Source organism: Triticum urartu, chromosome 6A, assembly GCF_056163025.1.
Source record: "Triticum urartu cultivar PI428250 chromosome 6A, HENAU_Tu73, whole genome shotgun sequence".
In the NCBI taxonomy this organism is placed as follows: Eukaryota; Viridiplantae; Streptophyta; class Magnoliopsida; order Poales; family Poaceae; genus Triticum; species Triticum urartu.
In genome coordinates, this window is record NC_141878.1 from 591745305 (window position 1) to 591817393 (window position 72089).

General features: G+C 45.4%; 1 protein-coding gene, 1 long non-coding RNA gene and 2 pseudogenes across 7 annotated transcripts in view; 2 read left to right on the top strand and 2 right to left on the bottom strand.

The window, feature by feature from the left end:
• Window positions 1-30096: 30096 nt before the first annotated feature.
• Window positions 30097-31253, top strand: LOC147966828 (uncharacterized). The gene is made up of 3 exons (XR_015609074.1): window positions 30097-30229; window positions 30306-30340; window positions 30789-31253. It is a non-coding gene; the product is annotated as an uncharacterized LOC147966828 (long non-coding RNA).
• A 364-nt stretch (window positions 31254-31617) lies between these two features.
• Window positions 31618-38084, top strand: LOC125528844 (disease resistance protein RGA2). Of its 4 annotated transcripts, none has more exons than XM_087529125.1 (5): window positions 31618-32108; window positions 32775-33917; window positions 35328-36638; window positions 36785-36922; window positions 37474-38084. In XM_087529125.1, exons 1-3 carry the CDS (start codon window positions 31821-31823, stop codon window positions 36576-36578), a joined length of 2682 nt encoding a protein of 893 aa, XP_087385251.1. In that variant the 5' UTR covers window positions 31618-31820; the 3' UTR covers window positions 36579-36638; window positions 36785-36922; window positions 37474-38084. The 4 variants fall into 4 exon arrangements, with proteins under 4 accessions (XP_087385251.1, XP_087385254.1, XP_087385253.1 ...); XM_087529128.1 differs by having other exon boundaries at window positions 36785-36905; XM_087529127.1 differs by having other exon boundaries at window positions 36803-36922.
• A 2380-nt stretch (window positions 38085-40464) lies between these two features.
• LOC147966829 (receptor-like protein 9DC1) lies at window positions 40465-50217 on the bottom strand (annotated as a pseudogene). Its single transcript, XR_015609077.1, has 2 exons — window positions 49654-50217; window positions 40465-41881 (listed from the first exon to the last, which is right to left on the bottom strand). The product of XR_015609077.1 is annotated as a receptor-like protein 9DC1 (transcript).
• Window positions 50218-71573: 21356 nt separating this feature from the next.
• Window positions 71574-72089, bottom strand: part of LOC147966830 (receptor-like protein EIX1) — a 1193-nt pseudogene continuing 677 nt past the window's right edge. Inside the window, exon 2 of the transcript XR_015609319.1 lies at window positions 71574-72089. This exon is cut by the window's right edge and continues 132 nt beyond it. The product of XR_015609319.1 is annotated as a receptor-like protein EIX1 (transcript).

Consider the following 72089-nt stretch of genomic DNA (forward strand, 5'->3'; position numbering starts at 1 on the left):
TTTGCGACAAGTCGAGCTTTGTAGACAGTAATATTACCGTCAGCGTCAGTCTTCTTCTTGAAGATCCATTTATTCTCAATTGCTTTCTGATCATTGGGCAAGTCAACCAAAGTCCATACTTTGTTCTCATACATGGATCCCATCTCAGATTTCATGGCTTCAAGCCATTTTGCGGAATCTAGGCTCACCATCGCTTCTTCATAGTTCGTAGGTTCATCATGATCTAGTAGCATGACTTTCAGAACAGGATTACCGTACCACTCTGGCACAGATCTTACTCTGGTTGATCTACGAGGTTCAGTAGTATCTTTGTAACACCCTAGATGCGACTATATCTCCCACGTGTCGAGGCACGACTTAGAGGCATAATCGCACTGAGGGCATATGTCGCAAGTCAGGCAATCATCACAAACATCCCATGTAATATAGATAATGAAAAGGGATGACATAGTTGGCTTACACTCGCCACGTCAATCAAGTACATAAATAACATACATCATCCAAACACTCATGGCCCGACTACGGCGCCAAAATAGAAGAGAACCCAACATGCGACACGGTCCCAATCACCCCCAACTGGGAACCACTACTGATCATCAGGAAAAGAAACATAGTAACGTTGAGAGTCCTCATCGAACTCCCACTTGAGCTCGAGCGCGTCACCTGGAGCGGAATCATCTGGACCTGCATCTGGTGTAATAGTAATCTGTGAGCCACAGGGACTCAGCAATCTCGCACCCTCGCGATCAAGACTATTTAAGCTTAATAGGTACGGTAAGGTAAATATATGTGGAGCTGCAGCAAGCGACTAGCATATATGGTGGCTAACTTATTCGCAAAAGAGAGCGAGAAGAGGAGGCAAAGCACGAGCGAGAAACTAGAGACCAACCTGCGCAAACATTACTCCAACACCATGTCCACTTTCCAGACTCCGCCGAAAAGAGGCCATCACGGTAACACACTCGGTTGATTCATTTTAATTAAGCTAAGGTTCAAGTTATCTACAACCGGACATTAATAAATTCCCATCTGCCCATAACCGCGGGCACGGCTTTCGAAAGTTCAAATCCCTGCAGGGGAGTCCCAACTTAGCCCATGACAAGCTCTCACGGTCAACGAAGGAATAGACATCGTCCCAAGATGCTCCGATCAGACTCGGTATCTCGGTTCTTCAAGACACTTCGACAGGTTAAAACAAGACCAGCAACACCGCCCGAATGTGCCGACAAATCCCGATAGGAGCTGCACATATCTCTTTCTCAGGGCACACTCAGATAAGCAATCCGTACAACTAAAACCAGCCCTCGAGTTTCCCCGAGGTGGCGCCGCAAGGGGCTCTAGGTTGGACCAACACTCAGAGGAGCACTGGCCCGGGGGGGTTTAAAATAAGATGACCCTCGGGCTCCGGAAACCCAAGGGAAAAGAGGCTAGGTGGCAAATGGTAAAACAAAGGTTGGGCATTGCTGGAAAAGCTTTAATCAAGGCGAACTATCAAGGGTTTCCCATTATAACCCAACCGCGTAAGGAATGCAAAAATCCGGGAACATAACACCGATATAACGGAAACTAGGGTGGGAAGAGTGGAACAAAACACTAGGCGAGAGGCCGAGCCTTCCACCCTTTACCAAGTATATAGATGCATTAAGATAACATGGCAATATAATGATATCCCAACAAGTAAATAAATGTTCCAACAAGGAACGATCTCCAATCTTCACCTGCAACTAGCAACGCTATAAGAGGGGCTGAGCAAAGCGGTAACATAGCCAATCAACGGTTTGCTAGGACATGGTGGGTTAGAGGTTTGACATGGCAATTTGGGAGGCTTGAAAGCAAATGGTAGGCATCGTAGCATTGGCATAGCAAAAGAGCGAGCAAACTAGCATAGCAAAGATAGTGGTGATTTCAAGGGTATGATCATCTTGCCTGCAAAGCTGTCAGAGTTGGCTGGATCCTCGAAAGCAAACTCAACGGGCTCCTCGTTAGCAAATTCGTCTCCCGTCTCTACCCAAACAAGACAAACAAGAAACAAGGGCACAATCAACCACGTGCAAAGATCAAACAATATGATGCAAATATGATATGCTATGCGGGATGCGATGCGGGATGCATATGCAAGATTTGACAGGAAATGCATGAACCTGGCCTCAAATTGGAAGTCAAAGTGTGCCACTATAAACATGAGATGAAATCGCTTGAAAACGATATAAAGATCATCGGAATCGGAGTTACGGTTTGGAAATGGCAAGCGATTCAAATATGACACCGGTCTGCGATTTACAGCAAGTAGCCATCTAAATGCAATGAAATGAACATGCTACAACATCCAAACATGACAACAAAATACATGGCAGGGATGCATTCAAGATGCTTAACAAAAGTCTAGCACTGAGCCATGGCCAGTTCATCCATTAACAGGTTCAAACAAGCATGGCAAAAATGCATATGGAAAACAGATCTCAGACTTAGTGAAATTAACACTTGTCTGGAATTTCAGACCAAGTAGCACTCTTCAGAGCAACGAAACTACATGCTACAGGATCTGAACAAGGCAAAGTAAAACATGGCATGGAGCTAATCAAATAGCTTAACAAAAGTCCCTTAGTGACCTTGAGCCAAAAGAGATCAGAAAAAATACTAACAAGCACGTAAACATAGCAAAAGGATAATCAGTTTTCAGACAGTGAAAACTGGCACATGCTGAAACATAACTCAAGTAGGCATGTTTACGAGCTCGATGCACTCACTACGGTGCAAGTCATGACAAGATAAGCATACCTATATCAAGAACACACAAAATGCAAGATAGACATGGCAAGAACAATGGCATAACATGCACGGATCAACTACAACATCATCGGCAAAATTGCAAACAAGTTGACAATCTGCCCAGATTCACAAAGTAGCAAAAGTAGAGCTCGATTGACTCAAGCTAGGGTGCTCCATAATTACAAACAAAGGCATGGATGGATAGAGCACTACAATATTAGCAAAACATCCTTACTAATCATCCTCAAAAGAGGCACGGATCTCTCGGAAACAACATGAACATATGACAACCTGAGATAAACAGCTCAAGGACATGGTGGAATTGCTAAGTCCCTGAAAACAGAATTACAAAGTGGCTCACTTTGCAAGCTTGCACTAGTCACCACACACATCACAAAAATACATGGGTTGCACCTTTGGAAAGATGACAAAACCCTTAACAAAACATATGTAGAGCATCAGGGCATATCGTGCACACAACAATCATGGCAAAAATGACAAAAGTCTAAATGGAGTAGCAGATCTGACAATTAACTCAAGTAGCCCTCTTCTAACAGCATTTCGGGCATCAAGATGAATTCAAATGAAAATGATGCAATGGAATGAAATGATGTACCCTCTGAGAAGAACATTTTGATATGCTATATGGATGAATCGGAGCTACGGATGCAAAGTTACGAGGCCATGAACAGGAGCACTTGGATCTGAGAATTTCCGAGGACTTAGTGAAAAAAACGACCTAGGGTTTTGGATTTCAGATCTGAGATCCGGGCACGGATTACGAAGTTCGCCGGAATCCTCGGAGCTCGCCGGAGAGGACCGGCCGGAGCTTGTGGCGGCGAGGAGAAGACAGCGGGGCGGCGCGCTCGGTCACCGGAGTGCGGCGAGATGGCCGGGCGGCGGAAGCGGCGCGGTGGGGCGGCGCCGGCGCGAGGAGGCGATGTCCGGCGGAGATGGCGCCACGGCGGCGCGCAGGGCGCCGGCGACGAGGTCGCTCGGGAGCTCCTCTCCCTGGAGCTTGGCACGGAGGGGCGGCGGGGGAACGGGCCCCACGGGACTGACGCGGGCCCCGCGGGCCGGCTGCGGTGGGAGGCGGTGAAGTGGGCACGGCGGCGGCGGCGAATGAGGAGGCGACACGTGGCGGCGGCGGGGTGGATGCGGACAATGTCCGTCGGTGCAGTTTTGTCCGGCGGCGCGCGATGAGGTGGATCTAGGGTTTTGTGGGAGGAAGGGGAAGGAGATTTCGGAGAGGGTCTTTATATAGGCATAGAGGGAGCTAGGAGAGTCCAAATTGAGCACGGTTTTCGGCTACGCGATCGTGATCGAACGCTCTAGGTGATGGAGCAGAGTTAGGTGGGTTTTGGGCCAAATTGGAGGGGTGTTGGGCTGCAACACACACGAGGCCTTTTCGGTCCCTCGGTTAACCGTTAGAGTATCAAACGAAGTCGATACGAAACTTGACAGGCGGTCTACCGGTAGTAAACCAAGGCCGCTTGGCAAATCTCGGTCCAATCCGGAAATGTTTAATCTCCACACACGAAAGAAAGGTAGAATTGACCACCGGAGGAGAACGAAGCGCCGGAATGCAAAACGGACAACGGGGAAAATGCTCGAATGCATGAGATAAACATGTATGCAAATGCAATGCACATGATGACATGATATGAGATGCATGACAACGATAACAACACACGGAGACAAAAACCCGAAACCGAGAAAATTAAATAACTTAACGCCGGAAACGGCAAGAGTTGGAGTACAAATTGGGAAAGTTACATCCGGGGTGTTACAACACTCCACCACTACGAAAAGATCTTGTCCCGAGATCTAGGACTGAAAGAACGCCGGGTACTCAGAACGGAGGTGATCCTCGCGTTCCCAGGTAGCTTCACGGTCGGAATGGTGTGACCACTTGACTTTGAGAAATTTGATCGACTTGTTGCGAGTCTTGCGTTCAGTCTCTTCAAGAATAGCAACTGGGTGCTCACGATAAGAGAGATCTTCTTGGAGCTCAATGTCCTCGAAGTTGACGGTGCGGTCAGGAGTCTTGAAGCACTTTCGAAGCTGAGAGACATGGAACACATCATGAACATTAGCAAAGTTTGAAGGAAGCTCGAGTTCATAGGCGAGATCGCCCCTCTTGCCGACAATCTTGAAAGGTCCCACGTATCTAGGGGCAAGCTTCCCTTTGATACCGAAGCGACGAGTACCTTTCATAGGAGAGACGCGGAAGTAAACATGATCTCCGATCTCGAAAGCCAAATCTCGATGCTTACTATCATAGTAGCTCTTCTGGCGGGATTGGGCTGCTTTGAGGTTATCACGAATGACTTTGCACATTTCTTCTGCCTCTGTGATTAAGTCATTACCCAAAAGCTGACGTTCACCGGTTTCAGACCAGTTGAGAGGGGTACGACACTTCCTGCCATACAGAATTTCAAATGGGGCTTTGCCCGAACTTGCTTGAAAACTGTTGTTGTAGGAGAATTCAGCATAAGGAAGACAATCCTCCCACTTCATGCCGAAGGAGATCACACAAGCCCTGAGCATATCTTCAAGAACCTGGTTGACACGCTCGACTTGACCGCTAGTTTGAGGATGGAAAGCTGTGCTGAAGCGGATGTTGGTGCCCATGGCCTTCTGAAAAGAATCCCAAAACTTGGAGGTAAAGATGCTGCCACGGTCTGAAGAGATCACTTGAGGAATACCATGCAGAGAGACAATTCGAGAGGTATAGAGTTCCGCCAATTGAGCTGCAGTGATCGACTCTTTGATAGGCAGAAAATGAGCCACTTTGGTGAGTTTGTCGATGACAACGAATATAGCATCATTGCCATGCTTGGACTTTGGAAACCCAGTCACGAAGTCCATTTCAATGTGGTCAAACTTCCATTCTGGAATGGCAAGAGGTTGGAGGAGACCCGCTGGCCTTTGGTGTTCTGCCTTCACTCTTCTGCAGACATCACATTCATTCACGAATTGAGCAATCTCGCGCTTCATTCGAGTCCACCAATAAGCCTGCTTAAGGTCCTGATACATCTTCGTACTCCCAGGGTGGATGGTGAGGAGAGAATTGTGAGCCTCGTTCATGATCACTTTACGAAGTTCACCTTTGGGTACAACAATACGATCCTCGAAGAAGAGAGTATCCTTGTCATCAAGGCAGTAGCACTTGTACTTGGGTTGACTCTTGGCAATCCCAATCTTCACCTTTTTCACCATAGCATCAAGAAGCTGTGCTTGGCGAATCTGGTCTTCCAAGGTAGGAGAGACTTGAAGGTTGACGAGGAAACCTTGAGGAACAACTTGCAGATTAAGTTTGCGGAAAGCTTCACAAAGCTCGGGTTGATAAGGCTTGAGAATCAGACTGTTGCAATAAGCCTTTCTGCTCAATGCGTCAGCAATCACATTGGCCTTGCCTGGAGTATACTCAATACTCAGATTATACTCTTGAATCATTTCGACCCATCGAGTTTGCCTGATGTTGAGATTAGGCTGAGTGAAGATGTACTTGAGACTCTTGTGATCAGTGAAAATGTCCACTTTTCTTCCCAATAGAAGATGTCTCCAAGTCAAAAGAGCATGCACAACTGCCGCCAACTCGAGATCATGAGTGGGGTAGTTCTTCTCATTAGGCTTCAATTGGCGAGATGTATAAGCAACAACTTTCTTCTCTTGCATCAACACTGCGCCAAGACCTTGGAGAGAGGCATCACAAAAGACCTCGTACGGTTTGGATTCATCAGGCGGAGTGAGAACTGGAGCAGTGATCAATTTCTCTTTCAAAGTGTTGAAAGCAATGTCACACTCCGGAGACCAAACGTACTTGACGTGCTTCTAGAGAAGATTAGAGAGAGGCTTCGCGATCTTAGAAAAGTTTTCAACGAATCTTCTGCAATAGCTTGCGAGACCGAGGAAACTGCGGAGTTGCTTCACGTTCTGAGGAGGTTCCCAATTCACAATTGCAGACACCTTCTCAGGATTCACGGCAATGCCCTTGGCAGAGATGATATGACCAAGATAAAGCACCTCATCGAGCCAAAATTCACACTTGGAGAACTTGGCGTAGAACTGATGCTCCCTGAGCTTATCAAGCACCAAACGCAAGTGTTTGGCATGATCTTCCTTGTTCTTCGAGAAAACCAGAATGTCGTCGAGATAGACCAAAACGAAGTCATTGGTGTAGGCGTTGAAGATGAAGTTCATCATGCGAGAGAAAGTCGGAGGAGTGTTGACGAGGCCAAAAGACATGACAGTGTATTCATATGAACCATAGCTTGTCCTGAAAGCCGTCTTGGGAATATCTTGCTCACGAATACGAATCTGATGATAACCCATACGGAGATCAAGCTTGGAGAATACTTGGGCACCTTTGAGTTGCTCGAACAGCTCATTGATGTTGGGAAGTGGGTATTTGTTCTTGATGGTCTTCTTGTTAATGGACGGTAATCAACACAAAGTCGGTCCATTCCATCCTTCTTCTTCACAAAAAGAACACCACGACCCCACGGAGAAGAACTAGGCCGGATGAGACCCATTCTTTCTTGAATATCGAGTTGCTTCTTCAGCTCCTTCAACTCTTCAGGTCTGAGCTTGTAAGGACGCTTGCACACAGGTTCCATACCAGGCTCAAGATCAATAACGAATTCAACTGGCCGGTGCGGAGGCATTCCTGGAAGCTCTTCTGGAAAGACGTCTTGATATTCGCAAACGACTGGAATTTGTGAGATAGCATCTAGTTAACCCTTCTCATTGAGAGAAAACAGACGGATGGTATTATCCCGAGCGGCAAAGACAATTACATCCTCAGACGAATGAGTCAATTGAATCTGCCTGGCTGCACAATCAAGATGTGCCTTGTGCTTAGAAAGCCAATCCATTCCGAGAATAAGATCAATATCCGAGTCACCAAGAACATTTGGAGAGGACAAGAACTTATAGTCACCCAAAGTGATTGTAACATCCGGAACACATACTCGAGATGTCATTTGACGGGCCGGAGAAATAATAGCCAACGGTTTCGACAACACTTGAGTAACAAAATCATGCTTAGATGCAAAAGGTCTCGACATGAAACAATGCGATGCACCAGTGTTAAAAAGAACTCTTGCAGGAATATCGTTAACAGGAAGGTTACCTATGATGACATCTGATGAGTCCTCTGCCTGAGCTGCATTTATCAAGTTGACCTTGGCGTGCTTGGGGTTATGCTTGACCAAAGCTGTACTTGCCGATCTCACAGGAGGAGGAGGAGGAAGACGCCTCTGGTTGAGACACTTGTTGGCAAAGTGACCCTTCTGTTGGCACTTGTTGCACGTAACCTCTGAAAGCGGACGGTGATACGGAGCACTCGATCTTGGAGGTTGAGACGAAGTCCTGTTCTGAAAGCCAGGGTTGGGTGGGTGGGAAGAACCGCTGCCACCTTTGCTCTTCTGCTGATACGGCTGACGGAACAAAGGAGGAGGAAGCCAATACTTCTGCTGCTTGGCCACTTGAGTAGAGGAAGAAGGAGTAACATCTCTGAATCGCTTCTTGGAAGCATCACACCTCAACTGAGCAGCCTCTTGCTTCAGTGCCATGTTGTAGAACTCATCGTACCTCAAGGGCTCAAAGAGAACAAGAGCTAGCTGAATTTCTTCTCTGAGACCACCCCTGAACTGGTATATCATGCTCTTCTCATCAGGTACGTCCTGCTTGGCAAAGCGGGTGAGTTTCTGGAACAACTTGTTGTAGTCATAGACAGACAAAGAGCCTTGCTTCAGGTTGCGGAATTCCTCATGCTTACTTTCAACCATGCTCTGAGGGATGTGATGAGCTCGGAAATCTTGACGGAATTCATCCCAAGTGATAACACGTCCACCTCTGGAATCCTTGTACTGCTGGAACCATTCTGCAGCTTGATCTTTGAGTTGGAAGGAAGCGAACTTGACGAAATCTTCAGGCCTGACGTTACTACACTCGAAATGCTTGCACAGATCCACGAGCCAATTGTCAGCATCGGTTGCCTCAACACAATTGCTGAAAGTCTTTGGCCCATTAGCAAGGAACTGGTTGAGTGTAGCAAAGTGATTCTGATTGTTGCCTTGATTCCCTTGGTTGCCTTGATTGCGCTCTTGGAGAATTTGCATGATCAACTGTGTGTTTGCATTGGTTGCGGCCATCACAGCTTGCCATGCCTCCGGAGGAGGTGGAGGTGGTGGCGGATCAGGATTCGGAGTCGTGCGCGTTGGAGGAGCCATCCTGAAGAGGTTGACCACCATTAGCACGTAGACAGATAAAATATTGAAGCTGAATCCAACGGAATGAAAATTGCAACATATAGTCTTCACATCCGAACAAAATGAACGAATGCATTCCTCTTGAAATGGTCACATATCCATAAATTGAGAAGCCACGTAGAATTAAGGTAGAGAAATAAATCAACAAGGTACGGAACAAGAATGAATAATCGGTAAGAAATCCCAATCTCAAACCAATATCCGTGGAAGAAGAACTAGAGCTACTAGAATTCCCACCTATGAAACTCCTGAACCTTTCCGGTTATGCAATCAGGTGTTGGGGATACAGGGGAAGCATAATATCTCATCCAATTCTAGCAAATCCTACATCCAGCTGTATCCATCCTTCAACACATAACCGAGAAAAAACTTCGGAAACCATCTACCTCAACCTTCGAAAAGCATCCGTTATACAAGTTATGGTGATACTCCCGAACTCCCGCCCCAGTACTGGGTGGTGTCGAGGTTATCTCACCAACGAACTGCATAAAAGAGATTTTCGATGTCGGCGTACTAAACTCAGGTATTCCAGAATTGCAACGATAAAATTATGACGACAACACCTCAGAGCTCAACTCCCCGGGACACTTCCACTAAACCCCTGACAGGAGGCACCAAGACAATGTTCTCATCATAAAACCATCGGAACGATTCCAAGATACCCGCGTGATCCTAAAAAAATTTAGTGAAATTTGAGAAGAGAAGAGTCAAAACTCTACGTCAGGATGCCTTACCAGAGCGATGAGGAGACTGGGAAGTAAAAAAGAATTCCTAAACTCCCCGATATATAATTCCTAAATGACTCAAAACATTTTTTCTAGACACAACTCGGCTGCTAAAAACGATCAAGCAATGGGGCTCCTAAGGTCGGGGAAGGCTCTGATACCAACTTGTAACACCCTAGATGCGACTATATCTCCCACGTGTCGAGGCACGACTTAGAGGCATAATCGCATTGAAGGCATATGTCGCAAGTCAGGCAATCATCACAAACATCCCATGTAATATAGATAATGAAAAGGGATAACATAGTTGGCTTACACTCGCCACGTCAATCAAGTACATAAATAACATACATCATCCAAACACTCATGGCCCGACTACGGCGCCAAAATAGAAGAGAACCCAACATGCGACACGGTCCCAATCACCCCCAACTGGGCACCACTACTGATCATCAGGAAAAGAAACATAGTAACGTTGAGAGTCCTCGTCGAACTCCCACTTGAGCTCGAGCGCGTAACCTAGAGTGGAATCATCTGGACATGCATCTGGTGTAATAGTAATCTGTGAGCCACAGGGACTCAGCAATCTCGCACCCTCGCGATCAAGACTATTTAAGCTTAATAGGTAGGGTAAGGTAAATATATGTGGAGCTGCAGCAAGCGACTAGCATATATGGTAGCTAACTTATTCGCAAAAGAGAGCGAGAAGAGGAGGCAAAGCACGAGCGAGAAACTAGAGAGCAACCTGCGCAAACATTACTCCAACACCGTGTCCACTTCTCGGACTCCGCCGAAAAGAGGCCATCACGGTAACACACTCGGTTGATTCATTTTAATTAAGTTAAGGTTCAAGTTATCTACAACCGGACATTAACAAATTCCCATCTGCCCATAACCGCGGGCACGGCTTTCGAAAGTTCAAATCCCTGCAGGGGAGTCCCAACTTAGCCCATGACAAGCTCTCACGGTCAACGAAGGAATAGACCTCCTCCCAAGACGTTCCGATCAGACTCGGTATCTCGGTTCTTCAAGACACTTCGACAGGTTAAAACAAGACCAGCAACACCGCCTGAATGTGCCGACAAATCCCGATAGGAGCTGCACATATCTCTTTCTCAGGGCACACTCAGATAAGTAATCCGTACAACTAAAACCAGCCCTCGAGTTTCCCCGAGGTGGCACCGCAAGGGGCTCTAGGTTGGACCAACACTCAGAGGAGCACTGGCCCGGGAGGGTTTAAAATAAGATGACCCTCGGGCTTCGGAAACCCAAGGGAAAAGAGGCTAGGTGGCAAATGGTAAAACCAAGGTTGGGCATTGCTGGAAAAGCTTTAATCAAGGCGAACTATCAAGGGGTTCCCATTATAACCCAACCGCGTAAGGAACACAAAAATCCGGGAACATAACACCGATATGACGGAAACTAGGGTGGCAAGAGTGGAACAAAACACTAGGAGAGAGGCCGAGCCTTCCAGCCTTTACCAAGTATATAGATGCATTAAGATAACATGGCAATATAATGATATCCCAACAAGTAAATAAATGTTCCAACAAGGAACGATCTCCAATCTTCACCTGCAACTAGCAACGCTATAAGAGGGGCTGAGCAAAGCGGTAACATAGCCAATCAACGGTTTTCTAGGACATGGTGGGTTAGAGGTTTGACATGGCAATTTGGGAGGCTTGAAAGCAAATGGTAGGCATCGTAGCATTGGCATAGCAAAAGAGTGAGCAAACTAGCATAGCAAAGATAGTGGTGATTTCGAGGGTATGATCATCTTGCCTGCAAAGCTGTCAGAGTTGGCTGGATCCTCGAAAGCAAACTCAACGGGCTCCTCGTTAGCGAACTCGTCTCCCGTCTCTACCCAAACAAGACAAACAAGAAACAAGGGCACAATCAACCACGTGCAAAGATCAAACAATATGATGCAAATATGATATGCTATGCGGGATGCGATGTGGGATGCATATGCAAGATTTGACAGGAAATGCATGAACCTGGCCTCAAATTGGAAGTCAAAGTGTGCCACTATAAAGATGAGATGAAATCTCTTGAAAACGATATAAAGATCATCGGAATCGGAGTTACGGTTTGGAAATGGCAAGCGATTCAAATATGACACCGGTTTGCGATTTACAGCAAGTAGCCATCTAAATGCAATGAAATGAACATGCTACAACATCCAAACATGACAACAAAATACATGGCAGGGATGCATTCAAGATGCTTAACAAAAGTCTAGCACTGAGCCACGGCCAATTCATCCATTAACAGGTTCAAACAAGCATGGCAAAAATGCATATGGAAAACAGATCTCAGACTTGGTGAAATTAACACTTTTCTGGAATTTCAGACCAAGTAGCACTCTTCGGAGCAACGAAACTACATGCTACAGGATCTGAACAAGGCAAAGTAAAACATGGCATGGAGCTAATCAAATAGCTTAACAAATGTCCCTTAGTGACCTTGAGCCAAAAGAGATCAGAAAAAATACTAACAAGCACGTAAACATAGCAAAAGGATAATCAGTTTTCAGAGAGTGAAAACTGGCACATGCTGGAACATAACTCAAGTAGGCATGTTTACGAGCTCGATGCACTCACTACGGTGCAAGTCATGACAAGATAAGCATACCTATATCAAGAACACACAAAATGCAAGATAGACATGGCAAGAACAATGGCATAACATGCACGGATCAACTACAACATCATCGGCAAAATTGCAAACAAGTTGACAATCTGCCCAGATTCACAAAGTAGCAAAAGTAGAGCTCGATTGACTCAAGCTAGGGTGCTCCATAATTACAAACAAAGGCATGGATGGATAGAGCACTACAAGATTAGCAAAACATCCTTACTAATCATCCTCAAAAGAGGCACGGATCTCTCGGAAACAACATGAACATATGACAACCTGAGATAAACAGCTCAAGGACTTGGTGGAATTGCTAAGTCCCTGAAAACAGAATTACAAAGTGGCTCACTTTGCAAGCTTGCACTAGTCACCACACACATCACAAAAATACATGGGTTGCACCTTTGGAAAGATGACAAAACCCTTAACAAAACATATGTAGAGCATCAGGGCATATCGTGCACACAACAATCATGGCAAAAATGACAAAAGTCTAAATGGAGTAGCAGATCTGACAATTAACTCAAGTAGCCCTCTTCTAACAGTATTTCGGGCATCAAGATGAATTCAAATGAAAATGATGCAATGGAATGAAATGATGTACCCTCTGAGAAGAACATTTTGATATGCTATATGCATGAATCGAAGCTACGGATGCAAAGTTACGAGGCCATGAACAGGAGCACTTGGATCTGAGAATTTCCGAGGACTTAGTGAAAAAAACGACATAGGGTTTTGGATTTCAGATCTGAGATCCGGGCACGGATTACGAAGTTCGCCGGAATCCTCGGAGCTCGCCGGAGAGGACCGGCCGGAGCTTGTGGCGGCGAGGAGAAGACGGTGGGGCGGCGCGCTCGGTCACCGGAGCGCGGCGCGGTGGCCGGGCGGCGGAAGCAGCGCGGTGGGGCGGCGCCGGCGTGAGGAGGCGGTGTCCGGCGGCGATGGCGCCACGGCGGCAGGCGGTGTCCGGCGGCGATGGCGCCACGGCGGCGCGCAGGGCGCCGGCGACGAGGTCGCTCGGGAGCTCCTCTCCCTGGAGCTTGGCGCGGAGGGGCGGCGGGGGAACGGGCCCCGCGGGCCTGACGCGGGCCCCGCGGGCCGGCTGCGGCGGGAGGCGGTGAAGTGGGCACGGCGGCGGCGGCGAATGAGGAGGCAACATGTGGTGGCAGCGGGGTGGATCCGGACAATGTCCGTCGGTGCAGTTTTGTCCGGCGGCGCGCGATGAGGTGGATCTAGGGTTTTGCGGGAGGAAGGGGGAGGAGATTTCGGAGAGGGTCTTTATATAAGCATAGAGGGAGCTAGGAGAGTCCAAATTGAGCACGGTTTTCGGCCACGCGATCGTGATCGAACACTCTAGGTGATGGAGCAGAGTTAGGTGGGTTTTGGGCCAAATTGGAGGGGTGTTGGGCTGCAACACACACGAGGCCTTTTCGGTCCCTCGGTTAACCGTTGGAGTATCAAACGAAGTCCAAACGATACGAAACTTGACAGGCGGTCTACCGGTAGTAAACCAAGGCCGCTTGGCAAGTCTCGGTCCAATCCGGAAATGTTTAATCCCCACACATGAAAGAAAGGTAGAATTGACCACCGGAGGAGAACGAAGCGCCGGAATGCAAAACGGACAACGGGGAAAATGCTCGAATGCATGAGATAAACACGTATGCAAATGCAATGCACATGATGACATGATATGAGATGCATGACAACGATAACAACACATGGAGACAAAAACCCGAACCCGAGAAAATAAAATAACTTAACGCCGGAAACGACAAGAGTTGGAGTACAAATTGGGGAAGTTACATCCGGGGTGTTACAATCTTGTTCTGAAGTTTCATGATCATCATCATTAGCTTCCTCACTAACTAGTGTAGGTGTCACTGAAACAGTTTTCTGTGATGCACTACTTTCCAATAAGGGAGCAGGTAAAGTTACCTCGTCAAGTTCTACTTTCCTCCCACTCACTTCTTTCGAGAGAAACTCCTTCTCCAGAAAGTTTCCGAATTTAGCAACAACAGTCTTGCCTTCAGATTTGTGATAGAAGGTGTATCCAATAGTTTCCTTTGGATATCCTATGAAGACACATTTCTCCGATTTGGGTTCGAGCTTATCAGGTTGAAGCTTTTTCACATAAGCATCGCAGCCCCAAACTTTCAGAAACGACAACTTTGGTTTCTTGCCAAACCACAGTTCATAAGGCGTCGTCTCAACGGATTTTGATGGTGCCCTATTTAATGTGAATGCGGCCGTCTCTAGAGCGTATCCCCAAAACGATAGCGGTAAATCAGTAAGTGACATCATAGATCGCACCATATCTAGTAAAGTACGATTACGACGTTCGGACACACCATTACGCTGTGGTGTTCCGGGTGGCGTGAGTTGCGAAACTATTCCACAATTTTTCAAATGTACACCAAACTCGTAACTCAAATATTCTCCTCCACGATCAGATCGTAGAAACTTTATTTTCTTGTTACGATGATTTTCAACTTCACTCTGAAATTCTTTGAACTTTTCAAACGTTTCAGACTTATGTTTCATTAAGTAGATATACCCATATCTGCTTAAGTCATATGTGAAGGTGAGAAAATAACGATATCCGCCACGAGCCTCAACATTCATCGGACCACATACATCTGTATGTATGATTTCCAACAAATCTGTTGCTCTCTCCATAGTACCGGAGAACGATGTTTTAGTCATCTTGCCCATGAGGCACGGTTCGCAAGTACCAAGTGATTCATAATCAAGTGATTCCAAAAGTCCATCAGTATGGAGTTTCTTCATGCGCTTTACACCGATATGACCTAAATGGCAGTGCCACAAATAAGTTGCACTATCATTATCAACTCTGCATCTTTTGGTTTCAACACTATGAATATGTGTGTCACTACTATCGAGATTTAACAAAAATAGACCACTCTTTAAGGGTGCATGACCATAAAAGATATTACTCATTTAATAGAACAACCATTATTCTTAGATTTAAATGAATAACCGTCTCGCATCAAACAAGATCCAGATATAATGTTCATACTCAACGCTGGCACCAAATAACAATTATTTAGGTCTAATATTAATCCCGAAGGTAGATGTAGAGGTAGCATGCCGACTGCGATCACATCGACTTTGGAACCATTTCCCACGCGCATCGTCACCTCGTCCTTAGCCAATCTTCGCTTAATCCGTAGTCCCTGTTTTGAGTTGCAGATATTAGCAACAGAACCAGTATCAAATACCCAGGTGCTACTGCGAGCATTAGTAAGGTACACATCAATAACATGTATATCACATATACCTTTGTTCACCTTGCCATCCTTCTTATCCGCCAAATACTTGGGGCAGTTTCGCTTCCAGTGACCAGTCTGCTTGCAGTAGAAGCACTTAGTTTTAGGCTTAGGTCCAGGTTTGGGTTTCTTCTCTTGAGTAGCAACTTGCTTGCTGTTCTTTTTGAAGTTCCCCTTCTTCTTCCCTTTGCCCTTTTTCTTGAAACTAGTGGTCTTGTTGACCATCAACACTTGATGCTCCTTCTTGATTTCTACCTCCACAGCTTTCAGCATTGCGAAGAGCTCGGGAATAGTCTTATTCATCCCTTGCATATTATAGTTCATCACGAAGCTCTTGTAGCTTGGTGGCAGTGATTGGAGAATTCTGTCAATGACGCAATAATCTGGAAGATTAACTCCCAATTGAATCAAGTGATTATTATACCTAGACATTTTGAGTATATGCTCACTGACAGAACTGTTCTCCTCCATCTTGCAGCTATAGAACTTATTGGAGACTTCATATCTCTCAATCCAGGAATTTGCTTGAAATATTAACTTCAACTCCCGGAACATCTCATATGCTCCATGACGTTCAAAACGTCGTTGAAGTCCCGATTCTAAGTCGTAAAGCATGGCACACTGAACTATCGAGTAGTCATCAGCTTTGCTCTGCCAGACGTTCATAACATCTGGTGTTGCTCCAGCAGCAGGCCTGGCACCCAGCGGTGCTTCCAGGACATAATTCTTCTGTGCAGCAATGAGGATAATCCTCAAGTTACGGACCCAGTCCGTGTAATTGCTACCATCATCTTTCAACTTTGCTTTCTCAAGGAACGCATTAAAATTCAACGGAACAACAGCACGGGCCATCTATCTACAATCAAACATAAACAAGCAAGATACTATCAGGTACTAAGTTTCATGATAAATTTAGGTTCAATTAATCATATTACTTAAAGAACTCCCACTTAGATAGACATCCCTCTAATCCTCTAAGTGATTACGTGATCCAACTTAACTAAACCATGTCCGATCATCACGTGAGATGGAGTAGTTTCATCGGTGAACATCATTATGTTGATCATATCTACTATATGATTCACGCTCGACCTTTCGGTCTCCGTGTTCCGAGGCCATATCTGTATATGCTTGGCTCGTCAAGTATAACCTGAGTATTCTGCGTGTGCAAATGTTTTGCACCCGTTGTATTTGAACGTAGAGCCTATCACACCCGATCATCACGTGGTGTCTCAGCACGAAGAACTTTCGCAACGGTGCATACTCAGGGAGAACACTTCTTGATAATTAGTGAGAGATCATCTTATAATGCTACCGTCAATCAAAGCAAGATAAGATGCATAAAAGATAAACATCACATGCAATCAATATAAGTGATATGATATGGCCATCATCATCTTGTGCTTGTGATCTCCATCTTCGAAGCACCGTCGTGATCACCATCGTCACCGGCGCGACACCTTGATCTCCATCGTAGCATCGTTGTCGTCTCGCCAATCTTATGCTTCCACGACTATCGCTACCGCTTAGTGATAAAGTAAAGCATTACAGCGCGATTGCATTGCATACAATAAAGCGACAACCATATGGCTCCTGCCAGTTGCCGATAACTCGGTTACAAAACATGATCATCTCATACAATAAAATTTAGCGTCGTGTCTTGACCATATCACATCACAACATTCCCTGCAAAAACTAGTTAGACGTCCTCTACTTTGTTGTTGCAAGTTTTACGTGGCTGGTACGGGCTTAAGCAAGAACCAATCTTACCTACGCATCAAAACCACAACGATAGTTTGTCAAGTTGGTGCTGTTTTAACCTTCGCAAGGACCGGGCATAGCCACACTCGGTTCAACTAAACTTGGAGAAACTGTCACCCGCTAGCCACCTTTGTGCAAAGCACGTCGGGAGAACCGGTCTCGCGTAAGCGTACGCGTAATGTCGGTCCGGGCCGCTTCGTCCAACAATACCGCCGAACCAAAGTATGACATGCTGGTAAGCAGTATGACTTATATCGCCCACAACTCACTTGTGTTCTACTCGTGCATATAACATCAACACATAAAACCTAGGCTCTGGTACCACTGTTGGGGAACGTAGTAATTTCAAAAAATTTCCTACGCACACGCAAGATCATGGCGATGCATAGCAAGGAGAGGGGAGAGTGTGATCTACATACCCTTGTAGACCGATAGCGGAAGCGTTAGCGCAACGCGGTTGATGTAGTCATACGTCTTCACGGCCCGACCGATCAAGCACCGAAACTACGGTACCTCCGAGTTCTAGCACACGTTCAGCTCGATGACGATCCCCGGACTCCGATCCAGCAAAGTGTCGGTGAAGAGTTCCGTCAGCACGACGGCGTGGTGACGATCTTGATGTACTACCGTCGCAGGGCTTTGCCTAAGCACCGCTACAATATTATCGAGGATTATGGTGGAAGGGGCACCGCACACGGCTAAGAATATGATCACGTGGATCAACTTCTGTGTCTAGGGGTGCCCCCTGCCCCCGTATATAAAGGAGCAGGGGGAGGTGCGGCCGGCCAGGAGGAGGGCGCGCCAGGAGGAGTCCTACTCCCACCGGGAGTAGGATTCCCCCCCTTTCCTAGTTGGAATAGGATTCGGGAGGGGGAAAGAGGAGAGATAGAAGAAAGGGGGGCGCCGCCCCCTCTCCTTGTCCTATTCGGACTAGGGGGAGAGGGGCGCGCGGCCCAGCCCTGGCCACCTATCCTCTCTTCCACTAAAGCCCACTAAGGCCCATATACCTCCCGGGGGGTTCCGGTAACCTCCTGGTACTCCGGCCGGTAAAATCCCGATTTCACCCGGAACACTTCCGATATCCAAATATAGGCTTCCAATATATCAATCTTTATGTCTCGACCATTTCGAGACTCCTCGTCATGTCCGTTATCACATCCGGGACTCCGAACAAACTTCGGTACATCAAAATGCATAAACTCATAATATAACTGTCATCAAAACCTTAAGCGTGCGGACCCTACGGGTTCGAGAACAATGTAGACATGACCGAGACACGTCTCTGGTCAATAACCAATAGCGGAACCTGGTAGCTCATATTGGCTCCCACATATTCTACGAAGATCTTTATCGGTCAGACAGCATAACAACATACGTTGTTCCCTTTGTCATCGGTATGTTACTTGCCCGAGATTCGATCGTCGGTATCTCAATACCTAGTTCAATCTCGTTACCGGCAAGTCTCTTTACTCGTTTCGTAATACATCATCTTGCAACTAACTCATTAGTTGTAATGCTTGCACGGCTTATGTGATGTGCATTACCGAGAGGGCCCAGAGATACCTCTCCGACAATCGGAGTGACAAATCCTAATCTCGAAATACGCCAACCCAACATGTACCTCTGGAGACACCTGTAGAGCTCCTTTATAATCACCCAGTTACGTTGTGACGTTTGGTGGCCCACAAAGTGTTCCTCCGGCAAACGGGAGTTGCATAATCTCATAGTCATAGGAACATGTATAAGTCATGAAGAAAGCAATAGCAACATACTAAACGATCGGGTGCTAAGCTAATGGAATGGGTCATGTCAATCACATCATTCTCCTAATGATCTGATCCCATTAATCAAATGACAACACATGTCTATGGTTAGGAAACATAACCATCTTCGATTAACGAGCTAGTCAAATAGAGGCATACTAGTGACGTTTGGTTTGTCTATGTATTCACACAAGTATTATGTTTCCGGATAATACAATTCTAGCATGAATAATAAACATTTATCATGATATAAGGAAATAAAATAATAACATTATTATTGCCTCTAGGGCATATTTCCTTCAATTTTCACCAAAGTAAGAAATATACTTGATGGCGTAATAATCCTGCATGAGACCGTCCATGAGATGCACCAAAAAAACATGAGTGGAGTAGTATTCAAGATCGACTTTGAAAAAGCCTATGACAAGGTCAAATGTTCTTTCCTCCAACAGGCCCTAAGGATGAAAGGTTTCTTCGATAAATGGCGCGAGTGGATCCATAATTTTTTAACTGGAGGTAGTGTGGCCATCAAAGTCAATGATGATGTAAGCCATTACTTTCAAACAAAAAAAGGACTACGACAGGGTGACTCCATGTCCCCAATGTTATTTAATATTGTCGCTGACATGTTAGCTATTCTGATTGAGCGTGCCAAGCAGGACGGCCAGATTGCAGGAGTAGTGCCACACCTTGTGGATGGTGGCCTCTCTATTCTGCAATATGCCGATGACACAATTCTCACTACTAGGGAAAACCTTATACACAGAACTTTAGCAGTAGCGAGAGTCAAAAAAGCACGCTGGTGCTAAGTAGCAGTAGCGCCCCTCTGCAAACCGCGCTGCAGATAAAGTTCTAGCAGTAGCGCGTCTCGTCCTAAACACGTTACTACTACAATTCCCAAGGCTTAGCCGATAGGCTACACATAGTAGTAGCGACCTAAAATGAACCGCGCTACCGCTACTTTCTTTGTAGCAGCGGGTTTTAATATAAACTCGCTACTGCTAAAGGATATAAAATTAAATGGAAAGCAAATAGAAAGGTAATTGAAAATGAAATAAATAGAATAAGGTGAAAGGAAAAAATAAAATGTGAAGAAAACTAAATGAAAAAGGGGAAAAAGAGAAAGGAAAGCAGTAGCGTGTATCCCAGAACGCGATGTAGCTAACCTAGCAGTAGCGCCTTTTCTAGAACGCGCTACTGCTACTTCTGACTTAACCACGGGGTTCGTCCTTCCCCACGGCTACTTCCCCCAAATCCAACTCTCCACTCTCGCCGCCGCCGTCGCCCGTCGGCCGCCGCGCGCTCTCCGCACACCCTCTACGCCGCCCCCGACCCCAGATTCAACACCGCCCCCGCCCCCGACCTTCAACGCCGCCCCGGAGGCCGCCCTCGACCCCGACCTCGACGCCGCCGTCCGCCGCGCGCCCGAGCCCCGACCCCGACCTCGACGCCGCCTGCCCCTCGCTCGTCGCAGGCACCCGAGGTGAGCACGCCTGCTCCTCCTTCTCCCCTACCTCTGCCTAGGGTTTCTTTATTTTTTTAGTTGCATCAAATTAGTTAGGGTTCATGTAAGGGTTGAAACGAATCGGATGCGGATGCGGCTCAAATGAGTTAGGGTTCATGTAAGGGTGGAAACGAATCAAATTTCTAAGATGAATCATAAAACGAGTAAAATTTGACCACTTATTTCACTTTATAGTTGGATAATTGGAATATCCGCTACCACTTTCCACCCCTAGGTTTATCAAATTAGATGGTAATTAGGGTAGTAGTTCCAAGGTACTAATTAGTTAGTAAGAACTTGTTGCTATTTTTATTTATAGTAAGTTTACTTTTGTAAGAACTAGTTGAATTAATAGAACTAGTTAGTAAGAACTTGTTGCTATTTTTTTAGTTAAAGCAATTTTTCTCGCAACGACGTGGACGATGCCTATCCCGCATCCTCGTCGTCGAGTCGGCAGAGGACGACACCTGCTTGACCAGATGGGCCATGTCCGGGACTGGGCTCCGCCGGGGTGGTACTGGGAGGCGCTACCTACCGGGGGCGCAGGTTGGTGAGGAGCCAGCCTGTCGTTGACCCAAACCTTCTTTGGTGGCGGTCGCGTGGGCCAGTGACGGTCCAGAGGCTCGAGGACTCCGCGGAGGTGGTGCGTCACCGTGTCAGTGAGGAGGACGCGCACGTCCGTCGCTACTTGTTTGCGTTGGAGCACAGGTTCTCCAATACCTGGCAAGTTCTCCAGGGATCTCACTAGAGTTATGATCCCGTGATGGTTCCTTCTCTGTGGGTGTCCACCACCCGCCCCGATACCCGTCGTGTGCTAGGGTTTTAGTTGTATTAGTGATGTTACATGTATGACACTATTCGGGATGTATTAGTGATAATATTCGACTATGTACGGACGCATGAGATGATTTACTTTTGTTTATTGAATGCATGCTAATTTGAGTCCTATAAGATAGTTTGAAATGTATATCTTGTGTTGCTCAATATGCAAGTGGCCGGTCATGTTTGCAGGTTACACCTCCGAGTGGCCTATGTTTTGCCGGAGTGTTGATTCATTTCCGTTCCGGAGAATTTCAGGCGCTCGATATGTCCTATTTTAGCAAAGGTCATGCCGGATTTTTCCGTGAATTTTGGCATGACTTGTGCCAGAATATGTAGGAAATATCGAGTGCCCCGGATTTGTGTGTTGAGTATCCTGGTAGTTGTCTTTGATCGATTTTCAATTAATGTTTTAACTATGAACATAGGAAATGTCTGACGACGAAAAGGATTTCGGTATTTGCAAATAATGCGAAGATGAGTGCGGCCTGTGCGACGGAATCTTCCTAGATGATGATAGGCGCTTCAGCATCAAGCTGGACGAGAACTTCGAAGTGGATACAGTAAGTCACAACGACAAGTATTTTTTTCGTAATTAAGCATGACATCTGCTTCATTTGCTTTAACTTATATTTTTTTTACTATTGTACTAGCGTATCCCCTGCCATGCAAGAGTTTTTGTATTGGATAAGATAGGTTTCAGTCATACTATGGAGGTAAAGAAAGTTTACTTGAAGACCGAGCATGGATATATTTTCCATGCAAAATTATACAATTCAGACGACTACACCTATTTTGGATGTAAAACATGGCGAGCACTATGCAAGACTTATGCATTTGAGCCTGATATGGTTATCACCTTTGATATTCATCCGGAAGATGATATTGAAGGTAATACCGACATCTGGGTCGATGTGCAGACGCCTCCAGTTATACCATTATGTAAGTTTCTCAACCATATTTATGTCTTTGATATTGTTTATTCAAAAATAGTTGACAACTAATTTGTATTGTCAGCTTATTTCGGCGCAAGCAAACTTGTCCAGCGCTTGGTAGACAGGACCTACTACTGTCCCGAGGCTGAACTCAACTGCGAGGAGCTAAGTCATGGCCTGAGGATCTTGATACTATCAAGACAAATTTTCTTCATGCATTTAGAAATGTTAGTACTGAAAACGTGCGACCAATAGTGTTCGTAATAAACTACGGTCACATCTATTTAGGAAGGATGGTAAGATTTTTACTATTTGTCCTCGGTGCATCTTTTATATACATTATTTTTGAAGCTAAACTTCATTGCTAAGTATGTTACCATACGATGTTCTTCAACAGGGACTCCCGATGAATGTTGTGCCTTATGGGATCGAGACTAAAGGTACCATGAGTATTATTAGCTTACGGCCAAGATATCCTACAGATTACTTTAGTGCATTCAAGATTAGCGACGAATGCTTAATAGTGCAAGACTGGACCAAATATGTGATAGGGGAGCACAGAGAAGTACTAGGGGGCAGCAAACAGATGCGCTACCCACGATTAGGAGACAGGTTCATCTGCATGCTCCAACTTGATCAAGGAGGAGAGCTACACATGTTTTATGTTATTTTACCTAAGAGAGAGCATCAGGAGTGATTAGCTAGCTAGAAATGAGTTTGAGGATGATGATGTGCTACACTATTACTATGATGATAAAATAGCTAGTGTTGGCGGTAATGATTATGATGATTATTATTAGCTAGTGTTAGTGGTGATTAAATAAATACTGTTGGTGGTAATGACTATGATGATGATTAAATAGCTTGTGCTGGCGGATTAGATTCAAGTGGAGGCAACATGTGGTGCATATCGAAAGTACCACTAGTCCAAACTAGATCAAGTTTGGATTAGTAGTATACTTTTGACATGCACCACATATTGCCTCCACTTGAACCTAATCCACCTTCATTTGATACACTGTTATGGACATAATGATGTAAACCTCATAACTTGTATTGTACCAATATTTGTCCTATGGCGCATAAATACACTAAAAATAAAAAATAAAAAAAGAATACTAGTAGCGATGGCGAGAAAGCACGCTGCCAGTAGTTACATTAGCAGTAGCGTGGGAGTGAACAAACGCTGCAGCTATTTGCCCTAGCAGCAGCGCGTGCAGGCACGCGTTACTGCTAAGCAATAGTTGTAGCGCCTTATTAGTAGCGCGCCTACCCGCGCTACTAGTGAGCACAAAACCCGCGCTGCTGCTAACCTTTTCCCTAGTAGTGTCTTTTTATGGAACATGACCTGGACAAGGCTCGTAACCTTAAACTCTTGTTGTCAGTGTTTGAGCAAATGTCGGGTCTTAAAATAAACTTCCATAAAAGCGAACTTTTCTGCTTTGGAGAAGCCACTGAGGCGGCGGCCGAGTATGCTGACCTGTTTGGTTGCGCACATGGCCAATTCCCGATTAAATATCCGGCAATACCGATTCATTATCGGCGTCTCACCATTGCGGAGTGGAAGCATGTGGAGGAGTGGTTAAAGAAACGATTGAGCAGTTGGAAAGGAAAATTGCTCTCAGTTGGAGGACGGCTGGTTTTGATTAACTCTGTCCTCACAAATATGGTTCTCTATATGCTTTCTTTCTTCCAACTTCCAAAAGGGGTCTTGCAAAGACTGGACTATTTTAGATCCAGATTCTTTTGGCAAGGAGATGGTGAAAAGAAAAAAATACAGACTGGCCAAATGGAGTGTGGTTTGTAGGCCGAAAGATCAAGGTGGCCTTGGAATTCATGACTTGCAGATCAAGAATGAGGCCCTACTTAGTAAATAGTTGCTTAAACTTCTTACTGAGGATGGTGTTTGACAAACCATACTGCGCAACAAGTATCTAGGCCAAAAGGCGGTGTCTCAGGCATATTGGACACCAGGCGACTCACACTTTTGGGCTGGCCTAATGGCGGCAAAGAAACATCTCTTTTGCTTTGGGTCTTTTGCGATAACGGACGGGTCGGATGTTCGTTTCTAGGAAGACATTTGGCTAGGCAATGCCAGTCTTCGAGAACAATATCCGGCCCTGTACAACATTTCTCGCGAAAAGAATAATACTATTGCGCAAGTGCTCAGTTCATCCCCACCCAACATTTCGTTTAGGCGGGACTTGATTGGCCCCCAACTTATGTCATGGCACAATCTTTTATCCCGTCTAGACTCGATTAATCTTAGATAAGGTCGGGATGTGTTTCGCTGGAACCTTACTACATCAGGGTCATTCACAGTTGACTCTATGTACCATGCACTCACGCATTCGGAGGTACCGATGAGTAATAACAAGAAAATCTGGAAGTCGAAGATTCCACTAAAAGTTAAAATCTTCATGTGGTATCTTCGTAGGGGAGTTGTTCTAATCAAAGACAACCTCGCACGGTGCAACTGGCCAGGAAGTAAGAAGTGTTGTTTTTGTACTCATGAAGAGACAATCCAACACCTCTTTTTCCAATGGAAGTTTGCACGTTCTATGTGGTCAATCATCCAAATAGCGCCAAATTTGTATTCACCCACAAGTGTCGCCAATATTTTTGGTCATTGGTTGGACGGTATTCCAAATAGATTCAAAACGCTAATATGGGTGGGAGCATACGCCTTACTATGGTCGATTTGGCTATGTAGAAATGATTTGGTTTTCAATGATAAAAATGCTTCTCCTCTGCAGGTTATTTTCCGTTGTACGCACTCGCTCCGTATGTGGTCTATGCTACAATGAGCGGAGTACCAACCGCTGTTCAAGGCGGTGTGTATGCGGTTGGAGCAGGTGGCTACGGTGGTTTTTACCCAACATGGGTGGCAGCATAATCTCCGGATCGGTCCACCATCCCTTGCGACATAGGCATAGTGTCGGTCTATAGGACTCTACTGTCGCCGATTTGTCATTTTTTTCTTTCATTTTGTCAGACTTTACGTGTTTGGCTGTGTGCATCCTAGTTATGCAGAGGTCGGGTGTTACTCATAATGTTTTGTATCCGCTTGATGCTACATTTCGAAATAATAAGAGCGCCCTTTATCAAAAAAAAGATTAAAGTTCCTTGATCTTTCTTACAACAGGTTATGTGGAGGATTGCCAGAATGGTTACCCCCAAAAATGCCACAATTTAAAATATTAAGAGTGAGATTAAATATGTTCAGTGGTCATATTCCTAAGAGTCTCACTTCCCTTCATGGTCTTCATTATTTGGATATAGCACACAACAACATAACAGGAAGCATACAGTGGTCTTTGTCAAACCTGAAGGCAATGATGACAGTGGTGACGCAGGACATGGGGGATTACATTTATGAAGAGAGCATCCCAGTAATCACAAAGGACCAAAAGCGTGACTACACCTTTGCATATCTACCAGCTATTGGTAGTTCTTGATTTGTCAAGTAATAGTTTGGCAGAACATGTTCCGGAGGAGATAACTTTACTCATTGGGCTTACCAATCTGAACTTGTCAAATAATGAACTTACCGAAGCAATCGCAAACCAAATTGGTGATTTAAGGCAGTTGGACTCACTCGACCTATCCTTCAATGAGTTTTCTGGTGCAATACCATCAAGTTTGTCAGCTTTAACTTATTTGAGCCACTTGAACTTGTCATACAACAATCTGTCCGGTGCAATACCATCCGGATAACAGCTACAAGCTCTTGATAACCAGATGTATATCTACATCGGTAACCCTGGTCTTTGTGGAGATCCTGTCAGCAGGAACTGCTCAACACATTATGAAGAGCAAAGTGGTCTCGAAGATATAGATCACATGCCATCTGTTTATCTTGCCATGATCATTGGATTTGTGGTGGGTCTGTGGACAGTTTTCTGCACCATGTTGATGAAGAGAACGTGGAGGGCTTCCTTCTTCCAGTTTGTTGATATGATGTACGACATGGTTTATGTGCAAGTGGCTGTAAGGTGGGCTCACATGATGGAGAAAACTCAAGACAGTGCACCATGAAGTGCCAAACTCCGCAGCAAGCGAATTGCGTGTATCTAAATAGTATTTGTATGTTTGCACCATATCTCTATTTGTAGCTCTAAATGAGCCTTGGCTGGATGTCTCTACTGTACTGTATTGTTATTTGTATGTTTGAACCATATCTCTATTTGTAGCTCTAAATGAGCCTTGGCTGGACGATTGTACTGTATTGTATTGGTATTTGTATGTCTATACTTTAACAAATGAAGAGTATGTATATGTTTTGCTGCATTGTTTAAGCTGAAGAAAAAATATACAGCCTTATAACTGCACCGTGCCTTTTTCATGTTGTCCGGTTTGCTTTGTATCATCTATTCCCAGAGAGTGATGATCTCATTTGCATAGCAAAAAGAAAGAAAAAAAAGGCAACTGTTGGTTAAAATGTGAACATACTTCTTTGTAAGATTTGTCAGGAGGGAAGAGGTAGGAAGCTTTGTTCACCATCAGTGCTTGTAGACTTATTCATGTTAATCTGAAGTGTCATTTGAGCTGACATTTATTTAGGTTGGTCAGCGCCCAGCAAACTGTAGTATGACTCGGCCAATCACCATGCCCACCAAGTCCGTGTTTGCAAGCTAAGTGGAGAAGTTCAAGGAGCAGATAAAGCCCCTGGAGCAGGTGAATCAGCAGCCTTTTGTGACCACCCCTGCATCATTGGTCGTTACAGAGTGCCACAAAAGCAAAAGTGAAATTTACAAACTAATTTTTTTATGTCTACTGTCAGAAGAAATGGAGATTTTAGTACCCAGGAACTGAAACCGGTACAGGATGATAAGTACGAGTAATAAAAATTTGCTGGTGCTCACTATGGACATGTAGAACAAGGGAGAAATTTTTTGAGCAGTGAGAAACTGCGTTGATTACTGGGTCATATGGTGGCAGATTTACTTTGTCCCATCCCAGAGTCAACACTAACTTCTGTAATATAAAAAAACATTTAAACTTGTTTCCAGGAGAAATATTCATATAATTACCATCAAAACTAGCATTTTGCCGGGGAAGATCGGATGACTGCATCAGATATCTAATATAAGGGTCTCTGTTTCAGCAAAGCACCCCCGAGGACCAGCAGAGTGCGCGAGGTTCGGCCAGTCTGGTGATGTTGACATGGCACACGGACAGAAATCAAGAACCACCAGGTGCTCCAAAAGTGTATAGATCGAACGAACACCAACGCCTCGATTCCACTCCTCAGGCATTAGTCCCGAATCAGCTCGGCAGAGAGATGCTCTGCTTTCACTCGTCATCTAGAAAAGGGGATTCTGAATCGAAAAATTCAGGTTGTTTACTGAATACGGTTGTTAACTGCACCCAGGGCCACAAATTCATGCTGTGTGTGATGCCAAGTCTGATCACAGAACTTAGCTTCTGGTATCACTATCACACATCCAAAATACCTATAGCTGGTACAAAAACCCTTTGCTGTATACATGGATTTCCAAATTAATTCTCTCACAACACTACAGTACAATCAGTATACAGTCGCAAACACGGATGGAACATATGAAAAATACATGCTTTAAAAGTGATGCGAAATTTGAAGCTGGGGAGCGGATCTGGTTCTTGCCACCCCATGCTACGGAAGCAACATCCATCACGACGGAAGTAACCACAGGCCATGGCCAAGGAAAGTGTCTGGCCGGGAGTGTCTTTCCAGGCTTCTCGACGTGAGATTCCATGACTCTGTAGTGCGGCCGATGTTACTCACATTATACAATCGCTTAACCACAAATTGACATATTGTAAAACAGGTGCACTATGTGATACAGTAAATTTATACACTAAATATCGTAGTCTTCTGGAGTAAAGGAACAGAACAAGTATTACATGATCCGCGAGACAACAAAAATAAACTCATCTATTATCAGTGTTGTTTACTCTGTGGTGTGTGCGGATGACATGATTAGCAAGACAACAGAATGGACTGGCACACACAAAATTATAGGCTGTTAATAGGAATCTTACTTGGCTCAGATTGAAGCAAACATTTTGCTTTTAGTATCAACACACAATGGTGAGCGACATTATACAAGCTTGGTCTAAAGATAAGCAAGTGGGATCTATTTACATTTCTATTCTCTCTTTCCCCCTCCAGGAATCTCAACCGCTCAAGCACCTACTTTTCTGTAAAGGATACGTTATCGAGCAATATTTCTCTTCAGCACAGGGGCTGCTTTGCTCCAACTGTTTGGTCTTTCCTGCTTCAGTTTGTGCTAGTTTCTAATCTCTTGTTTCCTTCTATATCCTCGTTACCTTGGTCTTCCTTCTCAAGCCTAGTCTAACAGCCTGATCTACCCTATAATCTAGTGACCATTACAAAAGCAGCCGCACTATGGGTTCACAGTGGGTACTCAAATCAAATCAATAGTTGTTTCTATATTTATCAAGTTCTATTAACTGAATCTAGTACAGTACATTTCTGTACTTCTCTTGCCTGAATCCACTACCAACAATGAGGATGATCATTCAGGCCAAATATTCAAATACCGTAGGATATTTCTATGAGCAGAAATGATACCTTCCTATCCCTACAATCAAATCTGAAAGCAAAATGACGCTATAGCACTAGCCGCAGGCAGGTGCATTTCTTGGATCTGTGAAAGGCCTGCAGAATTCACATTAGATACACAAGCAGCATCTCTGTAGTAGTATTACAGCACAGATGAAACCATAGGAGAAAATCTGTACAGATTATATGTTGCCCATTGCCACCCTGACATCTTTAACTAGGAAAAGACAGTGCAAAACCATTCTCAACCATTTGGGCAAATGATGGTCATGTTCAAAACGAGGTTCTCTAGCCTCGCACTCTTCTTTTTTCTCAGGATATCAAATACAACAGACAAATTCTGGTCACTGACTGTCTTTGCTCCCTCTGAAGAATCAGCAAGCTGCATATCAAGGAGATGACATGAATCCATTGCCGGACCGGAAGTGATCATACACTTCTGAGAAGAATCAACAATGCAACGGTAAGGAAAGAAATCTAGCTAGCAACCCAAAACTTAACAGAGACAACAGAAGATATCAAGCACAGCACATGGATGGTACTATATAAGATGTTTCTTTAAACAAATAAAATGCTTGAGAATTTAAGCATAGAATTAACTAAATCCGCCTAAATCGGTGATGTGGGACTAAAAAACTGCAGTGCAGGCTCACCGCCGGATGAAGCAGCCGAGTCCCGCTTCCGCCTGCCGTCGGCACACTCATTGCCGGCGTGGGGAGCGAGCCGGTGCGCGATGCCCCGTCCTCCTCGTCCGCTTGACATCTCCCGTCGTCTGCTGCTCACTTGACTGACCTCGAGCGAATTGGTCCCAAACTCTGCGGTGGAGTACGGCTGTACGGGGGAGAGGAATGCAGCGGCGGAAGGAGCAGAGTCGCCGGCGTCAATGGATTTGGGGGAGGAAAGCGACCCAGGTTAGCCAATGTTAGCCCATCAAGCCCTCTAAAATGGCGGCCCAGGTTGTGTGGAAGACACGCACACGCCCGTCTCCGTTCGCCTCTCCGCCGCCGTCGAGCTCTGCGGCTCACAGTCTTGCCGCTGCGACCGGATAGAGTTGGGTCTGCAGGCGAGCGGCCTGAGCGGCGCCGTCCGTGGTGGGGCGGATGGTGAGCGACGCGCACCTATAGGACGATCCCGACGACGCCTCCGCCCCGGCCCTCCTCAACCGCCTGCTTGATTCCCGCAGGTTCGGTTCGGTTCGGAAATTCCTCTCCTCCCGTGGATCGGATCCTGACAACGCTCGGACTTATTTGTGTCAGCAGCAGGTGGTCAAGATTTGGCGGCATAGTCGCCGGAGGTAAAGAAGATCTTTTGTCTGTTTTCCATTTCATCCTGCCTGTGATGGGTTGCTGCCTCATAAAATGTGGCTACAATTACTACTTCTTCAGTTAAATTCATGTTGTGATCATTGCATATTAGGATCAAATGCAAATTTATGGATGCTTGAACTAAACCATGAATTTGCTGACACTGCATATTTGATATGTAAGCAGAAACTTTTATTGTGACGTTGTGGGCAGAGATCATGCTACTGCATAATTTTGAAGAATTTGTGGCTAGATTGAACTCTATTTTAACCTCTGATTTCATCCCGTAAAGTGTTTGACGAATTGAGTATGTAGATTATATAGATGATGATGTGGTAGATTTGTAAATAGCAACAGAGCACCCAAAATTTATATCTATTGAGTATAGAAAAACATGTTTTCTTATGTATTTGTGTGTGAGCCTTCTTTGTATTTCAGAGTGGCCGCATCATGCGAAATACCCAATGGGAGAGCTGGCTAGAGGAGATAGTGACCCCGAGGCAGAGGCCGCAGAGCATCCTCTGTTCCCTCGCATCACGGGGTGCCGGCTTCGATGGCTCAGCGTCATCACCTCAAGAACTGACACACGGCGCTTCTGCGGTGGCCGGCGGCTAGGGCAGAGGCGTTGTCGTGGAAACAGATGAACGCCGTAGCACAAGCAAGGAGCCACCCATGACTTCTATAAATATCTGTGTGCGGTTGCCTAATTTTGTAATACCTGAGAGCTTCCTCACCATCTGCCATTCCTGTCTCCTTTGGAAAAATCTCCAGTCAAACAAGCAAGCAAGAGTATCACAATGTGTATTCTTTCTTTTTGTTCCCAGATTTTTTTTCTTCTGCGGAGCAGCTTTATTTTATATACACTGATGCAATATTTTTTGCAGGATATTGAAAATTTACAAAGATGCCAAGCAGATTGCTAAATTTGCTCAAGCAGCCTGGCAGCGGATACAAAGAAGGTGAGTTCACTGTAAGTAATCCTACAGATCTTTTGATTCTCTTTTTTGTTTGTGATCCTGCTATATGTATAGTAAACTGATTATGATTTTTCTTTGGGTTGAAGGAAACTGTGGAATCCCCAGAACTAAAAAAATGATAGACTAAAACAGCTCAAAAGTTATATACAAACAAAAGAATGCATCAGGGAATAGGATTCTTCTCAATTCCTTTATTTTACTGAGGGAGTTCACATTCTTTTCTTCTCCCTTTACAGGGAGAAAGATAGGAGATTCTTTTCTTGAGCCTTGCCTGCTGGTAAAGCTAAAGCTAACGTGTGCTGTGCTGTGCGTATTATCACAACTAAGCAAGGTAGATGATCCCTTTCCATCTTGGTGGAGCATGGGTCGATCATACATATGACCATGCATGAGTTGGTAACTGCATGCGTCATTTCTGGTGCTCGGCTGTGTTCACACCTCATCCAATTGGCATACAACTTGAGAGAGAAAAGTTAGGGTGAAGACGAACAACATGGCGCATGTAGCCGGTTTGCTTGCCTCGGCTGTGGTTTCAGCGGTGGGCAATAAGCTGGGTTCTGCCATTGGGGATGAGGTCACGATGCTGTGCAGCTTCAATGACGACCTCCAGGACATGAAGGACACACTGGAGTACATGGAGGCGGCGCTCAAGGATGCTGAGAGGCGGTCTGTCACGGAGGAGTTGGTGCGGGTGTGGCTCAACCGGCTCAAGCACGCTGCCTACGACATCTCTTACATGCTCGACGAGTTCAAAGCTAATAGTGAACCAGCCTCCAGAAAGGTATACATATGCCACCCGTGCCTTATCTTGATCGGTTTTTCGTTAATTAATATTCTTGGCTAGTACAGAGTATGTTGCTTTGGTCAAATAATTTGATTATTTAATTATATGATTGTCCACAAAACCATGCTTGATCAGTGGTGGTGGCAGGACAAGTGAAATTATGGTGTTGGGGAGGGCCAGTTAGAGAACTGCTGTTCATGTGTTCATTTAGGAACAAATCCATGGTATTAGGGGGGCCCAGAGCCCCTGCTGCCCCCCTGGCTCCGCCACTGTGCTTGATCATCTGAACGTACTTTCCAATGTAAGCAACTGGTCACTAGTTAATTGCAATGTTTAAAGCTTAAAACTTGTTGGTGCCCTTCTAAAAATTAAAGCCTACTTAAATCTGGTGTACAAGAGGCATTTAGCCTACTTAAATTTGGTGTACAAATCCCGGCCGTGAAACTAGGTATATAAGAATAAAAATTTGTACTACAAGAGGGAAGCTATGTTTTACATCCGTCCAAAAGTTTTATGTTGGATTTATATATCTACCATGCAGCATGTAGTTACCGGGTAGAGGGATCGAGAATACTACATCTTATTAAAGCCGGGTGTAGTTGCTCCAAGGTTTTATATTATATCATAATGACTTGTTGAAATTTCTTGTATATGATTGGGAAGCTGGACTGTTTTGCTATTGCACCCAAGATTGCCATGGCTTATAAGATGAAGAAAATGAGAGGCCAGCTGAGGAAGATCAAAGAGGATCACGAGAGTTTCAAATTCACACATGACAAGTCCAGCCTAATTGATGTGCACCAGCTTCCCGATCCACGGGAAACAACATCAAATGTGATTGAATCACTCATCATAGGAAGAGACAAAGACAGGATGAATGTCCTTTCTTTGTTATCCACAAGCAATAACAACAAAGAACATATAACCGTTCTTCCTATCTGTGGGCTTGGAGGCATAGGAAAATCAACTTTGGCACAATTGGTTTTCAATGATACTCAATTCAAAGATTATAATCATCGGGTTTGGGTTTATGTATCCCAGGTGTTTGATTTGAAAAAAATAGGGAACTCCATAATTTCTCAAGTACTCGGAAAAGGAAGCCAAAATCTAGATACAAGGGAGTTGATAGACCAACGCCTTAAAGATCTACTTCAAGATAAGAAGACTTTAATTGTTTTAGATGACATGTGGGAGACAAATAACTTCCAACTGGATCAACTCAAGCTTATGTTGAATGTAGGCTCCAAGATGAAAGTCTTGGTCACAACACGCAGCAAAGACATTCCAAGAAAAATGTGTACTGTTGGTGTTCAACCATACTTGCTAGATCCCTTGGACAACGACATGTGCTGGAGAATAATCAAGCAAAATAGTGGTTTTGAATCTAGGGTTGATAAAGGCCAAGCTGAACCAGTTGGACAGATAATTGCAAGGAAATGTGGAGGTTTGCCATTAGCAGCTCAAGCACTTGGATTCTTGCTATCTGGAATGGATCTTAGTGACTGGAAAGCTATGTGCAATAATGATATTTGGGATGAACCATTTTCTGATAGTACAGTGTTACCATCCTTGAAGTTAACTTACAATACTTTGACACCATATTTGAGGTTATGCTTTGCCTATTGTGGCATCTTTCCTAAAGGTCACAATATAAATAAAGATGATCTTATCCATCAATGGATTGCCCTTGGTTTCATCGAGCCATCTAATAACTTTTCGGCCATACAACTTGCCGAGAAGTATATTAGGCAGTTCATGGGGATGTCTTTCCTTCAGCATTCAAAACTGCGCACAGAATTGCCTAAGGTGAGTTAGTACAAAATACTTATACAATATAGATAAAGAGTATTCTTTTTTACTCGTTATCAAATGGCATGCAACAACTGCTGTGAAAAAGCATGCATGCATGTTACTCCCTCTGTAAACTAATATAAGAGCGCTTAGATCACTAAAGTAGTAATCTAAACACTCTTATATTAGTTTACGGAGGGAGTATATATGTTAACAGTTTGGTACATTAATCCATGCATATGTTTCTCCCTTTGTGGCAAATAAAGCACTCAAGATATTGGTGCATCAGAATATACTTCACTCTTTCCTCTAAAAATAGCCCAACTGTAGGGTACCTGCTGGAAGAAAAAAGCAAAGTAACTTCTTCATCCATCCCGTTGTAGTTTACCCTCGTCAAATGCCATTTGGATCACTACACATACATACAGTTAATGCATGGTATTGTATTTTGTTTGGCTTACCGAATAGTACAGCCTACTATATACTTGGCTGAACAATATTTTCCCTAAAAAATGTAAACACGTACAAGATGGAATTACTTAATACGTGCTACAAAATTTCATTGGAGCACCCTAAAGTTACATGCCATTTCCATAGTAAATCTCTCCCCCCCTAAACTCCAAAAGAATTTGTATTGAGTTTCCCGGTTCTTTAAACAAGTCTGCATTTGCACCACAACCACTTTTGCCTATGAGGTGAGAGGAGGTGGCAACTGGCAAGACGGATCAATTTTGACCACCAGGCCAGCTTGACATTGGGATTTACCTTCTCACTACATTTTCTATCTCCTTCTCTCATCTTGTGAGTTATGACTACTACCAAGTTGTCATTGTAGTCCTCATTCTGCTTGCTACCTCTTTGATAGAGCCTCGACTATACACCGTCGTGGAGGTGACCCACGGTGGAAGGTATGTCGTCGTGTGCACCCGCCGCGAGATCTACCTCCGCCTAGCTCCGTTGCCGCCCTCAGCAGCTCCCGACGTTGGGTTCAAAGGATATGAGGTGCTCTATAAAATTCCTACAAGGTGCTCAACAAGATTGGGAGGGAGATAGAAGCAAAAATGAAATATAGGTAGATCATTATAGGTAAATCGAGGGAGGGGAGGCACTTTTTGTGCTCTACCTAGCTATTATAGGTACTCTATCTAAAAGTGCTTTTAAGTAGAGGGTTTTAGCTAGACTGCTGGATTTTCTTTAAGCGCATAAGGGCAAGCGTAGGTGTGATGAGCTGTTTCTTGGACGGCACAGGTAGTTGGGCCATTGTGAATCGCGGCGAGCAGAAGTGCAAACATAGACAATTTTTTGGCCTGCCAAGTTCAGCATATTAATCTTTCTGTAAAAGGATCATGTAACTTCATTTAGGTAAATAATATTGTTTGCTTGACAATTTTTCCGGTGGGATTAATCCTATTTTTTTGGTTTCAGATAATTCCAAAAACAATCTTCACCATGCATGATCTGGTGCATGATCTCGCAAGATCGATCATTACTGAAGAGTTGGTTGTCTTTGATGCTAAAAGAGCGAGCAGTACTAGAAGAAAAGAATATTGTTGTTATGCGTCTCTTACAAATTACAATACTAAAGATTACAACAAGGCAAGGAAGATGTCAACTATTTTTCCCTCCAAGTTAAGGGCGATGCATTTTTTCAATTCTGAAATCCATGGTGGTGTATTTTCATTTCCAAAGTGCTTGCGTGTCTTGGATCTATCTGGATGCTCCATCACAGAGTTTCCAAGTGCTCTAGGACAAGTGAAGCAATTGGAGGTTCTTATTGCTCCAAATCTCGAAGATCGGCAATTTCCCGAGAGTATCACTCAGTTCTCAAAATTACATTACCTGAACCTCAGTGGATCAGATAAAATTTCTGCAATACCAAGCTCGATTGGCAAACTTGAGAGTCTAGCGCATCTTGACTTATCTTATTGTACCAGTGTCGAAGTCATACCAGAGGCTTTTGGAAGCCTAAAAAACCTTCAAACAATAGACCTCACATGGTGTGAGAAACTAGAGTCCCTTCCAGAGAGCCTTGGAAGCCTCAAAAACCTTCAAACACTCGACCTCGCACGGTGCAAGAAACTAGAGTCCCTTCCAGAGAGCCTTGGAAGCCTCAAAAACCTTCGAACACTGAACCTCTTATACCGCTGGCAATTGAAGTCCCTTCCAGAGAGCCTTGGAAGGCTTGAAAACCTTCAAACACTAGACCTCTCAGAATGTATGAAACTAGTGTGCCTTCCAGAGAGCTTTGGAAGCCTCAAAAACCTTCAAACACTAGACCTCACATGGTGCTGGAAACTAAAGCCCCTTCCGAAGAGCCTTGGAAGCCTCACAAACCTTCGTTCCCTCGACCTCACACACTGCTGGGTAATAGAGTCCCTTTCAGAGACTCTTGGAAGCCTAAAAAACCTTCAAACACTGAACCTCAGAGGATGTAACAAACTAGAGTATCTTCCGGAGAGCCTTGGAAGCCTCAAAAATCTTCAAACACTCGACATTGGAGGCTGTAGTAAACTAGAGTACCTTCCAGAGAGCCTTGAAAACCTGGTTGGAAACCTGAAAATCATTGGGAGCTGGAAACCTAAAAATCATTGGAAGAGGTTAAGGTTATGGATGCGAGAGCATCAAGTCCTTGCCACAGTGTCTACAACAACTCACCAGTCCCCAGATGGTACATAATGTGGACAGCGGCGAACTAAGGCTGTTGTGTGAACCAGGCTTGCCCGCATCAAAAACATTGTAAGTGCTCTACAAAAATTTACTATCTAAATACAGTTTCTAAGCTTCCTTTACATGCACACAATGTACATTTGTTGTTATTTTTAATATGGTGGCACAGAATTTTGAAAAAATGAAAAACTAAAATGCACCCTAACCGGATGCAGAACCTATCCATTCTACAGGAACTGCAGAAGCATACATGCACCGTTATCAATCAGCTGAAATGATAGGAGTACGTCTTCTCTGGGAAAGCGAAAAAGCTTCATGGAGCGGTCCAAAGATGAGGTCTAGCGCTGCACATGGTGATTTGTGCTCTTTAGTACTCCCGTCATACTCTTATGTTCACATATAGACAATATATACTACACTAGAGTAAATCTATCAGATCTTTTGGTCACATGGCAAAAAATTATGGTGTGGTGGTTGTGTTTGTGAGCACTCAAAACCGAAGGAACGCTCACCAGTTTCCATCAAGTTGTAGAACAAGAAGGAAATAATAAAATCAAGAAGAAACGTATGTTAGGATACTTTAACTCTTTCAGTAATATTGGAGGCGGAAATATATAATTGCTTTTTGGACCTTGTCATGCCAGAAAATATATATTGGCGGCGGTAATCCAGAAGAGATGGATGAGATCCAAGCAACAACCATGCATGCATCTCTGTTGTAGAAAGTGAAGCACTAGTTCAATGTACTGTTGGGTAGCTCGATTTGTGATCAATGTTAAAAATCGATGATAAGTTACCATAGCTCTTGATAGACATCATGTCTTCTCTGTTTCGTTGACTTAACTCTGAAACAACCGTAAGCAAACTTGTGCAATATTACAGACCTGTGTATCCTTTTTTGCAGGAAAAGCATGACGGGGCGCGTAAATCTTTAGCCAAGGACGGAAGCAGTTGAGCTAACCAAATCTCAAGACTCTGCTTGCTGTCAAAGGGAGCTAAACTGCAACATCGGTGGCTAGCTGATGGCCTGACTAAGAAAGTACAGTGAAGGTGGTTGGATCGACTCGTGTGAACTCAATAGAAGAAGGGGGGCCGAAGTGAAAGAAGGCAGCTGGTTGTCATCAGGAAGATGAAGCAGAGACGTTTCTCTCTCTTTGTGAACCAGCTGGGGGACCTGCAACATCTCCGTCATTGAGGCCGGTAATGCACACATCATCGACAACAAGTTCTTTCGAAGCTCTGCTTCTTCTCGTCTGCTTCGTCAGCTCTGTAACCCCACAGGGATTGGCTGGGACTACTTCATTGCTGAATTCTTGGGTGACAAAAACCCATTGCCTGTGGACTCCTGAAAATCTCTGTTGATAAGTGTTTGAGTTAATTCCTGTGAAAAGCTGGCACGTGCTTTGTAAGCACATTAGTTAGTTTTATTCCTGATAAGTTTGCTTTGCTCAGCAGTTTGTAGATCTATCATCTTGGTTGCCGGTCAAAAGAAAACAGCGGAAACTTCAGGGTTCAGTTCCTGGTTTGAATTTTTGTCGTTGTGATTAGATTCAAAAATTATGTGACAGTTGTGTTTTGAGCACTCAAAACTGAAGTTGCGCTCACCTCAAAACTGAAGGAGCGTTCACCAGTTTCCATCAAGTTGTTATTTATCCATATGTGTTTACAACAAGGTGCTTCTCTTGATCAACTCAAAAGTAAACCAAGGTAAGCATTTCAGACCATCTCCTTTTGCTCTTCAGCTTCTGCTTCACCAGACCACATCCTGCTGCGTCAGCAAGCACTTAACGGTCTTCGTCCCGGAGAAGGGGGACTCGGCAGCAGAGAGGCTCATCTTGCCCAGCCGCTTCTGTGAAGGTCGCAATATGCCATCCATTGTTGTTATAGTAGTTTACATGTGCTTTTGTGTTAGGCTCCTGCTACTCGTGTGTTGTATCTCTCCTGCTGCCTCTGGAACAACCATATCTCATGTGTTTGATATTGTTGGACCGGTCGCGACTTCCATATCAAATGGTGCTTTTATGTAGAACCTTCCATCTCTTCTGCCGGCAATCTGAATTTAATGTTTTTTGATTTTTGCTTTCTCCATTGCCATCAGGTGGTTCTTTACTTCCTCGAATTGCATGCCCCATCAGGATACATTCCAGACAGCTGCATCTTAAGTAAAAGCAATTCAGAATATATTTGTACCATTGAAGCGAAACCTGGAGCTGAAGCACCTCCTCCTCTGTTTCCACTAGATCAACTCTGCCCACACTGAAAAACTTGGTCCTTCTTAGATACGTCGTCATCGGTTCAAGACAACTGTAAGATAAACTGCGTGCACACTCTCAGTTGAATTCTGTACGTGCTATTGATTCTGCTCTGCGTTCCATGTGTAATTATTTCCAGCCAGCAGCAAGGAGCAAATTGCCATGATGCGTCTCACCAATGAAACAGAAGCTCACCATTTCTTGACGGTTGTGAGTTGCCAAATTAGCAACCTCTTGACGGTTCCCCTAAAGCATGGATATACATAATTAGCGCATATAAATTACCGAAAAAGGGTTTCCCCCGCTTTGTATTCCAAAACACCAACACCGATTACAGATCGCTGGGGCGAGCAGCACAACAAGCCCAAAAGAAAAAGAAAAAGAAACAAATGCCAACAACGGCAGCTCAACCAAGCATGGATGACCCGCCACCGCTGCGCCCACCGGAGACAAACCACCATAGCCCGAGGCTTCGATCCGCCGCGTACCAAGTAGCACCCCCAAGAGGGAATGCGATGCCGATGACGCTGCTGCCCGGACGGATCCTAGGGTTTCCCCCGGCACGCGGAGAGAGTTGGGGGATGGATAACAACGACACCCTCCAGGAAAGAAAGGTGGCACCCGCAGGCATCACCGCATCGGAGCCGAAGACCGGCAAGGATTTCTCCCACACTCCAAACCCCGCCGCCCGACCGAACCGGAGCCGACCAGCCAAACCTCCGCCCACCACCTTGTGCCACCACGGTTGCGCCACCGCCCATGCCGCCTCACTGTGAACACCACCACGAGGCCAGGAGACCCGAAGAGAAACGCCAAACGACGGAAGCAGTGGCATCGCTACCGAGCAGGAGGGACCCACCTCCCCCGCCAACGTGCAGGAGGCCCGAGCCCCCAGCACCGTCGTGGTCGCTGGCCGGACGCGACAGCAGGGCACACCAGGCCACCCCTGGCCCGGCCGGGCCCAAACGGGCCTGCAAAGCCTCGCCGGCCATGCTGCAGCAATTCGGTATCCGCGTCGCCAGCCCGCCGCCGCTCGCCGCCACGCCCCGGCCTCCTGGAGGTCGCGCCGCAGGCTCACCCCGCCGCCGGCCCGCCCAGGCCCAGATGGGGCCCGAAGGGCCTAGATCTGGGTCGAGCGGGCGCCGTCAGGACACACCGCCGCGCCACTCCGCCACCAACGGCGCCGCCGCCGTCCAGCCATCTGCCCACGTAGCGCCAGGACCCTACCGCCATCCCGAATCGCCGTCGCCTAGGTACACCCCCCAGCCTGCACCGTCCCGCGCCAGAGGAAGCCGAGAGGGGAAAAGCGAGGGGGCCGCCGCCGCCAGCGTTGCCTGGGCCAGGCCCAGCGGTGAGCGCCGACGATGGCGGCGGGGAGGGAAGGAGGAGGGAGGGTCGCTAGAGAAGGAGATCGGGGCGCGGCCGGTCGCCTGCGGAGGCGACGCGGTCGCGAGAGCCAGCGCATATTAATTTAATCTTAACACCCTCCACAGTCCACACTTTATGTACTTTTCCTTTGCTTGTTGGGTAGCTTTGGCTGTCCGAGTTGTTATAAGTTTTAGCCATAACTTTAGTATTAGAAAAGTCGGCATGGCAAAAGGAAGTAGCTTTGTAGCCAACGTGACAAATCCTGATGATTTTTTTTTTGAAGTATCCTTTTGATTCATCTTGCTGATTGCTGAGCACTGCTAGCCAAGATCTCACAGGGTCATTTATTTCCAAAGAGAAGCATGGGAAGGCACCAACCCTGAGAATTACACACGGCCAAACAAACAAAACAAGAATGATAGGTTTGCCCTTGACATCTCGGTGAGCATAAAATAAGCCAAACAATATAATTAACATGAAACCAGATGTTGTAATGAGTAGTCGTATGTACTGTGTTTCTTTTCTCTGAGAGATGGTAGGACATGGGAGCAGATCCAGTGTTCCTCCAAAGAAGTCCTCACTGGCTAGTTGCCTCCAAGTGAGGCGGGAGTTTTATTTCCAAATACTCTGTTTCATGGCACACCACCTTGCAGATTATTATCAGACAAATCCAGACGGTGAGCTGCTTTAAGCCGCCAAGCTCTATTGGGATGAAGCCCAACAAATTGTTTTGCTGAAGGTTTAGGTAATCTAACTTTCCAAGATTACCAAAAGAACTTGGAACTTGACCCACGAACTTGTTGAATGACATGTCTAACCACTCTAGCCCAGAAATATTGCCTAGTGATGCTGGGAGATGACCTTCAAAATTGTTATCGTCCAGATAGAGATATGCAAAATTCAGGAGGGTATCACCAAAGTTAGACGGCAGTGTTTTCCCAAGCATATTGGAACCTAATAATAAATATTGGAAAGAAGACTGATTGTATTTGTACAGGGTTTCCGGGATTTCACCTAATAGCCTATTTGAAGCAAGGATTAATATAGAAAGATTTGGGAGTTTTCCCAACTCATCAGGAATGGTTCCGGTGAGCTTATTATCACCAAGCAAGATCTTTTCAAGCTGACATCAGTAGATTGGATAGGCGATCTATACCGCTGGAAACTTCTCCTATTAGTAAGTTGCGAGACAGGACTAGGCTCCGTAGCTTGGAGCAGTTTGTAAGAGTATCCGGAATGATCCCTTGCAGTGAGTTGCCCCACAAGGAAAGGTGCTCCAATCTTTGGAGACGGTTGAAAGGAGGTATCACGCTGGTGAAGCTATTCATGGACAGGTCCAGCCTCCTAAGGAATGTTAGGTTCCCGAGGGACGGTGAAATCGTGCCGACAACGATAGGAAGTGAAGGTTCAGCTCCATGACTCGCCCCGGGTGCTTCGGGCCGCTGCAGACGACGCCCTTCCATCTGCAAAGGGGGACACGGGCATGCCAAGATCTCAAGGCTTGCCTTGAGTCATTGGTGATGGCCCGCTTGAAATCTAGCAGAGAGATCATGTCCGTGCTATTGTCATGTACGGTCGCCGTCGAGGAGCAGCGGACGCTGCCGACTGCATAACAAGTGAGCAGCAACGACAGTAACTTAAGGGTGGTGGTGAGTCTGGCGGGTTGGCTGGTACACGTAACGCCTCCCTTACCTGCAAGTACGAAGAATTAATAAAACATTAGAACTCATGCATGCAAAGAAAGACTTTGCTGGTAGCCGCTACGGTTTGATTTTGTGAAATGCTTGGTTCTCCCTGAGTAAAGAAATATGAGAGTTTTTACGGTACCATATACTGCTAACAGGGGAGGAAGCGGTATATTAAAATCTGACCGCTGATTTCCTGAGGGTAGAATAGACATAGATTTTCTGTCATGGGAACCTTAGCGACGTCGTCGGTCAGTGGATATTGGCCATGGGAAACCAAGACGGCAAGCTCCGCCGCCATGTCCCACGACTCCTCCGCAGTCTCCTTCAACATCCTGCTCCGGTTGCTGGACGTAGGCGGCCCCGGAGCCGTCGTCCCCGACCACGACCTCCCCCTCGAGCTCGTCTTATTCGTTCCCGTCGTTTTCATCTACAGTAGCGTCTTCTCGGTGAAGCCGGCGCCCTGTCCGCCATGGACGAGTCACTGGAGCTCGTCTCGCATGGACACACCCAGCCACGCGCGCACCCGTTCGCACTCCACGCCCGCAGCGACAGCCGTCGTGCACGCCCACGCAAGCAGCCCCGCAGTAGCTGCTCGTCCGCTCCCGCCTCCCGCACGCAAGCAATCCTGCGGCCTCGGGTCGCCTCGCCACCGTCTGTGGACAGCGTGATCCGAGAGGGCAGGCCGGGGCAGCCCGCAGCCAGCCGCCATGGTCTCGCCTGCCTGGCATGGCCGGCTGCCGTCGTTGGCGAGCAGCGTGCGCCGGGAGGCATCGGATGTCCGGAAGGCGTAAAAGTCGGTTCGAAGGTGCTGCACCTTGCCGGCCCAGCTGGCCTCGTCACGGCGGACCAGTCCCCAGAGGGCGAGACGGGCCGGCTGAAACTTTTTACTCTCAAAATGCCCTCGCGATTTGTATACTGGAGGACGGGAGAGAAGCGATGCAAGCTATACCGCTCGCGATTCTATGGGCAAATTGGAGCAGTACAGATCGATCCTCACCATTAGATTTCAAGAATGGATGGCTAATATTTGACGCGGGGTACCATAAAAGAGCTCAAGAAATATAAAAGCGTTCAAACAGAAACCGACGGGCAAGACGAAAGATGGATTTGTGGACATCTTTGGTTGGCTGGATCTGTTTGGTTTGCTAGGGATTTTTTTTAATCCCATCACAAAAAAGTCCCCGGAACCAAACACCCCCTAAAATCTGCTTCATGCGCATGTTGTGGTTGCCTGGCAACACATCTGGTGATACAGCATCACAGGTGATACGATGCTCCAATTGACCCTGGACCGTTTGATCTTGTTGGAAGGGACACGATGAATGCACACGTGCCGGGCAGCTCCCCCACCATGAAATATACAAAAACATCCTGATTCCTGTCTTTAATTAAGCTTGAGGCCATGTTCATGCTATTATTGCATCCGGTCCTTTTTAGTCCGCATATAAGTTCTGTCCGAAGTCAAAATATCTTTACTTTGATCAAACCTATTAGAAAAAGTATCAACATTCGCAGTGCCAAGCCAATGTTATTAGATTCATGTTGAAATGTTATTAGATTCCTTATGAAACCTTCAAACACTCAATCTCTCATGATGCCATGCACTCGAGTATCTTCCACAGAGCCTTGGAAACCCGAGAATCACCGGAAGACGTTTTTAAGGTCATGGATACAAGAGCATCAAGTCTTTGCCACGGCGTATAGAACAACTCACCAGCCCCTTGGTGTTGCAAAAATGCGGACATCAGTGAACTGAGGCTGTTGTGTGAAGCAGGCTTGCCCGCGTCAAAAACATTGTAAGTGTTCTACCAAGCTTTATTATCTAAATGTACCAGGGCTAGTGCACGCAGACGATGAGCCACGGCCGGGCGTCGTCTTCCGGTCGACGCGCCGGAGCTCGCCCTGCAGCCACATTCCACTTCTGCGTGTACTTGATGCCATCTTCGGGCAACATTTCAACGCGCAACCCTAAATGGTCTGGCCGCATCCATTTGGGGGTAAACGAACATAACAGACTGCCCAACGCATGAGAGCAAATGGGTTAATGTTTGTTCTGAGTCCACTTTCGACCCACTCTAGGCCCAAATTTTGGCCGCGTTTATGTCAAAACGGACAGCGCGCGGACGGGCGGGACACGCACCCTTCTCCTCTCCTGGACAGCCCATTAGGGACATGCTCGCCCACTTTCCCTCCATTTCGCCCAAAAACCAACCGCGCCCTTCCCCTCTCCCTCCACCATGGCTGGTGGCCCGACGAATCCCGGCGACCCGGCCGCGACCACGCTCCCCATGGTGAAGAAGAAGCCTGCCAAGAAGCCGCGGTCGGAGCTCACATCGGCAGAGGTCGCCAAGCTCGACGCCCAATCAGCCAAGAGGAGGAACCAGCAGATGAAGGTGGCGGAAAAGAAGGCCGCTACCGACTACGTCGCGGAGGCGGCCGTGCTGCTTGCCACACATCACCAGGCCTACATCGAGGACAAGGAGTCTATAGTCGCCAAGGCACACACCCTCATGCTAGGGTTGTGCCGACTCCCGCCAGTCATTATCTCAGTCACTGCCATGGCTGCGGCCAGCACAGGCTCGTCGACCGTTCGTCCTCCACAGCACCAGTCCCCGAGCTCGCCCGTCGCACCTGAGACACCAGGGTATCATGCGGTGCCGCTGCTTAGCCATGGGCACACATGGTTCTCTACGTCGCCGAACTGTAGGATGTTCACTCCGGCCACGCCCTTGGGCATTATCGATCAACGTCATGCCGGGGTACAGTGGCGATGGCCAGCCGTCCGACGGGACGCAAATGAACCAGCTCCGGTCGATCCCTTCGGCCAACATGGCCGTCGCTCGCAGGCTGTTCGACGAAATGCCACTGCCAACACCGACGATCGACGACCCTGACTACGCGACGTTCACGTAGAACGTCATCTTGGAGGGCCATGGTGAGGCTTTCCACATCGACGACCAAGGCCAGGCTTTCGATCCCGATGCGACCCAAAGCCAGGACGGCCATGACCACTATGATGACACTCAATTCGTGGGGCATGATGAAGATGAGGACGACCATGGCAACTCCTGGCATGAAGATGATGACCTGTATTGTGAGGATGAGGAAGAGGAGGTCGACATTTTGGTGGAGCCATTGGTGTTTATCGATGAGCTCACCCAGAGGGCCGAAGCACAAAAGAAGAGGCAAAGCATTCACACGGGATCATACACTAAAGAAGAGGACACTTTGATTTGCGAGAATTGGATGGAGATAGTCTAAGATCCCATGAAAGGTGCCGAGCAAAAATGATCCATCTTTTGGACTAGAGTTCACAAGAACTTTCACGAGCAAAGGAAGTTTCCCCCCTACCAATTTGCAAGCACCCGCGACATCAATTCAATCCAAAAGAGATGGGGGTCCATTCAACAACAGTGGAACAAGTATTGTGCTGCTCTTGAGAGCGTTGAAGCCCATCCGTGAGTGGCCTAGGCATTGGTGACTTGGTATGGACCTCTTGTTTTTTCATCTTTGTGTCATTTCATGTTGGCATGCCATTTATGTTTGATGCATCTTGTGTCCTTCCATGTTACAATTGCGGCCACATCTTTAATTGTGTAGGCATTCCAATCTTTGGAAGTCTTCAAGGCCCGGCACAAGTACAAGTCATTTACTCTCACGGATTGTTGTTCACGTACCAAAGATTGCCTCAAGTTCAAAGATGAGGGAGACTTGCTCAAGAGGCCGAGGGGCAAGACAAGCTCGAAGGCCGACGAGAAGCGTGATGCGTCTTCCATAGTCTTGCAAGGAACTTTGGAAAACATGATGAGTCGAAAAGAAGTGAGGGAGCAGAGGAGGAGAAAATGAAAATATACCTATATCTTCAAACGAAGAAGCTTGACATGGAGGAGGCTGCGAAGAGGAGGAAGCTTGACATCGAGGAGGCCGCTCGACTCAAGAAGCTCAAGATCGGGGCCACCAATGCCGAGACCAAAGCAAAAGAGGTGGCACTCGTTATCATGAGTGTCGACAAAAACAACATGTCACCAAAGAGGAAGGCTTGGTTCGTGAACCGGCAGAAGGAGATGTTTGCTCGTGATGGCCTGAAGTAGGTGAGACCTCGGCCGTGGACTGTGGCCATTCATTTTGAAGGCTGGCTGGTGTGTCGGCCACTGGCTTTGCCTCCGGCACTAAAAACTTGTCCATTTTGAAGACTAACTCATGTGTCAGCCGCTGGCTTTGTTGCCAGCGTAAAAAACATGTCCATTTTGAAGATCAATTGGTGATATGCCTGTTTGAGCAATTGTCAGGATTGAAGATCAATTTTAACAAAAGTGAATTGTTCTATTTGCGAGAGCCAAAGATATATGCTCAGTAAAAGGTTGCACAGTCTTTCAATTGAGACCGAAGGTACGTGGGTACATATTTTGCGTGATAAGTGCCTGCAACCTAAGACATTGGCCCAGGTTACCGTAAGACCCAATGATTTGAAGGAAATATGCCCTAGAGGCAATAATAAAGTTGTTATTTTATATTTCCATATTCATGATAAAAGTTTATTATTCATGCTAGAATTGTAGTGATCAGAAACTTAAATACATGTGTGAATACATAAACAAATACCGTGTCCCTAGTAAGCCTCTACTAGAGTAGCTAGTTGATCAAAGATGGTTAAGATTTCCTAACCATAGACATGTGTTGTCATTTGATAACGGGATCATATCATTAGGAGAATGATGTGATGGACAAGACCCATCCGTTAGCTTAGCATATTGATCGTTCAGTTTATTGCTATTGCTTTATTAATGTCAAATACATAAGAGATTATGGAACTCCCGGATGCCGGAGGAATACCTTGTGTTCTATCAAATGTCACAACATAATTGGTTTATCATAAAGAGGCTCTAAAGGTATCTCCGAAGGTGTTTGTTGAGCTAGAATAGATCAAGATTAGGATTTGTCACTCTGAGTATCGGAGAGGTATCTCTGGGCCCTCTCGGTAATATACATCATAAGAAGCCTTGCAAGCAAAGTGACTAATGAGTTAGTTGCAAGATGATGTATTACAGAACGAGTAAAGAGACTTGCCGGTAATGAGATTGAACTAGGTAGGAAGATACCGACGATCGAATCTTGAGCAAGTAACATACCGATGGACAAAGGGAATTACGTATGTTGTCATAAGGTTTGACCGATAAAGATCTTCATAGAATATGTGGAGCCAATATGGGCATCCAAGTTTCTCTATTGGTTATTGACCGGAGAGGTGTCTCAGTCATGTCTACATAGTTCTCGAACCCGTAGGGTCCGCACGCTTAACGTTCGTTGACGTTATAGTGTTATATGAGTTATATGATTTGGTGACCGAATGTTGTTCGGAGTCCCTGATGAGATCACGGACATGACGAGGAGCTCATAAATAGTCCGGAGGTAAATATTGATATATAGGACTAGTATTCGGACACCGGAAGTGTTTCGGAGTTTACCGGATAGTCATCGGAATACCGGAGGGGTAACGGACACCCCCGGGAGGGCAATGGGCCTATTGGGCCATTAGAGGGGAGTACACCATCCCACAAGGGACTGGCGCACCCCCTATGGCAGCCGGCCAAGTGGGAGAAAGGAAAGGGGGGATTCGCCCCCCCTTCCTTCCGTCTCCCCCCTTTCCTTCCCCCCTCCGGCAAATATGGTAAGGGGCCGCCACTTGGGAAGGACCCCAAGTAGCCTTCTGCCTACTTGGGGGCACCTCCTAGATGCTCCCTCCTATATATATATATGGGAGGGGGCACCACACATAACCATGACAATTGCTTAGCCGTGTGCGGCGTCCTTCTCCACCATTTACACCCTCAGTCATATTTTTGTAGTGCTTAGGCGAAGCCCTACGGAGATAACTTCATCATCACCGTCACCACGCCATCGTGCTGTCGGAACTCATCCACTACTTCGCCGTCTTGCTGGATCAAGAAGGCGAGGACGTCACTGAGCTGAACGTGTGCTGAACGCGGAGGTGCCGTACGTTCGGTACTCGATCGGTTGGATCACGAAGAAGTTCGACTACATCAACCGTGTTACTAAATGCTTCCGCTTATGGTCTATGAGGGTACTTAGACACACTCTCCCCTCTCGTTGCTATGCATCTCCTTGATAAATCTTGCATGTGCGTAGAATTCTTTTTGTTTTCCATGCAACGTTTCCCAACATGATTCACCTTTCCGAAAGCAGTTAATGAGGACGAAAGCAGCCTTTTTTCATAGGACTAAATTCATCATTGGGAACAGTAATTCGACTAGATTCTGGGAGGATACATGGTTAGGGGAGACGCTTGTAGCCACACAATATCCGTCTCTTTATAATATTCTACATCGTAAGGGCGCTTATGTTGCTACAGTATTATAGTATGTTTCTCTAAACATCCAGTTCAGGAGGTCCTTAGTAGGAGACCGATGGGACGCGTGGCTGTATCTTGTGCGGAGGCTGATGGACATTCACCTCTCTGATGAGCTAGATTCGATTCACTAGAAACTATCTATGAATGGGGTTTTCAGTGAAATTATCTAGACTTAACTGATTCTCGTCCAATTCCAAAATCATTACATATTTGGAAAATTAAAGTACCTTTAAGAATCAAAATCTTCATGTGGTTTGTTCACAAGGAGGTGATTTAGACTAAGGATAACTTGGCAAAGCGAAGATGGGAGGGTAGTAAGCGATGTTGCTTTTGTGATCAGGATGAAACTATTAAAAACCTCTTTCTCGATTGTCCTCTTGCCAAACTTTTATGGCATACGGTTCATATAGCCTTTAATGTCAGCTCTCCAAATAGTATTAACACATTATTTGAGAGGTGGCTAAATGGAGTGGAACCAAACTATGCGGGACATATCCGGATAGGAGTATGCGCATTACTTTGGGCTATATGGAACTGCAGAAATGAAATGATTTTTAAAGTCAAACTCATATAAATCTTTTGCAGGTTATTTACAGGGCCACTGCATGGTTCCATACATGGTCATTACTCACTCTTGCGGAAGCGGAGCATTTGGCTATTGGGTGTACCCAGTGGAAGATAGTAGCAGAGGGTACTTACAACCGGTTTGGATGTCAATCCAATAATAAGCTAGGCGTTTCAACCTATTTTCACCGGTTGTTGTCAACTTTTATTTGCTCTTCTTTCTTTTTAGCTCCATGTGAGCTTGTATTGAACCGCGGACATTTTGGTACTTTTGCTTGATATATTATGGCTGCATGAATCAGTCTGATGTAGAGGCCGGGGATGACCCTCCTTTTCAAAAATAAAGTCAGAGCGTCTTCGACTCGCTTCAGTGCTTATAGTTGTTGCTAGGTGGTCTACGAATCTGGATGTAATTTTATTATTTCTTGTGTTTGTTGTATTACCATGATTGGAGATGGATAGATCAGAAGTTTCGCGTAAAATAATGAGAATTGCCATAACTTTAGTATCGGAAAAAGTTAGCATGAAAAGATCAAGGCGTGCCTAGCTTAGCTTGTAAACTATACAATGGAGTGGTTGGCAATCGGCCAGCATTGTTTATGTGACACTCCCCTTTTAATCTGTTTTGCTGATTGAGCACTGAGAGCCACGATCTCAGTGGATCGTTTATTGCCAAAGTGAAGGTTCGGAAGGTCCCAACCCCGTGAATTACAATAATCAGGTAGTACAATGATAGGTCTGCTCTTGACGTCTTCTTGGTGAGCATAAAATAGGCCAAAGAATACGAGTGACATGCAACTAAATATTGTAATGACGTGGTACAATAATCAGGTAAAACATACTGTGTTTCTTCTCTCCGAGAGATGGCCGGACATGCGGGCAGATCCAGTGTTCCTCCAAAAAAAAGTCCATGTTGCCTTCAAGTGAGACGGAACTGTTATTTTCAACAAATATACTCCGTGTCATGGCACCCCACCTTGCAGGTTATTATCAGACAAATCTAGATGGGTGAGCTGCTTTAAGTCACCAAGCTCTATTGGGATGAAGCCCCAAAAGTTGTTTCGCTGTAGGATTAGGTATTCTAACAGTGCAAGATTACCAAACGAACCTGGAACTTGACCAATGAAATTGTTGGACGACAAGTTTAATAGTCTTAGTTTTGAAATATTGCCTAGTGAAGCAGGGAGATGACCTTCAAAATTGTTGTTGTCCAAACAGAGATGTTTAAGATTCAGGAGGGTGTCACCAAAGTTCGATGGCACTGTTTTCCCAAGCATATTGGAATATAAGTATAAATATTGGAGAGAAGACTGATTGTATTTGTACAAGGCTTCTGGAATTCCACCTGATAGCATATTTCCAGCAAGGTCTAAATAAACAAGAGATGGGAAAATTCCCATCTCATCAGGAATCACTAGTAGAAAACAGGGCTATGGTTCAGGCCGGCTCAGCCCATTAGTCCCGGTTCAGTGTAGAACCGGGACCAATGTGGGTATTGGTCCCGGTTCGTGAGCCCAGGGGGCCGGCCGGGCCACGTGGGCCATTGGTCCCCGTTGGTGGGACGAACCGGGACCAATGGGCCTCGCTCCTGGCCCACCACCATTGGTCCCGGTTGGTGGCTTGAACCGGGACCAAAGGCTCCCCTTTAGTCCCGGTTCATGCCACCAACCTGGACCAATGAGGTGCCTATATATACCTCCTCGCGCAAGAGCAGAGCACAGTGCTCTGTTTTTTCTGGCCGAGGGGGAGAGGGCTTTGTGGTGCTCTAGCTCACCTCCTATGCACATGAGGTGTTCGATGGAATGCCCGAGCCACACTACTTAAGCTTTCTCCTCTCGAAGCTCGACTTCCAAGCTCCATTTTCCTCGAGATTTGTCTAGATTTAGCGGTCCGTCACGCCCCGTCCCCGTCTTCACCGCCGTCGGTCACCCGCGCCGATCTCATCACCGACACCACCGTGGTGAGCCTCTTGTTCTTATCTTCTTTCTGAAAGGAAAAATATTCTTACTTGTATGTTTAGATAGATACTTGTATCATTTTCTTACATTTATTATTGCATCTTATATAGTGCGATGGTTTTGGTATCCGCCCCCGTCGGCCCTCGTCCTGTCTATGATTCGGATTTGGTATGTATATTATCTTTATAACTATTGGTTCATTTATTGTTTATGAAAATTATGCCGACCAGCGTGACATAGATTTTATTTATCTAGGATGTATGTGAATCGGAAATGCCAACCGACCCTATTGTCGAGAGGTTAAATTTAGTTGAAGAAGAAAACAATTTGTTGAAAGAAAACATAAAAAAAATTGAGGAGGAGAAGATGATATTGGAGTTGCATGTTGCGGATGTCGTGGATGATCGCAAGATCAAGATGGATGCAATGCGCTTGAAGATTAGAAAGATTAGAAAATATGCCATTCATACCGAGGCTTGGTATCATTATGCCGTTGGATCAATTGTTACCTTGGTTGCGATTATGATCGCATTTGTTTTCGCATTGAAATGTTTTACATAGTTTCAATGTATGGTTTAATTAATTAGATGCTCTGGAGAGCTATATGTTGTTAGATGAGAACTATGTATGCACTTTGGTTTTAATGTGATGATGAACTTCTATTAATTTGGACACTTAATTATATATAATGCACGCAGATGAACCGGCAATGGATGTACGGTGACAGACACACCCGCGAGTACATTAAGGGCGTGCATGAGTTTCTCGATGCGGCTGAGGCAAACAAGCAGAATGGTTTTATGTGTTGTCCATGCACTGAATGTGGGAATACGAGGTCTTACTCTAACCGGAAAATCCTTCACTCCCACCTGCTTTAGAAGGGTTTCATGCCACACTATAATGTTTGGACGAGGCACGGAGAAATAGGGGTTATGATGGAAGACGGCGAAGAAGAAGAGTACGATGACAACTATGTGTCCCCTGAATACGGTGATGCTGCAACGGGGGGAGCTGGTGAAGATCAAGAGGAACCAGATGATGTGCCCAATGATGCTGCCATGGGTGAAGCTGCTGAAGATCAAGAGGAACCAGACGATGTGCCCGATGATGATGATCTTCGCCGGGTCATTGTCGATGCAAGGACGCAATGCATTAGTCAAAAGGAGAAGCTGAAGTTCGATCGCATGTTAGAGGATCACAAAAAAGGGTTATACCCCAATTGTGAAGATGGCAACACAAAGCTCGGTACCGTACTGGAATTGCTGCAGTGGAAGGCAGAGAATGCTGTGGCTGACAAAGGATTTGAGAAGCTACTGAAAATATTGAAGAAGAAGCTTCCAAAGGATAACGAATTGCCCGACAGTACATACGCAGCAAAGAAGGTCGTATGCCCTCTAGGATTGGAGGTGGAGAAGATACATGCATGCCCTAATGACTGCATCCTCTACCGCGGTGCATACAAGGATCTGAACGCATGCCCGGTATGCGGTGCGTTGCGGTATAAGATCAGACGAGATGACCCTGGTGATGTTGACGGCGAGCCCCTCAGGAAGAGGGTTCCTGCGAAGGTGATGTGGTATGCTCCTATAATACCACGGTTGAAACGTCTGTTCAGAAACGAAGAGCATGCCAAGTTGATGCGATGGCACATGAGAACCGAAAGAAAGATGGGAAGTTGAGAGCACCCGCTGACGGGTCGTAGTGGAGAAAAATCGAGAGAAAGTACTGGGATGAGTTTGCAAAGGACCCAAGGAATGTATGGTTTGCTTTAAGCGCGGATGACATTAATCCTTTCGGGGAGCAGAGCAGCAATCACAGCACCTGGCCGTGACTCTATGTATGTATAACCTTCCTCCTTGGATGTGCATGAAGCGGAAGTTCATTATGATGCCAGTTCTCATCCAAGGCCCTAAGCAACCCGGCAACGAAATTGATGTGTACCTAAGGCCATTAGTTGAAGAACTTTTACAGCTGTGGAATGGAAACGGTGTACGTACGTGGGATGAGCACAGACAGGAGGAATTTAACCTTAAGGCATTGCTGTTCGTGACCATCAACGATTGGCCCGCTCTCAGTAACCTTTCAGGACAGACAAACAAAGGATACCACGCATGCACGCACTGTTTAGATGACACTGAAAGTATATACCTGGACAAATGCAGGAAGAATGTGTACCTGGGCCATCGTCGATTTCTTCCGACCAACCATCAATGTCGAAAGAAAGGCAAGCATTTCAAAGGCGAGGCAGATCACCGGAAGAAGCCCGCCATGCGCACCGGTGATCACGTGCTTGCTATGGTCAATGATTTACACTACGTAATCTTTGGAAAGGGTCCCGGTGGACTAGCTGTTCCGAATGACGCTGAGGGACACGCACCCATGTGGAAGAAGAAATCTATATTTTGGGACCTACCCTACTGGAAAGACCTAGAGGTCCGCTCCTCAATCGACGTGATGCATGTGATGAAGAACCTTTGCGTGAATCTGCTAGGCTTCTTGGGCGTGTATGGGAAGACAAAAGATACACCTAAGGCACGAGAGGACCTGCAACGTTTGCACGAAAAAGACGGCATGCCTCCGAAGCAGTATAAAGGTCCTGCCAGCTACGCTCTTACGAAAGAAGAGAAAGAAATCTTCTTTGAATGCCTGCTCAGTATGAAGGTCACGACTGGCTTCTCGTCGAATATAAAGGGAATAATAAATATGCCAGAGAAAAAGTTTCAGAACCTAAAGTCTCATGACTGTCACGTGATTATGACGCAACTGCTTTCGGTTGCATTGAGGGGGCTTCTACCGGAAAACGTCCGATTAGCCATTGTGAAGCTATGTGCATTCCTCAATGCAATCTCTCAGAAGGTGATCGATCCAGAAATCGTACCAAGGCTAAGGAGTGATGTGGCGCAATGTCTTGTCAGTTTCGAGCTGGTGTTCCCACCATCCTTCTTCAATATCATGACGCACGTCCTAGTTCATCTAGTCGACGAGATTGTCATCCTGGGGCCCGTATTTCTACACAATATGTTCCCCTTTGAGAGGTTCATGGGAGTCCTAAAGAAATATGTCCATAACCGCGCTAGGACAGAAGGAAGCATCTCCATGGGCCATCAAACAGAGGATGTTATCGGGTTTTGTGTTGACTTCATTCCTGGCCTTAACAAGATAGGTCTCCCTAAATCGTGGTATGAGGGGAGACTGACTGGAAAAGGCACTCTTGGAAGAGACTCAATAATATGCAGGGATGGATATTCTTGGTCTCAAGCACACTACATAGTTCTACTGAACTCTACCTTGGTGACCCCGTATGTTGATGAACACAAGAACAGTCTGCGCTCCAAACACCCGGAGCAGTGCGACGACTGGATTACATGTGAACACATCAGGACTTTCAGCAGTTGGTTGGAAACACGTCTCAGAGGTGACAACACTGTTTGTGATGAGTTGTACTTGTTGTCCAGGGGACCATCTTTGACTGTATTAACTTACAAAGGATACGAGATAAATGGGAATACATTTTACACGATCGCCCAAGATCAAAAGAGCACCAACCAAAACAGCGGTGTCCGCTTTGATGCAGCAACCGAGAGCGGAAAGGACACATATTATGGTTACATAGTGGACATATGGGAACTTGACTACGGACCTAATTTTAAGGTCCCTTTGTTTAAGTGCAAATGGGTCAATCTGTTAGGCAGCGGGGTACAGGTAGACCCAAAGTACGGAATGACAACAGTGGATCTGAAAAATCTTGGGTACACTGACGAACCGTTCATCCTAGCCAATGATGTGGCACAGGTTATCTATGTGAAGGACATGTCTACCAAACCGAGAAAAAGAAAAGATAAGGAAGCGAATACATCATACGATGAGCCAAAGCGCCACATAGTTCTTTCAGGAAAAAGGGACATCCTGGGAGTGGACGGCAAGACAGACATGTCTGAAGATTATGAAAAGTTTCATGAAATTCCTCCCTTCAATGTCAAGGCTGACCCAAGCATCCTGATAAACAATGAAGATTATCCATGGTTACGGCGCAATAAGCAAATGACACAAGCGAAGAAAAAGTGAAGACTTTCTCCCGCAACTATTATGATGATACCATGCCAAATTTGTAACAGACGAACATGCTACCATTGTCCGTTTTGTACATGCACATGCTATGTGGGTGAAATTATGATACCATCCCAACTTTCAACTTTTTCAGAGTTCATTTGAAATGCTTTCATGTCTTATTGTTTGAAACTTTGATACTTCGAAAGTGATTGTCCATTTTATACACGAAGTGCATCAAGTTTTTGTCGTAACCCTCTCTACTTTTTGGAACATGCTATGTGGGTGAAATGATGATACCATGCCAACTTTCAACCTTTTCAGAGTTCATTTTGAAATGCTTTCCAATTTCAAAGTCATTTAGCTCAAAGAATGAATTAATAGCAAACAGAATAAACTACAAAACTTTTATGAAAATAAAAACAATCAATTAACATATTATGTTATGATCAACTAAAATAAAACTATAATATTCTTCAATAGCAAAAAGAATATAACTTTTGTGACCTAAAATCAAACTATAAGTATTTAATTGTAAGTATAAATAAAAAATAAATAGCAAAGAAGAAAAAATTTCTAATTTTATAGTAAAGTTATTCGTAAACTAGTGATTCACACAAATTTTTAAAAATTCAAATTTAAACTATTTAAAATTTAAAACTAATGGCACTAACAGAAAGTTTATAATTTTTGTGACCTAAAAGCAAAAAGAAATCACTAAAAAACTGTAAGTATTTAGTTGTAAGTAGAAATAAAAAATAAATAGAAAAAAATTCTATTTTTATAGTAAAGTTATTCATAAACTAGTGATTCACACAAATATTTAAAACTTCAAATTTAAACTATTTAAAATTTAAAACTAATGGCACTAACAGAAAGTTTATAATTTTTGTGACCTAAAAGCAAAAAGAAATCACTAAAAAACTGTAAGTATTTAGTTGTAAGTAGAAATAAAAAATAAATAGAAAAAAATTTCTATTTTTATAGTAAAGTTATTCATAAACTAGTGATTCACACAAATTTTTAAAAATTCAAATTTAAACTATTTAAAATTTAAAACTAATGGCACTAACAGAAAGTTTATAATTTTTGTGACCTAAAAGCAAAAAGAAATCACTAAAAAACTGTAAGTATTTAGTTTCAAGTAGAAATAAAAAATAAAAACCAAAAAATATAGAAATAAAAAAGAAAAAACCAAAAAAATGCCTCCTACTGGTCCTCCACGGCCTCAATACGACTAGAAACCCTACATGGGCCAGGATTCAGGCCCGCAGAAGGCCCAATAGGCCCACAGGCAGTAGCAAGTTTAGGCCCGAAAGCCTGCATTAGAGAGGAGCTCGAATGCGTAGGAACACCAGCGCTTATAAACCAGTGCCGGCGCCCTTCAGCTAGCGATGTGGGACTAAACTTTTGGGCTCGGGGCAGCAAAGGCCATTGGTTCCGGTTGGTGGCACCAACCGGGACTAAAGGGGGCATTGGTCCCAGTTCGTGGCACCAACCGTGACCAATGCCCCCCTTTAGTCCCGGTTGGTTCCACCAACCGGGACCAAAGGCCGCCGCTTCCCGCCCTTTGGGCTGCTGAAAATTGGCCTTTGGTCCCGGTTCGTGGCACCAACCGGGACTAAAGGGGGCATTAGTCCCGGTTTGTGCCACCAACCGGGACCAATGCTCCGCCTATATAAGCCACACTTGTGAAAATTTTGGTTCAGTTTCTTCGATCCCGCCCCGACGTCGCCGCCAGGCTGCCCCTGTGCTCGCCTCGCCATCGCCGCCGTTGCCCCTGCCCCGCCCGGCCGCCCGTCCACCGCCCCCAAGCACCCCTTGCGCCGCCGAGCCCATCCGCCGCCCCCGAGCACCCCCTGCGCCCCCGAGCCCGTCCGCCGCCGCCGAGCGCGCCCCGCCGTCGCCCTCGCCCTCGCCGACCCCGAGCCCGTCCTCGTCGCCGTCGCCCCCGACGCCGGCCGCCCGCGTCTCCTCCCCGATCCCTCCGGGAGAGGTAGCTACCGCCCCATCCTCCCCCCTTCCTTCCTTCCCTGCTCCTTAATTTGCAAAATATTGATATGATGTAGATGTATGTATGTATGTATGTATGAGTTGGGGAGAAAGTTTATAATTTTTGTTCATATATACTGTACATGTATGTATGATGAATTTTGATATTTTTTTGTTCATATATAATGTAGATGTATATGTATGTATGGAATGATATCGATGGATGTATGTATATAGAACATTCGTAGAAAAAAATGTCCCCCTCCGGTTCACTCAGGAACACTAACTATCTCGGAGAAAAAAATGTTATCGGGGAAAAAAATGTTATCGGGGAAAAAAATGTTATCGGGGTCGAGGGTCGTCGAACATGAGAGGAAGAAGAGGATAAAAAAGAAGAGGAAGAAGAAAAAAAAGAGGAGAAGAAAGAATAGAGGAGCTTCTCCTCTATTCTTTCTTCTCCTCTTTTTTTTCTTCTTCTTCAACTTTTTTTATCGGGAGGGGTCGACGGTCTCCTAGGGGTCGAGGGTGGGGGGGGGGTCGAGAACGCCGGAAATTCATGAGAGAGGCGAGGAAGAAGGGGAAGAAGAGGGAGAAGGAGAGGAAGTATTCTCCTCTATTCTTTCTTGTCTTTTTTTTCTTCTTCTTCTTCCTCTTTATTTTATCGGGAACGAGGGTCGTCGAGAGGTCGAGGAGCGGTGGAGGAGAAACCCTAAATAGAAAGTATCGTCGGTGTGAGATACATGTACCGTCGATGTCGGACACTACACCCACATCCCACAAGTGGCGCGGGCTTCGACGCCCACGTCACTTGTGGGACGTGGATGTAGTGTCCGACACCGAAGGCCACATGTATCTCACACCCACGATACTTGCTAGCTATTTAGGGTTTCCTCTACCGAAAAGAAGAGGAGAAATAAATAAGAAGAAGAAAAAAGAAGAAAAAGAAGAGGAGAAGAAGAAAGGAATAGTGGAGAAGAAGAGAAAATAGAATATATTCTATTTTCTCTTTTCTCCACTATTCTTTTCTTCTTCTCCTCTTTTTTTTCTTCTTTTCTTCTTCTTCTTCTTCTTCTTCTTCTTATTCTTATTCTTATTAGCCGGAAGTAGAGAGAGGTTTCCTAGTGTCAAAGTATTGAAGAAATCCATGCCTTCATCATTAGCCGGAAGTAACCAGGGCATGTTGGTTCGAAGTTCTGCAAAGTTGTTCTAGAATGGAGTCCCGGATAGAATAATCCGCCTTTTGGTACGAATTCAGCAAAGGCCTTCCAAATAGCGATATTCGGAAGGCTCTTGCTGAACTTTGTACCAAAAAGCGAATTATCCTATCTGGGACTCCGTTCCAGAACAACTTTGAAGAGCTTCGTACCATCATGCACATGTTACTTTCGCCTAATGATGAAGACATGGTTTTGTTGAATCCCTTGACACTAGGCAACCTCCCGACCCCTCGGCGATCCTATCGAACATGAGAGGAAGAAGAGGATAAAAAAAGAAGAGGAAGAAGAAAAAAAAGAGGAGAAGAAAGAATAGAGGAGATCTTCTCCTCTATTCTTTCTTCTCCTCTTATTTTTCTTCTTCTTCCTCTTTTTTTATCGGGAACGAGGGTCGTCGAGGGACATAGATGTAGTGTCGTCGTTGTCGATATATACCCCCTCCCGGTAGCTTACTATGATTAGGTAGCTAGTTCTACGTTTGGCACTAATATATCCATCTGTCATGTTTGAATAATAATTGCCATGTTGTAAATATTTGTAGAAACTATGGACACCGCCCTAGACGAAGCAACAAAAGAAGCGTTGTTGAGGGACATAATCGCCGAAGGAAGTGATGCCATCTCGTTGTTTCTCAACGAAACCGATGGTTTGGAAGGAGAGGGTGAACAAGCTGGCTACGGTGACCTAATTCCGGTGCAAGAAGAAGAACATGAGGACGGCTCCGGTGACCCAATGCCGGTGCAAGAAGGAGACCGTGATGACGGCTCCGGTGACCGAACCAAGTCCGGCCAGGTATATATATTAGTTAAGCCTATGCTGACTAGCTGATTGATGCATTCATTGTTTTGGTATGTACACATATTAATTAAGCCTTTGTTCTTTTTTCTAGCCCTCCGAATCGAGCACAACTTCGGTAAAGAGACGAGGCCCGAAGAAAAAGTTGAGCTCGGATGAAAAGTTTGAGATCATAGCAATCGCGCCCGACGGCCAACCTATTGAACCCCTCCGGACAAAGAGCGCATTTGTTACTCAGTGCGGGGTTCTGGTTAGGGACAAGATCCCGATAAGCATCCAATAATGGTTTAAGCCGGCTATAGAAGACCCTGAGGTGTCTTATGTCAATGATATGCAGAAAAATGATCTTTGGACTGAGCTAAAGTCAAATTTCACCCTACCGCCTGAGGATAATCCAGAGAACCCAGTTAAAGAGAAATTAATCAAGTCTTTTGCTCTGAAGAGGATGGCAGAACTATTCAGGAGGTGGAAGAAAAGAGCTGAATAAGTTTGTCGAAAATAATGAGACACCAGAATTCAAGGGCAGATATGAGAAGATCAGAGATCCCTGGCCCGCATTTGTGGCCCACAAGACATCAGAAAAGAGTAAGAAGATGTCGGCGACAAACAAGCAAAATGCTGCGAAGAAGAAGCTTCACCATCGCACGGGGTCAGGTGGCTACCTCGTAGCCCGGCCTAAGTGGTCCAAGACTGAGAATGATCTGGTTCATAAAGGGATCGAACCAGAGACAATTAACTGGCCAGACCGTTGCCGGACTTGGTTCTTCGGGGCTGGCGGAACACTGGACCCTGTAACAGGGAAGTGCATTTGGACGAACGATCAAATGGACATACCAGTCAGTAAGCTTAAGCAGTATATCGAAGCAGCGCAGGAAGGGACGTTCTTTCCAGACAGAGAGAACGACGAGCTCACAATGGCCCTCGGGAATCCTGAGCACCCTGGACGGACACGAGGCATGCCAGGCTCCATTCTGTGGAAGGTTGGGTTTGTAGGGGAACATAGTAATTTCAAAAAATTTCCTACGCACACGCAAGATCATGGTGATGCATAGCAACGAGGGAAGAGTATGATCTACGTACCCTTTGTAGATCGCAACGGAAGCGTTGACACAACGTAGAGGAAGTAGTCGTACGTCTTCTTCCCGATCCGACCGATCCAAGCACCGTTACTCCGGCACCTCCGAGTTCTTAGCACACGTACAGCTCGATGACGATCCCCGGGCTCCGATCCAGCAAAGCTTCAGGGAGGAGTTCCGTGAGCACGACGGCGTGGTGACGATCTTGATGTATTACCGACGCAGGGCTTCGCCTAAGCACTACAACAATATGATCGAGATGGAATATGGTGGCAGGGGGCACCACACACGGCTAAGGAACGATCTCAATGATCAACTTGTGTATCTAGAGGTGCCCCCTGCCTCCATATATAATGGAGCCAAGGGGGAGGGGTGCGGCCAGCCCTATGGAGGCGCAGGAGGAGTCCTACTCCTACCGGGAGTAGGACTCCCCCCCCCAATCCTATTCCAACTAGGATTCCCAAGGGGAAAGAGGGAGAGGGGTGGCCGGCCACCTCTCCTAGTCCTAATAGGACTAGGGGAGGGGGGAGGGGCGCAGCCCTTATGGGCAGCCCTTTCACCTTTCCACTAAGGCCCACTAAGGCCCATATGATTCCCGGGGGGGTTCCGGTAACCTCCCGGTACTCCGGTAAAATCCCGATTTCACCCGGAACACTTCTGATGTCCAAACATAGGCTTCCAATATATCAATCTTTATGTCTCGACCATTTTGAGACTCCTCGTCATGTCCGTGATCACATCCGAGACTCCGAACAACCTTCGGTACATCAAAATGCATAAACTCATAATAACTCTCATCGTAACGTTAAGCGTGCGGACCCTACGGTTCGAGAACAATGTAGACATGACCGAGACACGTCTCCGGTCAATAACCACTAGCGCGACCTGGATGCCCATATTGGCTCCTACATATTCTACGAAGATCTTTATCGGTCAGACCGCATAACAACATACGTTGTTCCCTTTGTCATCGGTATGTTACTTGCCCGAGATTCGATCGTCGGTATCCAATACCTAGTTCAATCTCGTTACCGGCAAGTCTCTTTACTCGTTCCGTAATACATCATCTCACAACTACCATATTAGTTGTAATGCTTGCAAGGCTTATGTGATGTGCATTACCGAGAGGGCCCAGAGATACCTCTCCGACAATCGGAGTGACAAAACCTAATCTCGAAATACGCCAACCCAACATGTACCATTGGAGACACCTGTAGTACTCCTTTATAATCACCCAGTTACGTTGTGACGTTTGGTAGTACCCAAAGTGTTCCTCCGGTAAACGGGAGTTGCATAACCTCATAGTTATAGGAACATGTATAAGTCATGAAGAAAGCAATAGCAACATACTAAACGATCGGGTGCTAAGCTAATGGAATGGGTCATGTCAATCAGATCATTCCACTAATGATGTGACCTCGTTAATCAAATAACAACTCATTGTTCATGGTTAGGAAACATAACCATCTTTGATTAACGAGCTAGTCAAGTAGAGGCATACTAGTGACACTTTGTTTGTCTATGTATTCACACATGTATTATGTTTCCGGTTAATACAATTCTAGCATGAATAATAAACATTTATCATGATTATAAGGAAATTAATAATAACTTTATTATTGCCTCTAGGGCATATTTCCTTCAGTCTCCCACTTGCACTAGAGTCAATAATCTAGTTCACATCGCCATGTGATTTAACAGCAATAGTTCACATCACCATGTGATTAACACCCATAGTTCACATCGATATGTGATCAACACCCAAAGGGTTTACTAGATTCAGTAATCTAGTTCACAACGCTATGTGATTAACACACAAGGAGTACTAAGGTGTGATCATGTTTTGCTTGTGAGATAATTTTAGTCAACGGGTCTGTCACATTCAGATCCGTAAGTATTTTGCAAATATTTATGTCAACAATGCTCTGCACGGAGCTACTCTAGCTAATTGCTCCCACTTTCAATATGTATCTAGATCGAGACTAAGAGTCATCCAGATCTGTGTCAAAACTTGCATCGACGTAACCTTTTACGATGAACCTTTTTGTTCACCTCCATAATTGAGAAATATTTCCTTATTCCACTAAGGATAATTTTGACCGCTGTCCAGTGATCTACTCTTAGATCACTATTGTACTCCCTTGCTTAAAACAGTGTAGGGTATACAATAGATCTGGTACACAGCATGGCATACTTTATAGAACCTATGGCTGAGGCATAGGGAATGACTTTCATTCTCTTTCTATCTTCTGCCGTGGTCGGGCTTTGAGTCTTACTCAACTTCACACCTTGTAATACAGGCAAGAACTCTTTCTCTGACTGCTCCATTTTTGAACTACTTCAAAATCTTGTCAAGGTATGTACTTATTGAAAAAACTTATCAAGCGTCTTGATCTATCTCTATAGATCTTGATGCTCAATATGTAAGCAGCTTCACCGAAGTCTTTCTTTGAAAAACTCCTTTCAAACACTCCTTTATGCTTTACAGAATAATTCTACATTATTTCCGATCAACAATATGTCATACACATATACTTATCAGAAATGCTGTAGTGCTCCCACTCACATTCTTGTAAATACAGGCTTCACCGCAAGTCTGTATAAAACTATATGCTTTGATCAACTTATCAAAACGTATATTCCAACTCCGAGATGCTTGCACCAGTCCATAGATGGATCGCTGGAGCTTGCATATTTTGTTAGCACCTTTGGGATTGACAAAACCTTCTGGTTGTATCATATACAACTCTTCTTTAATAAATCCATTAAGGAATGCAGTTTTGTTTATCCATTTGCCAGATTTCATAAAATGCGGCAATTGCTAACATGATTCGGACAGACTTAAGCATAGATACGAGTGAGAAAATCTCATCGTAGTCAATACCTTCAACTTGTCGAAAAACCTTTTGCGACAATTCTAGCTTTGTAGATAGTAACACTACTATCAGCGTCCGTCTTCCTCTTGAAGATCCATTTATTTTCTATGGCTTGCCGATCATCGGGCAAATCCATCAAAGTCCATACTTTGTTCTCATACATGGATCATATCTCAGATTTCATGGCCTCAAGCCATTTTGCGGAATCTGGGCTCATCATCGCTTCCTCATAGTTCGCAAGTTCGTCATGGTCTAGTAACATGACTTCCAGAACAGGATTACCGTACCACTCTGGTGCGGATCTCACTCTGGTTTACCTGCGAGATTCGGTAGTAACTTGATCTGAAGTTACATGATCATCATCATTAGCTTCCTCACTAATTGGTGTAGTAGTCACAGGAACAGATTTCTGTGATGAACTACTTTCCAATAAGGGAGAAGGTACAATTACCTTATCAAGTTTTTACTTTCCTCCCACTCACTTCTTTCGAGAGAAACTCCTTCTCTAGAAAGTTTCCGATTTAGCAACAAAAGTCTTGCCTTCGGATCTGTGATAGAAGGTGTATCCAATAGTTTCCTTTGGATATACTATGAAGATTTACTTCTCCGATTTGGGTTCGAGCTTATCATGTTGAAACTTTTTCACATAAGCATCGCAGTCCCAAACTTTAAGAAACGACAACTTTGGTTTCTTGCCAAACCAAAGTTCAGATTGTGTCGTCTCAACGGACTTAGATGGTGCCCTATTTAATGTGAATGCAGCTGTCTCTAATGCATAACCCCAAAACGATAGTGGTAGATCGGTAAGAGACATCATAGATCGCACCATATCTAATAAAGTACGGTTATGACGTTCGGACACACCATTACATTGTGGTGTTCCAGGTGGCGTGAGTAGTGGAACTATTCCACATTGTTTTAATTGAAGACCAAACTCCTAACTCAAATACTCTTCTCTACGATCAGATCGTAGAAATTTTATTTTCTTGTTACGATGATTTTTCACTTCACTCTGAAATTCTTTGAACTTTTCAAATGTTTCAGACTTATGTTTCATCAAGTAGATATACTCATATCTGCTCAAATCATCTGTGAAGTTCAGAAAATAACGATACTTGCCGTGAGCCTTAACACTCATCGGACCGCATACATCAGTATGTATTATTTCCAATAAGTCAGTTGCTCGCTCCGGAGAACGGAGTCTTAGTCATCTTGCCCATGAGGCATGGTTCGCAAGCATCAAGTGATTCATAATCAAGTGATTCCAAAATCCCATTAGCATGGAGTTTCTTCATGCACTTTATAGCAATATGACCTAAACGGCAGTGCTACAAATAAGTTGCACTATCATTATTAACTTCGCATCTTTTGGTTTCAATATTATGAATATGTTTATCACTACGATCGAGATCCAATGAACTTGTTTCATTGGGTGTATGACCATCGAAGGTTTTATTCATGTAAACAGAACAACAATTATTCTCTGATTTTAATGAATAACCGTATTGCAATAAACATGATCAAATCATATTCATGCTCAACGCAAAAACCAAATAACACTTATTTAGGTTCAACACTAATCCCGAAAGTATAGGGGAGTGTGCGATGATGATCATATCAATCTTGGAACCACTTCCAACACACATCGTCACTTCACCCTTAACTAGTCTGTGTTTATTCTGCAACTCCCGTTCCGAGTTACTAATCTTAGCAACTGAACTAGTATCAAATACTGAGGGGTTGCTATAAACACTAGTAAAGTACACATCAATAACATGTATATCAAATATACTTATGTTCACTTTGCCATCCTCTTTATCTGCCAATCACTTGGGGTAGTTCCGCTTCCAGTGACCAGTCCCTTTGCAGTAGAAACACTTAGTCTCAGGCTTAGGACCAGACTTGGGCTTCTTCACTTGAGCAACAACTTTCTTGCCGTTCTTCTTGAAGTTCCCCTTCTTCCCTTTGCCCTTTTCTTGAAACTAGTGATCTTGTCAACCATCAACACTTGATGTTCTTTCTTGATTTCTACCTTCATCAATTTCATCATCATGAAAAGCTCGGGATTCGTTTCCGTTATCCCTTGCATATCATAGTTCATCACGAAGTTTTACTAACTTGGTGATGGTGACTAGAGAATTCTGTCAATCACTATCTTATCTGGAAGATTAACTCCCACTTGATTCAAGCGATTGTAGTACCCTGACAATCTGAGCACATGCTCACTAGTTGAGCGATTCTCCTCCATCTTTTAGCTATAGAACTTGTTGGAGACTTCATATCTCTCAACTCGGGTATTTGCTTGAAATATTAACTTCAACTCCTGGAACATCTCATATGGTCCATGACGTTCAAACGTCTTTGAAGTCCCGATTCTAAGCCGTTAAGCATGGTGCACTTAAACTATCAAGTAGTCATCATATTGAGCTAGCCAAACGTTCATAACGTCTGCATCTGCTCCTGCAATAGGTCTGTCACCTAGCGGTGCATCAAGGACATAATTCTTCTGTGCAGCAATGAGGATAAACCTCAGATCACGGATTCAATCCGCATCATTGCTACTAACATCTTTCAACACAATTTTCTCTAGGAACATATCAAAATAAACATATGAAAGCAACAACGCGAGCTATTGATCTACAACATAGATATACTAATACTACCAAGACTAAGTTCATGATAAATTTAAGTTCAATTAATCATATTACTTAAGAACTCCCACTTAGATAGATATCCCTCTAATCCTCTAAGTGATCACGTGATCCAAATCAACTAAACCATAACCGATCATCACGTGAGATGGAGTAGTTTTCAATGGTGAACATCGTTATGTTGATCATATCTACTATATGATTCACGCTCGACCTTTCGGTCTCCGTGTTCCGAGGCCATATCTGCATATGCTAGGCTCGTCAAGTTTAACCTGAGTATTCTGCGTGTGCAAAACTGGCTTGCACCCGTTGTAGATGGACGTAGAGCTTATCACACACGATCATCACGTGGTGTCTGGGCACGACGAACTTTGGCAACGGTGCATACTCAGGGAGAACACTTCTTGATAATTTAGTGAGAGATCATCTTATAATGCTACCGTCAATCAAAGCAAGATAAGATGCATAAAAAGATAAACATCACATGCAATCAATATAAGTGATATGATATGGCCATCATCATCTTGTGATTGTGATCTCCATCTCCGAAGCACTGTTATGATCACCATCGTCACCGGCGCGACACCTTGATCTCCATCGTAGCATCGTTGTCGTCTCGCCAATCTTATACTTCCACGACTATCGCTACCGTTTAGTGATAAAGTAAAGCATTACATCGCGATTGCATTGCATACAATAAAGCGACAACCATATGGCTCCTGCCAGTTGCCGATAACTCGGTTACAAAACATGACCATCTCATACAATAAAATTTAGCATCATGCCTTGACCATATCACATCACAACATGCCCTGCAAAAACAAGTTAGACGTCCTCTACTTTGTTGTTGCAAGTTTTACGTGGCTGCTACGGGCTTTAAGCAAGAACCAATCTCACCTACGCATCAAAACCACAACGATAGTTTGTCAAATAGACTCCGTTTTAACCTTCGCAAGGACCGGGCGTAGCCACACTCGGTTCAACTAAAGTTGGAGAGACAGTCGCCCGCAAGCCATCTATGTGCAAAGCACGTCGAGGGAACCGGTCTCGCGTAAGCGTACGCGTCAGGTTGGTCCGGGTCGTCTCGTCCAACAATACCGCCGAACCAAAGTATGACATGCTGGTAGGCAGTATGACTTGTATCGTCCACAACTCACTTGTGTTCTACTCGTGCATATAACATCAACATAAATAACCTAGGCTCGGATGCCACTGTAGGGGAACGTAGTAATTTCAAAAAATTTCCTACGCACACGCAAGATCATGGTGATGCATAGCAACGAGGGGAGAGTATGATCTACGTACCCTTTGTAGATCGCAACGGAAGCGTTGACACAACGTAGAGGAAGTAGTCGTACGTCTTCTTCCCGATCCGACCGATCCAAGCACCGTTACTCCGGCACCTCCGAGTTCTTAGCACACGTACAGCTCGATGACGATCCCCGGGCTCCGATCCAGCAAAGCTTCAGGGAGGAGTTCCGTCAGCACGACGGCGTGGTGATCTTGACGTATTACCGACGCAGGGCTTCGCCTAAGCACTACAACGATATGATCGAGGTGGAATATGGTGGCAGGGGGCACCGCACACGGCTAAGGAACGATCTCAATGATCAACTTGTGTATCTAGAGGTGCCCCCTGCCTCCGTATATAAAGGAGCCAAGGAGGAGGGGTGCGGCCAGCCCTATGGAGGCGCAGGAGGAGTCCTACTCCTACCGGGAGTAGGACTCCCCCCCCCCCAATCCTATTCCAACTAGGATTCCCAAGGGGAAAGAGGGAGAGGGGTGGCCGGCCACCTCTCCTAGTCCTAATAGGACTAGGGGAGGGGGGAGGCGCGCAGCCCTTATGGGCAGCCCTTTCACCTTTCCACTAAGGCCCACTAAGGCCCATATGATTCCCGGGGGTGTTCCGGTAACCTCCCGGTACTCCGATAAAATCCCGATTTCACCCGGAACACTTCCGATGTCCAAACATAGGCTTCCAATATATCAATCTTTATGTCTCGACCATTTCGAGACTCCTCGTCATGTCCGTGATCACATCCGAGACTCCGAACAACCTTCGGTACATCAAAATGCATAAACTCATAATAACTCTCATCGTAACATTAAGCGTGCGGACCCTACGGTTCGAGAACAATGTAGACATGACCGAGACATGTCTCCGGTCAATAACCAATAGCGCGACCTGGATGCCCATATTGGCTCCTACATATTCTACGAAGATCTTTATCGGTCAGACCGCATAACAACATACATTGTTCCCTTTGTCATCGGTATGTTACTTGCCCGAGATTCGATCGTCGGTATCCAATACCTAGTTCAATCTCGTTACCGGCAAGTCTCTTTACTCGTTCCGTAATACATCATCTCACAACTACCATATTAGTTGTAATGCTTGCAAGGCTTATGTGATGTGCATTACCGAGAGGGCCCAGAGATACCTCTCCGACAATCGGAGTGACAAAACCTAATCTCGAAATACGCCAACCCAACATGTACCATTGGAGACACCTGTAGTACTCCTTTATAATCACCCAGTTACGTTGTGACGTTTGGTAGTACCCAAAGTGTTCCTCCGGTAAACGGGAGTTGCATAATCTCATAGCTATAGGAACATGTATAAGTCATGAAGAAAGCAATAGCAACATACTAAACGATCGGGTGCTAAGCTAATGGAATGGGTCATGTCAATCAGATCATTCCACTAATGATGTGACCTCGTTAATCAAATAACAACTCATTGTTCATGGTTAGGAAACATAACCATCTTTGATTAACGAGCTAGTCAAGTAGAGGCATACTAGTGACACTTTGTTTGTCTATGTATTCACACATGTATTATGTTTCCGGTTAATACAATTCTAGCACGAATAATAAACATTTATCATGATTATAAGGAAATAAATAATAACTTTATTATTGCCTCTAGAGCATATTTCCTTCAGGGTTTCCGGACGCAGGCAGTTACAAATCCCATGAGAGGAGGAAAAAAGTGCAGCAGACCCAAATACAGGTGCTGCAAGCAAGGGTAGACGCGATAGAGGAACGAGAAGCAAATCGCAGCAAACGTACTGCCGAAGCCTCCCCCGAAGCTACCCCGCCATCTCAGCGCAGAAGCAGCGTGGCTTCCACCGAGCTGCTTCAGCGGGAGCATGCCTTGACGGCTCCTGCCAGCTATCCTGTGGATGCTATAACGGAGTCTCAAAATTGCCACCTTATGACGCAATGGATGAATTTGAAGGTCAAGGCGGCTGTTGGCTCTGTTTATCCTACTGAACCCGGCGCAACTTTTCACTACCGGCCGATTCCAGAAGGATATGCTAGGGTGATGGTGGATGAGATAACGGAGGGATTTGAGGACCTCTAGCTTGACCACCCTACCGGTGAAGGGGAGACTCGGCTGGGGTCTGCTCTGAAGACTCCATGCCTATGGCGGAAGGAGCTCATCAACCTTCCGAACTGGACGCCTCCTCCTCCTCCGGCGAGTCAGGGCACTCCGCCTCCACCGCCTCCTCCTCCGGCGAGTGACGATCAGGGCCCTCGGCCGGCTCCTTCTCCGGCACGTGGCGGCACTCCGCCTCCTTCTCCGCCTGCGCCGACGCGCCTGAGCAGCCAGCCTCCTCCTTCTCCGCCTCGTCAGCAAGGGCAGAAGAGACCTGCCGCCGCTCCAGCTGCTCCGGCGCGTCGTAGTCCTTCTCCTCCACCGCTTAAGCAAGTAAAGAAGACAACCGCTCCGTCTGCTCGGTCGGTGTCTAGCAGTACAACTAGAGGCGGGAGGACATACAGATTCGGTCCTTCTCTGAAGACTCCAGAGAAGTTACCATATGAGAGGACCCTGGAGGAGAACGCCGAGATCGCGCGAGAAGAAGTGAGGAACTTCTTTGAAGGGGTGAAAGCAAAGAAACATCCACCTCCGGAGGAGAAGGTAGATCGGGTGAAAGTGAAGCGCACTCTGGCTGCCCTGACAAAACCACCGAAGTCAGATCCGCCGAAAGGAAACTATGAACGCATTATTGGAAAGGAATTTGCCGAAGCGGAGCGGTCAGGAAGTACTGTCAGTGATCAAAGACTGAAAGAACGACGAGCTGGGAAACAAATTGCCCAGCTCGGCGAACAAGCGAAGCAATCGTGCCCCCCGCTCAAGGTGCCTAGCCACAACGTCGATAATGATCCGAGGATGGTGCCCGGTTATAGCAATCTTGCAGATTACCTGCCCGACGAAGTACATTATGAACCCATGGAGGTGCAAATACAAAGATACGAGTACGGGAAGCCTCTCGTCAAAGATGAAAGATCTCTATCAACGATGATGCGAAGATTGCATGATTGGTACTTGAAAATCTGCAGAGACTCTGGGGGGAGGAGTACTTTGTATGTGAAAGTTAAAAAGGAGCATGACCTCGTTGGAATTGATCTGTTGCCTGTTCCATTTGAGGAGTTCTATCAGTTTTTCAATCAATTGGCCCTCGATAAAACAACGGTCGCCTGCTACTGTCTGTAAGTAGTACTACTTCTGTCATTAAGTTTCTCTATATAGCTTAGCTCTTTCATTGCATGTATTTATAATCATCCTCACTATATTATGCAGATTGAAGATCGTCAAATTGAAGAAAAGACAAGTCGGTGATATTGGGTTCATTAACACATATCTCATAGATGCAACTCAGGTTAAACTTCATGCCGCAGCTACCGAGGCCAACTTGCTACGATCTTTCGTAATAAATCAAAACAAAGATATAATACTCTTTCCTTACAACTTCAGGTGAGTGTTACTGTCTTGTGTGTATTCGGTTTCCCTTATATATTAGTCAAGGTTATAGTAATGTAATTCATGAGTTATGCATGTGTGTGCAGTTTCCACTATATTCTCCTAGAGATTAAGCTTGAGCAGGGAGTAGTAACCGTCTTGGACTCTAAACGAAAAGATCCCAAGGAGTATGCGGACATGACTGAAATCCTCAAGAAGTTAAATCGATCATTTCCACCATATCAACAACTTTGTTCATTTCCTGATATCAAGTAATTGTTTTCTTTGTCCGGCAGGGTTTGGAGAAAATTCACCAAAACAGTTCCGGAACTGCCGAAGGAGCCGGAATTTAGACACCCGAAAGTAAGTACTATAGTAGCATGTTCCGCGCATCTCCTAGTGATTCAAGCGCTAGTTTCATCAATACCATTTAGCATTCTTGCTTATCAGTTTGATTGACCTCTATTTCTTGTAAAGTGGTTGTGGCAGGAACAAGGGAATGATTTCTGTGGATACTACATCTGCGAGTCCATCCGCCACACGACCTGTGAGCGGGGCGGTACTCTAACGAACAATATGAAGTACGTAAATAACAACATTCACAATTTTATTTTATTACCATCATTTGTGTTGAGTTTCATTCATTTATATATATATATATGTATCGACCCCCTTCTTCAAATTAGATGTTTCGGAAGCGGGATGAACTCCTAGCACCAGCTCACATGCGAGCAATTCAAAAGGAATTGGCGGCATTCTTTCTTGACCACGTGATCCCTGAAGACGGAGAATTCTATGTGGACCCTGAGTCTGTATGATTATATTTGTAAGAGATAATTATTGTATATATGTAGCCGGTAGTGTCAGATAGATATACGAGAACTTGTTGTTCGACCAATCTCTCGGAGAAGGAGAGGTGGTCGATATCACTTCTCTCTGTATATATGCATATATGTTCATGACGATCTTCTGTTTCCTTCGTTTGCTTACTAGCTTGCTAGCGTGTCTAGTCCTCTCTATATACGTATGTATAGTACGTAGCATCGACCAAGCACGGACATAACAGAGGACACTTCTCTCTATTAATTATAACTAGCTAACACAATATATGAAACACCTAAATTAACCCCCCAAAACCCCCAACCCCCCTCCCTTTCAAAAAAAAACAAAAACTCCAGCCACAGAAGTGCTGATGCGTGGATGCCTATTGGTCCCGGTTGGTGCCACCAACCGGGACCAAAGGGTCTCCTGACTGGGCTCTGCGCACTGCCCACGTGGAGGGCCTTTAGTCCCGGTTCTGGATTGAACCGGGGCTAAAGGGGGGAGGTATTAGTACCGACACTTTAGTCCCGGTTCCGGAACCGGGACTAAAGGCCCTTACGAACCGGGACTATAGGCCCTTTTTTCTACCAGTGAATGGTTCCCGTGAGCTTATTATCAGTAAGAACGATGTCTTCAAGCTGACTGTTGTTTTTCAGGCTTGGCGGGATTGTTCCGGTGAGATTATTTGAGGAAAGCCATACTTTCCTTAGATTGGATAGGCGACCTATGCCAAGGGGAGTTTCACCCATTAGTAAGCTGGCAGATAGCTTGGAGCAGTTTGTGAGAGTATTTGGAATGGTCCCTTGTAGTGAGTTGTTTCCCTAGTCAAGGTATTCCAGTCTGTGGAGACGGTTGAGAGGAGGTAACTCGCCGGTGAAGCCATTTTTGGACAGGTCCAGTGTCCTAAGGAACGTTAGGTTGCCAAGGGAGGGGGATATCCGGCCCAACAACCCTCGTTCACTGAGGTACATCTTAGTGACTCGCCCCGAGCTGCAGTGGACGCCCTCCCAACTGCAAAGAGGGACGCTGCCGTGCCAAGATCTCAAGGCTTGTCTTGAGTCAGTTGGTGATGGCCCGTTTGAAATCTAGCAGCGAGATCA

Bases quoted from the DNA above. Each gene is read 5' to 3' on its own strand.
- LOC125528844 (XM_087529125.1), top strand. From the start codon at position 31,821: ATGGCGCATGTAGCCGGTTTGCTTGCCTCGGCTGTGGTTTCAGCGGTG. The intron at 32,109-32,774 runs GTATACATATGC...ATGATTGGGAAG, and splicing joins GTGAACCAGCCTCCAGAAAG to CTGGACTGTTTTGCTATTGC. The intron at 33,918-35,327 runs GTGAGTTAGTAC...TTTTGGTTTCAG, and splicing joins TGCGCACAGAATTGCCTAAG to ATAATTCCAAAAACAATCTT.